Source organism: Phyllobates terribilis, unplaced genomic scaffold (genome assembly GCF_046119375.1).
Source record: "Phyllobates terribilis strain yellow unplaced genomic scaffold, ASM4611937v1 Scaffold_1__5_contigs__length_1240528914, whole genome shotgun sequence".
In the NCBI taxonomy this organism is placed as follows: Eukaryota; Metazoa; Chordata; class Amphibia; order Anura; family Dendrobatidae; genus Phyllobates; species Phyllobates terribilis.
In genome coordinates, this window is record NW_027362761.1 from 902,021,420 (window position 1) to 902,093,508 (window position 72,089).

At 48.0% G+C, this 72,089-nt stretch overlaps 1 protein-coding gene across 1 annotated transcript; it reads right to left on the reverse strand.

Moving 5' to 3' along the window:
- Positions 1 to 8,481: 8,481 nt before the first annotated feature.
- Positions 8,482 to 40,950, reverse strand: LOC141171881 (phosphatidylcholine:ceramide cholinephosphotransferase 2-like). Its single transcript, XM_073655522.1, has 5 exons — positions 40,481 to 40,950; positions 37,284 to 37,401; positions 34,478 to 34,631; positions 18,359 to 18,525; positions 8,482 to 8,727 (listed from the first exon to the last, which is right to left on the reverse strand). The coding sequence occupies exons 1-5, from the start codon at positions 40,933 to 40,935 to the stop codon at positions 8,524 to 8,526; spliced, it is 1,098 nt and encodes a 365-aa protein (XP_073511623.1). The 5' UTR covers positions 40,936 to 40,950; the 3' UTR covers positions 8,482 to 8,523.
- Between the last annotated feature and the right edge of the window lie 31,139 nt (positions 40,951 to 72,089).

Consider the following 72,089-nt stretch of genomic DNA (forward strand, 5'->3'; position numbering starts at 1 on the left):
AGGAAGCTATAAGGGTTAAAAGTTGACCAACGATTTCTCATTTTTCCAGCAAAATTTTACAAAACCATTTTTTTTTTGGGACCACATCACATTTGAGGGGGTCTACATGACAGAATATACACAAAAGTGACACCATTCTAAAACGTAACTTTTTTTCACACAAATTTTACTTCAGGCCCCAAATTTTTAATTTTATCAAGGGTAACAAGAGAAAATGGGCCTCAAAATGTGTTGTGCAATTTCTCCTGAGCACGCAGACACCCAATATGTGGTGGAAAACCACTGTTTGGGCGCACGGCAGGGTTTGGAAGGGAAGGAGCGCCATTTAACTTTTTGAATGTAAAATTTGCTTGAATAATTAGCGGGTGCCATGTTGCGTTTGGGGAGCCCCTGATGTGCCTAAACAGTGGAAACCCCCCACAAGTGACACCAATTTGGAAACTTGACCCCTCAGGGAACTTATCTAGATGTTTGGTGAGCACATTCAAGGCATCCAATAGGATAGCAGGAGGCCCTCCACATCACATCGGGCTAAAAATATGCTCTAGGTGACAAGTTCAGCATCGGCCTCCCAGCTAACGGACGATCAGCTGTCCTCTACCTCGACCAGGTTTCGGTCGGTAAGTCCTGAGCTGAAGCAACATGTCAGAGAAGAGAGGAATTATGTTCCCAAGCCCCCCTCAATACCTCCGCCATTCCCCGGGCCCTACTACTCCGTTCCCCGGCCCTCGTGCGCCTCATCTTCATGAAGAAAAATGGCGGGCTCATATTCAATGCGCCTACCGAGATCGGCCGGTACCAACCCGGCAACAGCAGGAAATTTTCCTATTGGTTCCAGACTTTTGACCATTGTGATAGACCCTATCACAGTAATGAAAAGCCCAATAATTAGTAAATCATCCCCCGTGTAATCCCCTTAGTCAGATAAAAATTATAAAATAAAAATGTTCTAATTTCTTTCATTCTTAGTAGTTAGGGTTGGAGGGTTATTTTTTTTAACTCGCTACTCGTGTTTGCATCGGGTGCTCAGGTATGCACCAAGTATCATGGGTGCTCGAGTAACATGTTCAAGTCCCCACCCCGCATGTTTTGTGGCTGATAGACACCCCCAAAAAAAACATGTGTATGGCAGGCAATCCCCTCATGGGTTTTTTTTGGTGGAAACTCTACTTGGACAACCCCTTCTCAATTGCTATATTCCTCCCTTATAAAATATAACCAGATGATACTCAGCTCAAAATTCTGGCACAGATCCATCCATGACTTGTACTGGATCTCCTAGGCTTTGTGTGATTTTATGTCACAAATCTTGCAGCTGATCAGCAGTCACTTTATGCTGACTTTGTTCGGCTGTAAGTGACATTCAGAAGAAGTCTGAGAGCAGCAGCAGCATTCCCTTCTTCCGGGAGATCCAATGCCATCATCGCTGCAATGGCACCAGCACCTGAGGCTAGTATAGGAGGTTTGTGGTCAACTCGTTTAAAAACCCTTGGTTCTCAAGAACGGCAAAATAATAAACAGGTAAATTGCAAAGTTTCTTGTTTTTGATAACACTTTGCAATTTTACCCATTTAGGGTGACGTTTTTGTAGGAAATGAATTGTATGATCTACTCGCCAATCCTTGCATCCTTCAGAGAAAGAATGGCATGTTCAGCATTGTCAGAGATGGACTTTGTATAGGTAACTCTTTACCATTAGAAGAACTACTATACATGAGCCTAAACCAGATATTTGGGCCTTGCACTTCAGGACCACCATTTATATAGGGTCTATATTACTTTTTGTTGCTATGACAGTTCCTCAGCAGTTTTAATTTACAGCCAAGATAAATTTTTAATGAAAGTTATATACATTTGTCAAAGATTGTCTAAGAAGCAAGGACAGCAATATTTCAGAAAGTGGTATAAAATGTGTTATCAGTATGAAAAGTCCTTAGCGGTAGATTAATGGATAAACTGAGTGATGGCAGGAAAACATTAACAGCTATACACCTTGTATTAGTCAGCAATGTCTGAAAACAGCTAAAAATTCTGCTAACCATGCTGTGCAGCACTTAGAGGTATACTACAGCTCGTTCATCAAATACATACTATACTAGGCTCATGTTATCATTTATCTAAAAGTGCTCCATCGCATACCTTCCCCCCACCTAATCTATTTATGCATTTTCTTGAAATACCTAAATCTGATATTTTAATCTGAAGTCTAACAAATTTAAAGGGCTTGCCCATCTTCACAGTAAAATGGTCCGAAGGCTTAATCTGCTTGAAGTTAGAAAATCTATATTACTCCCTGTTGCTTCTCTGTCACCTCAGCGATGATCTCTGTTCACATAGTTGCAGTAGTGATGACCGAATTACAGCACGTGACCTCTGCAGACAATCAGTAAGCTCAGCCGTCATACCAAGTTAAACTGCACAATACCACTTAGCCAAGTGATTGGCTGTAGAGGTCATGTTCTGTAGAAGTGACAACACCTCTGCAGCCATGTCAACAAAGAGCAATGGAGAGTCAGCACTATGGTGGCAGACATTTGCTTACAGGTATTTTTAGGTTGATCAAGCTTTTGCACCATGTTACTGTTAAACTGGATGGTTGAAAGTGTGCTACATGTATAGTAGCAACCATGTAAGGAAAATCCAAAAATTCTTTATTTAGAAAATATTTAAAATGTGAATGTATAATAAATCAGATGAATAGTCACAACCCCTTGGGGGAGGTATAGATAACAGACGCATTTCAGACGCACAGGTCCTTAATCATTGTGTGTCCTTGTATCATTGTGTATGTACAGTAGGCTACAGGTGGGAATGTATGTTACACTAGATGGGACATTGCTGACCCCAACAAATATTAGGGTACCATGCACATGACAGATCTGTGTTGTATGGATATGTAGCGCCCCGAGGGTTCGGCCGCTACAGGGGTATTGCACCTCAGACCAGATGTGTGATATCCCACTCCAGGGTAAGGATGGTGTGTGAACCGGGACTCAGCTGCATGCATCACACACACCCCATTTCCGAGGGACAGCGCAACGGTGCTCCCACTAGACAGAAGTGCAGGCACGACAGCATCTGTCCCTGGCTGGAGTGGGGAGGAGGGAGAAAAACCCAGTGATGTAGGAGCAGATAGAGGTTGTGTCTCTGGGCATAGGTAGGAGCTCATTGGTTGCAAGTCACCTGGGCTCATACACAGAGAGGGAGATATATAAGGTGGGCACTATCTTAGGACAGTGAGTTAGTTCAGTCAGGAGGAGAAGAGGAGAGGAGCTCAGCCAGAGAGGGCTGACAGGGAGCTGTGGCTCAGTCTGGGCCCAGCTCCACAAGGCAGGCCTGGAGTGAAGGCCAGAAACAGCAGAGAGGACAGGACCAGCAGAGAGGAACAGAAAGGAAAGGAAGAAAGGAACGGAACACTAAGAGAGGCCCAGAGACACGAAGGCAGAAGGAACCCCAAAGGCCCAGGAGATTGCGGGTGACGGATTGGCAGAACAGGGTACCGGATCCCAAGTTGGTGGAGGCGACTAATCCTCAGCCAAGGACCGGCGGTCGTGATCACATCTTGGTGCGACCCCTCACTACACCTACTAGAAAGGCATACCACATAGGGTCAGGGAAGTGGACATCCAACATCCCAAGAGAAGCCCGAGGCAGCTGGACAAAAGTAGTGTCACTGGTGGGGCACGGCCAGAGAAAGGAATCGAAGGGAGTCCTGTGCCACACTCTGGAATTGCCTAGGGGTTGACCGAGCCCCTTGCCTGGTGGACGCAGCACGGCTTGGGCAGTCACTACCGGTACCGAAGTGATTTGGAATATAAAGAACTGTGAGTAAAGCCTTTGAACTGCAATCCCATGTCTCTGTGCGTCATCGCCGCGCCAGCACTACTAGTGCTGGGACGCTCGCACCATCACTCCCATCATCTACTACACTGCCCTGGGGCTCCACTCTTCCCGTGGGGAGTCACACTACCTCAGCTGCACACACCATCGGCCCCAGCGGTCTGCCTTGCAGCGGCGGTCCGCGCTGACTGCAATCCACGGGTGCCGTAGTCGGACAATTAACCATAAAAATCCCATAAATAGACTGCCACTGGTTTGACCACCCTGAGCCACGGGACCGGGTCGTCGCCACGAAGACAACAACCCCCCCCCCCAGAGACCTGGTTCCGGGTAACCCACACACGTGCACAAACGCGGCCCAGGGGGCGAGTCAGATACATAATGCACTGTTAGTACATATATTTGGGTCCACCCTAAACCTTGTAGTCTTGTAAGGGGGTGGAGAGAAAATGTAGAACATCAACATTCTATGGCACTCACAACCTAATGTCGCCATCTACTGAAAGCACTGAGTAGGCCGGAACTAAAAGATGGCTGAAGTATTTCCTGAGGGAAGAATTTGAAAGGAAAACCTGGTCAAGTGCCACCTGTGGCACAGTTATAAAATATAAAAGCAAAGTTAGCACTTTGGAGGGCGACTGAGGAGTGGCTGGAGACCAGGGCAGGTGAGACGTCATTGGTCAAGTACTGAAGCCCAGACTGTGCCGGTCAAGACCCAAAGCCCAGTCTTCATCAGTCAAGACCCGACATCTGGTCGGGCACAGATCATTGGGTGAGGCCGGACGTCTGCTGTGGTTTCAAGAAGACCCGAGTGAACTGGGCCGTTACGTCCTGTGTAGGCGTACAGTACAGGGTGTGGGTTGTGGCCGCGCTTCAGAAGGGAATGAGGGCGGCCAGTGTGATGAACACACAAGGAACTAAGTGACTCACGGAAGTACTGGTGACCCCAGTTAGTGCCCGTTTAACAATTAAAGGTGCTTGAATAGCGTATTAAGGCGACGGGTCTATTGTTGACAGTGACACCCGTTAAGCTAGGATAGAAAGACATTAATCGTTGTTTAACTGAGAAATAGCTGGTTAGAATAAGATATAGCATTTGTGATACTACTGATATTGTCATTGTACATGGCTAACACTGTGCTTGTTTCCATATACCTGAATAACCATCAGTTCCTATAATTAGACTTTCATTCTGTGGTAGGAAAAAAATTGCTTTGGTTGACTACGTCCGCGTCATCATTATCTGCGTTGTTGCATCCCAGTAAGCTGTTCATAGGCTTTTGGATTTTAAATACTGTATATTACATTGCATGCCGTATTATATAGCTACCATTTGAGGGCACATTGAATGCCTTTGCTTCTATAATGTGAAACCATAGGAGAGGAATGAGGAATGATTGTTCTCGGCTACATGGTGGCAGAAGGTACCCAATGCTTCATCAATCACAATTTTAGTGAGAAAATATAAAATCATTATTGACATTGAACCCTTTTGCTAAGTAACAATTTTGTTTTTCATGAAAGTTTGTAAAGAAATAGACGGAGGAGTTGGACCATGTGACACAGACATGACAGCACCATCTTGGTTTATTTCATATTAACAATTTTATCAAAATCCATATCCATGTGCACTTTCATGGAACATTAAAAAAACAACTCATACTGTGTACAAAAATATGCTATTTATACACTAACCGGCCTTTGAATAAAAGCTCAGTTTTTAAGTCACTTTTTGGTATCAAGAAACTTCAAATTAAGGCTGCATTAAAACTGTGGTTGAAGGGAGGATTGCCAGAAGCTTACCTCCGACGTATGCCACTGTATAGCCATACAGTGACATCCATCAACCACAGGCTTCCGTGGTAAAAAACATAATGTGAGGTATACTTTTTGCATAATGCCTCTGTATCTAATAGACTAGTCTATACAGGAAATAAAAAAAAAGTATACCAGCCTGGTCGGAACCAAAAATACATGCTTTTGGTCTTCTTCAGGTTTCGGGTGAATGGGTGCTTCTGGATACAGTTGATGCAAGATCATGGAGATTTCTTGGCATCTACACCAAACTGGCTCTGTAAACGCAGTGTGAATGCAGCCTTCATGAATACACTGGTACAAGTGAGTGTTTTTTGTGAACGGCATTAGACCATATACTAAAGGAATTACAACAATCTACAATATATCTTCAAGGTGCAAAATAACAGAGTACATATAAAGAGCTCACAATACATACATACACACAATGATGAAATGATTGGTCAAGAGAACATAACATTCAGTGAAGCTTTAGGATGAAAGTTATATATTTTACTATTTATTGCTTCAGGAAAATATTTTTTCTTAGTAGAGAAAAAACTTGTACAATGTCTCAAAATCAACCTAAGTCTTAATTTTTTTTAACCCCAATACTTCTATAGATTAATTGCTGAATCTGCAAGAAATCCAAAAAAAAGTCTGGGATTTCTTCTCAAGTCATTCCCAACATTAGAAAGGGTCCTGACCTTTTCCAAAACAAGTAATCTATACTGTGGCGGCTTAATACGTCTGCATTTCAGAGTCCGTGTGCAGACTACAATTTCCACACTGACAGCGGCCCTCCTGATCCAAACTATCAGCTTCGTATATGCATATTAGGCTGTTAGTTTCAACCATGAAATGCAGTAGTCCTTGTTCCAGCCAGTGGCACCACTGGTGAACATCTCCCCCTTCAAGAGTGGTAAGCACCTTAAGAAACCTAGGAAAAAACAAAAAGACTATGGGGCACATTTATGTAAGACCTGGTCTTAATGAAAAATTAACAGGAGTTAAAAGAGGTATTCCCATCTCCAAGATCCTATCCCAATATGTAGAAGGTGTAATAATAATAATATTAGCAAATACCGCCAATTAGAAATGTAGTATAGTTTTTATAATTCACCATGTTGCTTACCTCATGTGCAGGGCCTTAGGTATCCACGGTTACGACCATTGATATAGTGACAGCTAGTTTCAAGTGGTTGTAACCATGGATACCAAAGCTACTGCAATGCTCAGCACATGGGGTAAGCGATATAGCGAATCAGAAGAACTACACTACATTTCTAATTGAAGGTATGTGCTAATATTATTATTATTATTATTATTATTATTACACCTACTACATATTTGGACAGGATCTTGAAGATGAGAATACCCCTTTAAGTATGACAAATTTATTAAAAGGCAACGGCCTCTAAATAAGTTTGTTGCATCTTTTCTGTTCATGTGCGAGCATAGCAATGCTATATAGGCTGGTGTAGATTTACTTTATTACTTTCAATTTTTACTGGTGTAAATTACACTTATTTTGTTGGGCCGCAGAATGATCCACACCTCTAGCTAAGCCCTGGCCACTTTTTTTTTTTTTTTAAAGTGCTGAGAGCAGAGCAAAATGAAAAAAAGTCGCAAATTCTTGAGCAAATCAAATGTGCTCCAAAATTTGCCACTTTTTTTCCTAACAGAATTCTGGCTCAAGTTGGAGAATAAAAGTCCCCCTATTCTCTTTGCAAGATGATTCTGAAAAATCACCATGTGTTATTTGCACAAATCCAAAAGTCTTTTTGTTTGTTATTAGTCCATTTCTTAAAAGTCAAAAGGTAGTGAAGTGTGAAATTGTGCAACCAATGATAAAAATGACAAGTGTTAAATAAGAGTTAAATAAACCATGCACACCACAGTAAGATAACATACAGTAAAGGACGCCCTGCCACTTCCAGCATCCTCCTCTTGTATGGCAGGAAGTAACCTGGATATTTGGGTGACATGGATTAAACGAGGTCTTACTTCTTAAAGCCTATTAAACTTATTCTAATTTATAAAGAAAAAAATTCTAAAAAAAATCCATAGACATATATATAAATTAGAATCATTCAGCTGTATTCATACATAACAATATGTGATAACAGGAATATAATATATTGGAGTCTTTTAATTTTTTTATAGTACCTCTAAAGATACGTAAACCTCAGAAGCTAAAAGTAAATGTTCACCTTAGAACACCATTCTACAATTTACAGTATATATGAAATAAAAACTTGGGTAACTTTGTAAATACATTGCATTACATATATTGTATTGATCTTAATAGAAAAGCTGGCATTAGAGGTGCAGAGCTGCCGTTACAATTCCATGGGCTTCAGAGCTGAAATCCGACAAAAGCCCCAGTTGGATCAGTGCATGGACTGCATTCCTTTCTAGTGATTTACAGCCTGGGAAATCTAACCTTTACACCAGGTACTGTACAGTAATCTTCTTAAAAAGAATAAACTTTTGCCACTCCATTAAAGAAGATCAGCAAAGCTCTGTTCCTGCACTTATGCCCTCCGTTGATAGTATACATTAGGCCACGGTCCCACTATCAGTATTCAGTCAGTATTTTTTCTAAGGAGTGGGAGCCAAAACCAGGAGTGGGTGATAGAAACAAGTCACCAATTCTGCATTTATTATACCTTTTCTCTGATTGTTCCTCACCTGGTTTTGGCTCCCATGCCTGAGAAAAAATACTGACCGAATTAACTTGTGCATCTGGTGTGCAACCACCTTTGTAATCAAAGATATAAATGTTTGGTCCAGTTCATTATGTACAGTAGCATCTTCTTAAGATAAGAAGGTATTCCTTTGGTTGAGAATTATTTTTTTTCCTTTTTGGTCCTTTCATTGGTGCATTTAGGTGCATTTTTCAACATCTTCCCCCGTCTTCTGAACTCTGGAATAGGTTTTACATGAAGATTTGAAGCAACTAGGAGGCCAAGAAATGGGCCAGGAGAAGCTGCATGGGATGCAACCCTGAATGTTCTTCTCAAAGAAGGCAAATACAGGAAACCACCATGTTCGAGAAAGAAGATTGGTTGCGGTTGAGGTCTTCAATCCCTGAAAGAGGGAAAAATTCATATTATTCTTTATCAAAACAGGCGCTTGTACTAGGCGCTCCTATATTGTGGATCTGTAGCACAGAGCCGGTTATGGGCCCCTATTGTAATCTTGTGTGATAACTGTATGCCAAGAGACAAGCAGTATGTTCTAAATTAGCTTTTATTATATTAATTCATCAAGCAGTATTTTTTTCCTACTTGCAACGTTTTTTATTTTCTTTTTAAAGTAAAAATACTACAAGAATTGAATGGAGTTTTTTAACATGAATTTTGGAGAGGATTCTGCATAAACATCTTCAAATACTCAAAGTTTCCAAATTATTTCGCCTATAGTCCTGATTTTATTTGCCATCTTTAGACATATATTTTTTTTTTTTAGCCAAAACGTTCTGCATTAAAAATATCTGAGTGACTATACAAAGTTTCTTTTCCCTTACATAATGCCCAAAAATAGTGGCATATTTCAGTACATTTTATATTATAAACCAACTTTCCCTATAAACCTTTGATCTAGACAAGTGGGCTGGTCAGGATGCCCGATTAATATACAGAGCATACTTTTTACCAGCAATGGTAAGTTTTGAGGAACGGAATGCAAATATTACAATGTTTTTGAACATACTGTATATAATAAAAGTACAAAACGCTTTTGTCCTACACTGTATAAAACGGTTCTCCGAATAATAAATTAGAAACTTCAGATTCAGGACTAAAGTACAAACAGATGTTATCACGTGTTGTGACAATGTTCCAGAGTAACGTTATGTGCTACAGCAGCACGTCAAAATACACTGACTACAAAACGGCAAAGGAACAGTGCCCGTCACTGGGAATTACAATTTACTGCCACCTGAGGCTAAAGTTGGCTAAAGCAGCTGCAAAAAACGGTCTACGGAAATAATGGCATAGCAAGTGCACCAGCATCAGTTGTAAGAGATGGCCCCTGCTGCTGTAATAAACCTGCAAGTCCATGGTGCAAGTCATAGAGCGCTGCTGTCCCCCTGACCAAGTAGCACAGTATGCCACGCCTAATGATATACCCACAAAGCTGGGCAAAGCTGGCATGTCACTGGGCGCTGTACATTTCCCACATGTAAAAAAAAAGCTCCATAGTGCATCCCAAGCGTATTGAAGAAGTCAATAGTTAAATAAAATACATCGGTTTCTAGCTAAGGAGTCAGTAACGATATTGTAAAGCAGAGCACTCAGAATGACTGATAAAAACTGGGAATTCATTTAAAAGGTTAACAAGTTTTATTAAAATAAAGCTTAAAAGGGGGTTGTCCCTTTACAGTTAATGTTTGTCCCTGAGTGCAGTTTGCTATTAAAAAAAAAGCAAACTGTACTATTACCTTCCCCAGCTCTACTGCCAAGTCTACTGCTCTCGGTATTTGGCATTGGCCGTGGTGCTGAAATCAAATCACATTAACAGCGAGTTGTTGATGTGATGTCGGCACATTGATCACATCAATGTAGCGTTTCAAATATGTCAACCAGTGAGCTCAGCAGCTCTGGCAGTATAGACGGAGTGCCCCACTCAGAGCCGCTGAGCCCACTAATTGGCTGCTGCACTGACAACGTCAATGCTGCAGCCAATATAAGATGCTGGGAGCAACAGTGAAGACACAGGGGAGATGGACACAGGGGAGGCGAGTACAGCTTGATCTATTTTTTTTTGTCTTTTTTTAAAAGCAAACTGCGCTCAGGTATAAACAGTAACTGAAAGAGGACAACCCCTTTAATCATGGTGTATTGAAAATGTATATATGAATGAAAAATTAGTGTGTATGAAAAAAAAATGCATTTCTTCCATTCAAAAGGCTGCAAAACCTAGTAATATTCACAGCTGAATATTTGTTACAATATATAAATGTAAATAAGAAAAAAAAAATGGGGACAGGGTACAAGATTACTGTTAATGATACATAACAACAGTTTAACCCTATTGTAGCCGTATTGGTGCATCTGGGAGAGGGTACTTTCCCTGAGCACCAAGATATGCCAACTCATATTACATATAATCAAAATGGAGAGAAAAAAGAGTTTTTTTTGTAGGCGTAAAAAATTACAATTTTATTACATCATTATTAAAAATATACAAGACAATAAAGATAATATGAATTAAAATTGCGTATAGATGGCAGCAATGGTCACTGGTGAAAAGGCCAATGATCACATCCCCAAAGTCACAGATTATATCTGAAAATTCCTAAGGGCAGCTAGATAATGAATTGTTCAAGGGAATGGGTAGTAAGGAATTTTGTATTTGTAAATAGACTATTTACCATAAATACCAGACAGACCCAAATGTATAACCCATGTAATATAGCAATGCTACCTGCCAATAAGAGGGATTAGTATAGGAGAAGTGTATGATAACAAATCATCTAACCCAGTAAGGGGCCAGGAGTAAACCAGTGATACAAGGTGCGCAAAGGCAGCCCCCCAACGCGCGTTTCGCAGCCCGCAACGGCCGCTTCCTCAAGGGGAATGAGGAGGAATGGGAGAGCGGAGCTCTTATCGGCCATAGTGTCGGTCACGTGTGGCCTCACGTGACCGATCACCTGATCTGTAAATAGGCTTAGCCTGGTGCTTGTAAATGGCGCATGCACCGCTACCCCCCGCCCCAGGACGCGCGCCCACGCCGTCAGGAGCTAGTGCCCAGGCGCGGGCGCACGGCACAAAAAGTAGCCAGGCGCCAGTGCGCCCACCAGCCCTGCACAGACAGCTGAGCGCGCAAACCACGACGGAGAGAGCGGGGCACGCGCACAGCACCTAATGCATGCAAGTGATGCGCCCCCTGGGCCATATTCTTTAGTGGGAATATCCGGAGCCGGATCAGATGGGGGTTGTAGTCTTCCGAGTGGCTGTGACCCGGTCCGTGCCCAGGGTGTCAAACTCAGTTGTATGTGGCAGTCCTTACTGATGTTACTAAAGTTCTTTATGTCGACTACGCCACCCGTTGTATTGCGGTCACTATGGCCGCCGCTGCAGCAGGGTCCGCTGAGGCTGATGGTGTAGGTGCAGCTTGTGATGGTATAACCCCCAACGGGAGGGGTATAGCCTCAGGGGGTCAGGTGCAGAGGATGGGGGTTGTGGTGGTGCAGCATAGATGTTAAATGAAGACAGAGTCGGGTTGTGCAGTTTAGGGTATTTACTCACTGCTGATGTTCTGGTCACTCCAGCTTCAAGTGACCACCCGAGCCGTGCTGCGTCCACCAGGTCCTGGATCCAGCCAACCCCCAAACAAGTCCGGAGCGTGACCCTGAGCTCTCCTTCTGTCCTTTCCTCTGGCCGTCCCCACTAGTGATCCACCCAGGTCCAGCTCCCTCGGGCCTTCTGTTGGGAGACCCTTGGCCTTGGGTTCCCTGACCCTCCACGTGGTATGCCTTCGGGGTGGATGTGATGGGTGGCCGTGGCAGACACTGCCCACGGCCTCCGGTCTCTGGCTAGGGTGTGCTTTTGCCCCCACCAGCTTGGGATCCGGTACCCTTTTGCCAACTCTTCACCCGCTGATGGACTTTGGGTTCTCAGAGTTCCTTTTCTGTTTCCCCCTCTGGGTCTTTCTGGCTTTCTCCTCTCTCTCTCTGGGGCTTCTCTGCTCCTCTTCCTCTGACTTCTCTGCAAAGACTCACAGACTGACTGACTGTGGCTGACTGACCCTGTTCTTTGATGGTGCCCACCTTATATACACCCTCTATGTGTGAGCTCAGGCGACCAGCACCCAATGAGCTCCTATCTTTACCCAGGCTGCTCCCCCTATCTGCCCCTACACTACTGGGATGTACCACCCCCCTCCCACTCCAGCCAGGAACAGACTCGGTCATACCTGCACATTTCTAAGTGGGAGTACCGTCGGTCTGCTCCTCGGAAATGGGATGTGTGTAGTGCATGCAGCCTACCGAGCTCAGGTCCACACTCCATCCTTACCCGGGAGTGGAATATCACACCTCTGGGTTGAGGTGCAATACCCCTGTAGCAGCCGAATCCTCAGGGTGCTACATTCCCCCCTGGTAAATCACAGCACGTCCTCGGGCTGTAAGAACAAAACACCACAAAACATACAAATTTTTGCATAAACATATAAAACATATAAAACAACATATATTAGCATAAAACTTTTCATATAAAACATTCTCGTCGCCTCTGGCTCCTCCTCCGGTCACTGTGCAACGTGTGACCGGGTTAAGTGCGACAGTCTTTTCTTGAAAAATGGTTTTCCTATAAAACCGGTAGGGGGCGCTTTAGGACGCGCAACTATATACAAAAGGGGTAGTGGCCGCTCTCAGTCCTCGGCCAGGTATTAGGGAGGAATGACCGCTCTCAGTCCTCGGTCAGTGGGAATAGGGAAATACGGGTAACAGTTCACACTTGCTGGTCCCAACGGGGACTATATTTAGCAACAGTAACAGTTTCAGTTCACGGTGCCCCGACGGGCAACTATATACAGCTTCTGCTTCGCTGTACTTAACGACGGCGTCCTCCTGCTCTTGCTTTATGGTTACCTTTGGCTTCAGACCCGTCCGGGTCCTCTTGCTCTTCCTCCTCACACCGCAGCTCCTCCTCCGTCAGGCGATGCACATGGAGGGCGTAGGGTCCTTTGGCACACTTGTGCCGGGTGAAGGTGACCTCGTCCCCGATGTAAAGGTCACGACCTCTGTGTCCCTCCGGTAGGTGGGACTCAACGTCTCTCCTGGTCACGAAGACGTCGCCTAGGGTGCGGTGGTCTCGGATGAAGCCCCACCCATGCTGCATGTTAAACTTTATCACAGTCCCGGTGGTGCGGGGACTATGCGCTGCACGGGGGTCTCTCCTGGCCCGGCTCTTCTGCTCCGCGCTCCTTATTTGAGCTTGCTGTTCCCGGACCCGCCTCTCTCTCCGCTCCCTCTCAAAGACCTCGAGCTGTTGGCGGCAGCACTCAGCATGCTCCGCTGCAGCTGCCCGAGTCTCCTGAGTGAACCCCATGAGATCTTCTCCGGTGGGGTCCCACTCAAACTGCGCTTCTGCTAGCGGGGGCGAGATCCTCTTTACGGGCTTTGGAGCCGGGATCAGGGGCTCGTCTAGGGCTCTCTCTTTCCGGAGTCGGGGATGGTGAAACTCCGGTGGCCATATAAATGGCTGCCCATCCGGGCACGTGTGCTGGGCGTACAGGTCCTCTCCCAGATGCGGCACTCTTGGTCTTATGGGCGCGGTGGTGTTAGCGCCCGGGTTGCCCGGGCCTTGCGGCCAGGCCTGGGGTATCTGGAAGGTAAAGGGCACTGTAAGGACGGCGGCGCCCTGGGCTACTTGGCCCTGCGACCAGGCCGGGGGCTCCGCGGAGGTAGGGGGCGCTGTTGGTATTGCGGCGCCCGGGGGTACTAGGCCTTGCGACCAGGCTGGTGGTACTTCCTGCTTGGTCACGCTCGGGGTCGAGGCGTGTGACGTCACAGGGGTCGCGGCTCCCGTTTGAGGCCTAGTCTGCGGCGGTGACGTTGCAGCGACGGGCACGGCAGGATAGACTTCGGGCTCTGCGACGGGGAGCTGGGGCAGGTACGCGGTTTCCCGGTTTGGGGTATAGACGTCCCCTTTACCTGCCTCCACTCGTTCGGCTCCCTTCTCGGCGCCGTCTCCGGCCTTCAATCCTCCCGCGCCATCCTCAGAGGCGGTCTGTTTCCTCGTCTCGGGTGGCGTGCTCCGCTGACAGGTCTCGGTCTGCTGGGCCATCTCACGGCTCCACTCCGCCAACGTCTCTCGCTGCACCCGGGCCATCCTCCTTGCGAGGCCCTCCAGAGCGGTCTGTGCACACTCCCGGTCTCGGGGGAGCTATGCTAGGACCTCCACTAGTCCTAGTGGGGTCGTTGTTTCCAGCAGGCTCCTGACCAACGGGTCGGTGCTGCTCTGCTCTCCTACTGTTGTCTCCAGCAGGCTCCTGGCCAACGGGCCGGTGCTGCTCTGCTCTCCCTCCTCTGTTTCTAGCAGGCTCCTGGCCAACGGGCCGGTGCTGCTCTGCTTTCTCGCCATCTCCGGGTAAGCTCCTCCGATATTCTTCTCCAGGCTTCTTGCCTCCGGGTGCGCTCGCTCTAGACTGCTCCAGGCGACACCCATCTTTGTTCTTTTCTTTCGTCTCCTCCCACTTCGAGGGCGGTCCCGGGGCCACTTGGTGACTGTCAGCTCCAGGGGCTGTTCTTTCACGCTGACAGACACCTCTAGCATCACAGTCTCTGTTGGTGGGGGCGGTTTCCACTTTTGGCGCCATTTTCGGTCCTGGCCCACGATGGGAGGTGGCCTCTCGCCACCCTCTGGCACGCCCATAATGGCGTCCGCTCTTCCAAGGCGGGAAACCTTTGGAAATGGCGGGAATCGCTTCCCAGTGGCGGGAAACTCTGCAGATGGCGGGAGAACGCTGTTAATGGCGGACAACCGGCGGGAATCGACCTGTGATGGAGTCCGATGGCGGGGACCCTCCGGAACCGGCAGGAGACTTCTTTTTGAGGTAAACTTGCACTTTTCTTCAGGCACGCAGTACCCGGGTGTTGCGGGCACGTAATCCTGCCGACTACGCCAAAGTTGACGCGCCCCCTGGGCCATATTCTTTAGTGGGAATATCCGGAGCCGGATCAGATGGGGGTTGTAGTCTTCCGAGTGGCTGTGACCCGGTCCGTGCCCAGGGTGTCAAACTCAGTTGTATGTGGCAGTCCTTACTGATGTTACTAAAGTTCTTTATGTCGACTACGCCACCCGTTGTATTGCGGTCACTATGGCCGCCGCTGCAGCAGGGTCCGCTGAGGCTGATGGTGTAGGTGCAGCTTGTGATGGTATAACCCCCAACGGGAGGGGTATAGCCTCAGGGGGTCAGGTGCAGAGGATGGGGGTTGTGGTGGTGCAGCATAGATGTTAAATGAAGACAGAGTCGGGTTGTGCAGTTTAGGGTATTTACTCACTGCTGATGTTCCGGTCACTCCAGCTTCAAGTGACCACCCGAGTCGTGCTGCGTCCACCAGGTCCTGGATCCAGCCAACCCCCAAACAAGTCCGGAGCGTGACCCTGAGCTCTCCTTCTGTCCTTTCCTCTGGCCGTCCCCACTAGTGATCCACCCAGGTCCAGCTCCCTCGGGCCTTCTGTTGGGAGACCCTTGGCCTTGGGTTCCCTGACCCTCCACGTGGTATGCCTTCGGGGTGGATGTGGTGGGTGGCCGTGGCAGACACTGCCCACGGCCTCCGGTCTCTGGCTAGGGTGTGCTTTTGCCCCCACCAGCTTGGGATCCGGTACCCTTTTGCCAACTCTTCACCCGCTGATGGACTTTGGGTTCTCAGAGTTCCTTTTCTGTTTCCCCCTCTGGGTCTTTCTGGCTTTCTCCTCTCTCTCTCTGGGGCTTCTCTGCTCCTCTTCCTCTGACTTCTCTGCAAAGACTCACAGACTGACTGACTGTGGCTGACTGACCCTGTTCTTTGATGGTGCCCACCTTATATACACCCTCTATGTGTGAGCTCAGGCGACCAGCACCCAATGAGCTCCTATCTTTACCCAGGCTGCTCCCCCTATCTGCCCCTACACTACTGGGATGTACCACCCCCCTCCCACTCCAGCCAGGAACAGACTCGGTCGTACCTGCACATTTCTAAGTGGGAGTACCGTCGGTCTGCTCCTCGGAAATGGGATGTGTGTAGTGCATGCAGCCTACCGAGCTCAGGTCCACACTCCATCCTTACCCGGGAGTGGAATATCACACCTCTGGGTTGAGGTGCAATACCCCTGTAGCAGCCGAATCCTCAGGGTGCTACACAAGCAGATCCAAAGAATACAGTGCGCTCAGCTTCTGAGTCAGGAGACAACGTCCACATAAATAAACAGTATGTACAGTATCTTAGTGCAGCATATAAGATGTTCAGGTTAGACAATAATTTTCTCATGTCGCACTTTGAATGATCCATCCACAATCCTGATGCAGCACATAAGATGTTCAAGTTAAAGCAGTGAAGGTCTCATGTCGCACTTTAGATGATCGATCCATCAGCATATATAGTCCAGGCCAATCATGAATACATGTCATTCGACACAGAGGACCCAATTCTCCGGGCATACAATAAAAACTAAGACAAACAAAAATTAATAAAAGTAGGGAATAGCCTCATATAAGCATAAAAAACACACATGATGCCAATGCGCAAAAGATATATGAAACACAAAGCAGAGAAAGGGGGAATGAATACAGAGGAAACTACATTGATTTAGGAGTCACAATGATTTCACAAAAATGAGGAAAACGACAGGGACTCGTTAAGGCCATGGGGAGATAAAGTGCTTTAACTTGAACATCTTATGTGCTGCATCAGGACTGTGGATGGATCATTCAAAGTGCGACATGAGAAAATTATTGTCTAACCTGAACATCCTATATGCTGCACTAAGATACTGTACATACTGTTTATTTATGTGGACGTTGTCTCCTGACTCAGAAGCTGAGCGCACTGTATTCTTTGGATCTGCTTGCATGCATTAGGTGCTGTGCGCGTGCCCCGCTCTCTCCGTCGTGGTTCGTGCGCTCAGCTGTCTGTGCGGGGCTGGTGCGCACGCTGGCACCTGGCTACTTTTTGTGCCGTGCGCCCGCGCCTGCGCACTAGCTCCTGACGGCGTGGGTGCGCGTCCTGGGGCGGGGGGTAGCGGCGCATGCGCCATTTACAAGCACCAGGCTAAGCCTATTTACAGATCAGGTGATCGGTCACGTGAGGCCACATGTGACCGACACTATGGCCGATAAGAGCTCCGCTCTCCCATTCCTCCTCATTTCCCTTGAGGAAGCGGCCGTTGCGGGCTATGAAACGCGCGTCGGGGGGGCTGCCTTTGCGCACCTTGTATCACTGGTTTACTCCTGGCCCCTTACTGGGTAAGATGATTTGTTATCATACACGTCTGCTATACTAATCCCTCTTATTGGCAGGTAGCATTGCTATATTACATGGGTTATACATTTGGGTCTGTCTGGTATTTATGGTAAATAGTCTATTTACAAATACAAAATTCCTTACTACCCATTCCCTTGAACAATTCATTATCTAGCTGCCCTTAGGAATTTTCAGATATAATCTGTGACTTTGGGGATGTGATCATTGGCCTTTTCACCAGTGACCATTGCTGCCATCTATACGCAATTTTAATTCATATTATCTTTATTGTCTTGTATATTTTTAATAATGATGTAATAAAATTGTAATTTTTTACGCCTACAAAAAAACTCTTTTTTCTCTCCATTTTGATTATGTTAATGATACATGTATAATTTAATTAATCAATTTAAAAAAGACACGATAATACAATATCAAATACCAGGAAAAAAATAAAAACAAATCAGATTTATATTAAAGCATGATGCATCAAAAAGAGACAAAAACTACAGTATTAAAAACATGATAAAGCACATGAAAAAAAAAAAGAGCACTCAAAAATGTAAAGAAAAAAACGCAAGTAACTTAATTTACCTTACGGTACAGAAATGCTGCAGAAAAATATGCATCGAAAACTCACCAAAAGCTCATCGTGGGAAGGAAGCCTAAAGATATGGTAAGGTAAATAGGGTTTCCATTCATTGACAGATGGGCGCTTGAAAAACTGAACAAAAAACACACAGACACACACATTACATTTCTTCTTACCTTCTCATTAGCCATGGCATGATACCACCAGAAAAGTCTAGTGGTTATAAAATAAGCCACAATTACATCCACGGTGTAATGCTCATGTCCTACTAAAATGCAGATGACTCCTGAAGCGCTCAGAAGCCAGCAGAATATGTGAAACCACCAGAAGTGCCGAGGAGAATCTGTAAAACAAAATCACCATGAAAACCACCAAGTCTAAAGGCTTCAGCTTTAAGTCTGTGCCACATTCAGAGTTCACCCATTTACATCCCCAATTGCTGAGATGGTTTGCATAGCGAGTTAGACATTTTAGGTTGTCTACATCAGTGAATTGACTTCAGAATAACTTGGCTACCTAACTGTCAAAACCTTAGATTCATTAATAACATTTCTTCTATAAAGAACTTGCTAAGTGTCTGGATATTATGTTCAACCAAGTAGTAGTGCAGAAAACTTGGCCAAGAACACAACCGTGTCTGCTGTTCCTGATTCTGTACACTCATTGCAACATCATCATAGTCTTGCTCGTAATAAAACGTTCCCTCATAATCAGATTTTATAATCCTCTTCTAATGGGTTACAATTCATACTCACTGGCACATAAACTAAAATGAAAACTCAGTCATTCGATAATATGATACACATTCACTCGAAACGCAGGTTTGACGGGAGCCAGAATTGTCAGGTTCAGTCAACTCTGATCTACAATTCTCGTTGCTGGGTCCTTGCATTAAAGAACTGGTTTAGCGACCCCTGCACTTGTAGCACTGCATCGTAGGGAACAAATTCTATGGTCACCTGTGAATTTCTTTCCCTAACAGAATAGTTGCTCTGCAGAACTAATGAGTCAAGTGTACATGAAGGGGCCAATTCATGAAACAGTTTTCATCAGAATTCTGACATAAAACTGCTTAAAGTGTTGCAAATGTTTTGGGCAACTCGTAGTTGTCCCCAAATTTTGTGACTTATTTTTACTCTCGCCCAAGCCAGGTCTGCCCACTTTGTTGAAAGGTGTAAATGACTCGCCCCCTGGGCCGCGTTTGCGCACGTGTGTGGGTTACCCGGAACCAGGTCTCTGGGGGGTTGTAGTCTCCGTGGCGGCGACCCGGTCCCGTGGCTCAGGGTGGTCAAACCAGTGGCAGTCTATTTATGGGATTTTTATGGTTAATTGTCCGACTATGCCACCCGTGGATTGCGGTCAGCGCGGACCGCCGCTGCAAGGCAGACCGCTGGGGCCGATGGTGTGTGCAGCTGAGGTAGTGTGACTCCCCACGGGAAGAGTGGAGCCCCAGGGCAGTGTAGTAGATGATGGGAGTGATGGTGCGAGCGTTCCAGCACTAGTAGTGCTGGCGCGGCGATGAAGCACAGAGACGTGGGATTGCAGTTCAAAGGCTTTACTCACAGTTCTTTATATTCCAAATCACTTCGGTACCGGTAGTGACTGCCCAAGCCGTGCTGCGTCCACCAGGCAAGGGGCTCGGTCAACCCCCAGGCAATTCCAGAGTGTGGCACAGGACTCCCTTCACAGGCCTTCTCTTGGGATGTTGGATGTCCACTTCCCTGACCCTATGTGGCATGCCTTTCTAGTAGGTGTAGTGAGGGGTCGCACCAAGATGTGATCACGACCGCCGGTCCTTGGCTGAGGATTAGTCGCCTCCACCAACTTGGGATCCGGTACCCTGTTCTGCCAACCCGTCACCCACAATTTCCTGGGCCTTTGGGGTTCCTTCTGTCTTCGTGTCTCTGGGCCTCTCTTAGTGTTCCGTTCCTTTCTTCCTCTCCTTTCTGTTCCTCTCTGCTGGTCCTGTCCTCTCTGCTGTTTCTGGCCTTCACTCCAGGCCTGCCTCGTGGAGCTGGGCCCAGGCTGAGCCACAGCTCCCTGTCAGCCCTCTCTGGCTGAGCTCCTTCTGTCACTGAACTAACTACTGTCCTAAGATGGTGCCCACCTTATATACCTCCTTCTCTGTGTATGAGCCCAGGTGACTTGCAACCAATGGGCTCCTACCTATGCCCAGAAACCCAACCTCTATCTGCTCCTACATCACTGGGTTTTCCTCGCCCCTCCCCACTCCAGCCAGGGACAGATGCTGTCGTGCTTGAACTTCTGTCTAGTGGGAGCACCGTTGAGCTGTCCCTCGGAAATGGGGTGTGTGTGATGCATGCAGCTTACTGAGTCTTGGTCCACACTCCATCCTTAACCGGGAGTGGAATATCACACCTCTGGTTGAGGTGCAATACCCCTGTAGCGACCGAACCCTCGGGGCGCTACATAAACATCTGTGTGAGATGGTTTATTGGATCCTGCATTCAGCAGGGAGTCAGACACGAGGACCCTGGAGGTCCCTTTCAACACTTAGATTGCACACAGGTGGACTTACATTCTATGAATCTAAGTGTCACATGGTCTGTCAGTATATACACACGCCTTTTCTGAAAGATCACAGAGGCTGCAACACCAATAAGCAAGAGGAACCACTAACCAAACAACAATATGAAGACAAAAGATATCTCCAAACAAGTCAGGGACAAAAATTGTTGAGAGGAGTAAGTCAGGGCTGGGTTCTTAAAAAAAAAAAAAATAAAAAAAAATAAAAAATCCCAATCTTTGATGATCCCCGGAGCACTATCAAATTCATTACCATTAAATGGAAAGAACATGGTACTTGAACAAACTTGCCAAGAGAGGGCCTCCCACCAAAACTCTCAGCCTGGGATAGAAGGCATTAATCAGAGAGGCAGAAAAGAGACCAAAAGGTAACACTGAAGGAGCTGCAGAGTTCCCAAGCAGAGACTGGAGTATCTGTCCATATGACCACAATAAGCCATACACTCCATAGAGGTGGCCAGAAAAAAGCCTTAACTTAACTTACACACAAAAATTGTAAGGCTCGTCTTGAGTTTGCCAAAAGACATGTGGGAGGCTCCCCAAATACATGGAGGAAGGTGCTGTGGTCAGAGGAGACAAAAATTGAACTTTCTGACCACCAAGGTAAATGCTATTGTAGAACGAGCTAAAAAGCTTGTAACAGAACTTCAACATGACGTTTCAAGGATGGAGCGAGACTGCCATCTACTGGCCAGAGACAGTCAAGCGGAACCAAAATACACAAAGGAAGTTGCAGGCAGGGGAGATTCAGAGGCTGGACCCGATCAGGTGACTTCCAGGAAGGAGTTCAGAGAGATAAGAGGCCAGCGCGCCAAACCTGAGGGGTCTTTGGCGCCAAGCAGCAGAGAGGAGCAGACGTGCTCCCTGCGTCCTGAGAAACCCCGTGTGACAGGCCAAATCCAGAGGCCTGAGAGGTGCTCCAGCCGGGCACCGGTAAAAGAGCTCCGGATCCCTCACAGTTGTGACTCGAGTGCTGTGCCTGCTGAGGATACTAGGAACCTGATCGCTGTGCTGAGTGAGTTCGCGGAACCCGACGTCGGCCGCCGACAGACGAGGCCTGGACCCCCCTATCCAAGGCTCGAGAGACTGCCCCCAACAGCCAAGCAGAGAGGAGCTGCATACGTGAGCAGGGCCGTCACTTCCACTGCTCACCCACGGTACCGGGGACAATTGGGTTTAAGTACTCAGGTTGGGAGGGGAACGGTTGGGGCTAAAGTAGCACAACGTGATTTAATTGAATTCATCCGGAAAGAGACTCACGGCCTAGCGGGAATAACCGGTGACCCCCGCTAGGGCCAAATTCACGGTTAAAGAACTTGTGTGGTGCTTCTCATGCTTGAGGGCATCACCTTACTTTAAGAGACTGCGCCTTACTTTAAGAGACTGCGCCTTACTTTAAGAGACTGCGCCTTATTTTAAGAGACTGCGCCTTATTTTGAGAAATTTCGTATTTTTCTGATATTTCAAACCACTGTTCATTACCCTTGTTGCTAATCCCTTGTTTCAGTATACCTGTTGTATAAAACTGTTTACAAACATTTCTGACTGTTCTCGCCTTGTGTCTCTGTGCGTTGCATTCCGGCACCTGCATTACATTTGGCGTAGTCGGCAGGATGCAACATTCAGACGCAGAGATGGCGGATCAGTCTATGGCTGGGTCCGGCCGGAGCCATATACCCCTGGGGGCTATGCTCAGCCATCTTCCCAAGTTTACAGGGGATGGCATGTCACTTTGGGACTGGGCAGAAAGACTGAGAAGTATGCTACGTATGTATCCCCTTGACCCTCTAGCCCAGGCGGAGTTGGCCCTCCTAACCCTTGATGGAGAGGCCCGACAGACTGTGATGTACCGCCCACCTGGGGACCGTGACACCGTGGATAAAGTGATAAAAATTCTAGAGGACATGCACGGTGACACTACAGATTTGGGACACTTGCGCTTACGGTTGTTTCAGCGGGTCCAAGGGGAAAATGAGACAGTAAATCAGTATGTTAATGCATTACAGGAAGTGACGGCCCATATCACTAAGAAAACTCGAGATGGGAACCGAGGACTGGGACCATTGGATGAGGTGTTGCGTGACCAACTGATTGCTGGCTTGAAAGACCCTTCCTTGAGGCAGATCCTGAAGGAGCGGCTGCGACTGAGCCCTGATATGGGCTTCCTGGAGGTAGGGGCTGAAGCTAGAGTCCTGGAGAGAGAAGTTCCTGTTCTCAAAGCCACAGTTAGAAGTCATGAGGCAATTGCTCCTGGATTCACCAACCAAGAGCCTGATTGGGTACGGGAAATACGTCAGGAAATTCGAGACATTCGGGGTGAGCTGAATTCTATTAGGAAGACTCCTACTGCCCCCTTGCCGACGGACCGTACTGCTCAACGCGGACGGAGACCAGAACGAGAAAGACGTTCCTATCCAGCCCCAGCACGACATGTACCCGACCTATCGGCAGAACGAGGACCGGAGTGCTGGACCTGCGGAGGTAGGGGGCATATCTCCAAAGACTGTCCCAACCGAGAAAGGAGGAGGAGGGGACAGCTGTTAAACTAAAATGCCCCACGGTTGTGGAGCATACCGTGGGGTCTCGAGCTTCAGAGAGTAGAAGAGGGAGCTCTGAAGACATTGTCTCCGAGAGGCCCATTATCTGGGCTGAATTCAATGGGCAGTGGATCCGTTGTTTGATGGACACCGGGTCTCAAGTGACCACTATGCCTGAGACGTACTTCCAAAGTCACTTTCCTGAAGTCGCTCGTTCCTGCCGGGAACCCACTGTCAAACTGGTGGCGGCTAATCAACTACCTATCCCAGTAGCGGGAGTAGTATGGATGTCTGTGCGGGCATGTGGAAAGGACCTCGGTCGAAAAGGGATTGTACTGACCACCGGGCCCGGAGGCGATGGGCCCATTGTAACCCTGGGCATGAATGTGCTGAAAGAAGTCGGACAGTTCCTGGCTGAGGGCTGTAGCAAAAACAACTGGACCCGCGCCACTCGAGACCCAGCTAACAAGAGAGTGTTCCAGCACCTCGTGCGGGTCAGTCAGATTCAAAAGTTGTCCACTACCTCCCAGTACCTTGGTAAGGTATCGATACCGCCCGAAGCCACAATAACACTGCCGGTGGGACAGACTGTACTCACTTTGCCGGTGCTGGCACATGTGTCCTTAGAGGGCGTGGACATTCAAGTTGAACCAATGGAGGGAGAAGAAGCGCCCTCTGGACTCCTGATTGCTCGAACTCTGGCCACCGTGCGGCACGGTCGAGTACCCGTGCGCTGCATCAATTTAAGTGGCACCAGTTTACAGTTGTTGCCCCGACAAGAGGTGGCGCGAGTGTGCGTAATGCCGGAGGCCCTTACTAGAGCTGACGCTATAGGGCTGGCACCTGTGGAAGGAAAACCATGGACCCTAGAGGTGTCCCTCAATAGCCAGGAACATGGAAGAGAACCGTTGGCTGGACGCCACCTCCTGGAAGAAATGGAAGGTAACCTGACTGAGTTTTCTGCTGGACAAGTGAGGCAGATCGAACAACTTCTACAGCGATATCAGGGAGTGTTTGCACAGCATGAAGATGATTTCGGGTGCACTCGGGACATTCAGCACGAAATACCCACCGGAAATACTGCTCCCATCCGAGAGAGATATCGGCAGATCCCGCCTCAAATGTACCAGGAGGTGAAAGAGCTATTGGCCCACATGTTGCGGAACGGTGTGATCCGTGAAAGCCAGAGCCCCTGGGCGGCTCCGATCGTGCTGGTCCGAAAGAAGGACGGTACCCTGAGATTCTGCGTAGACTATCGGAAGCTGAATGCCTGTACAGTACGGGACTCCTATCCACTCCCCCGAATCGAAGAGTCTCTATCTGCACTAGGGAGCGCCAAATTCTTCTCCTCCCTCGACCTGGCCAGTGGCTATTGGCAGGTCCCAGTAGCTGAGAAGGATCGTCCGAAGACAGCTTTTGTTCTCCCTATGGGCCTGTTTGAGTTCAATCGAATGCCGTTTGGACTAACAAATGCGCCAGGAACCTTCCAACGGCTGATGGAGAGATGCTTGGGGGACCTCAACTTTGAAGCCACTTTAATATATCTGGACGACAGGGCCGGCTCCAGGTTTTTCTGGGCCCCGGGCGAAAGAGTCTCAGTGGGCCCCTTTAACACATACCACGATTCATGATGCAGAGATACGGCGGAGAAATATATATATATAGTACAATGCAAAGATTTCACTTCATGAGTGATATCTATTGTAAATTCCACAATAGCTCAGAAACCGGTGAATCGCTCCACACAGAATAGTGGCCCCCATATAAGGCTCCATACGGAATACTGGTCCCCATATAACGCCCATACGGAATACTGGCCCCCATATAAGGCCCCATACGGAATACTTGCCCCCATATAAGGCCCCATACGGAATACTGGCCCCCATATAAGACCCCATACGGAATACTGGCCCCCATATAAGGCCCCATACGGAATACTGGCCCCCATATAAGGCCCCATACGGAATACTGGCCCCCATATAAGACCCCATACGGAATACTGGCCCCCATATAAGACCCCATACGGAATACTGACCCCCATATAAGACCCCATGCGGAATACTGACCCCCATATAAGGCTCCATGCGGAATACTAAATACTGACCCCCATATAAGACCCCATGCGGAATACTGACCCCCATATAAGGCTCCATGCGGAATACTGACCCCCATATAAGGCTCCATGCGGAATACTGACCCCCATATAAGGCTCCATGCGGAATACTGACCCCCATATAAGGCTCCATGCGGAATACTGACCCCCATATAAGGCTCCATGCGGAATACTGACCCCCATATAAGGCTCCATGCGGAATACTGGCCCCCATATAAGGCTCCATACGGAATACTGGCCCCCATATAAGGCTCCATACGGAATACTGGCCCCCATATAAGGCCCCATATGGAATACTGGCCCCTATATAAGGCTCCATATGGAATACTGGCCCCCATATAAGGCTCCATAAGGAATACTGGCCCCCATATAAGGCTCCATAAGGAATACTGGCCCCCATATAAGGCTCCATACGGAATACTGGCCCCCATATGGAATACTGGCCCCCATATAAGGCTCCATACGGAATACTGGCTTCCATATAAGGCTCCATACGGAATACTGGCCCCCATATAAGGCTCCATACAGAATACTGGCCCCCATATAACGCTCCATACAGGATACTGGCCCCCATATAACGCTCCATACAGGATACTGGCCCCCATATAACGCTCCATACAGGATACCGGTCCCCATATAATGCTGCATGCAGGCTGTTACCCCCCACATAATGCCCCATACAGGCCCCTCCCTTTTAATGCTCCATGCAGGCTGTTACCCCCCACATAATGCCCCATACAGGCTGCCCCCCCCTTATAATGCTCCATGCAGGCTGTTCCCCCCCACATAATGCCCCATACAGGCCCCCCCTTTTAATGCTCCATGCAGGCTGTTACCCCCCACATAATGCCCCATACAGGCTGCCCCCCCCCCCCTTATAATGCTCCATGCAGGCTGTTCCCCCCACATAATGCCCCATACAGGCTGCCCCCCCTCTTTATAATGCCCCATGCAGGCTGTCACCCCTCCTCTTTATAATGCTCCATGCAGGCTGTCACCCCTCCTCTTTATACTGGCCCATGCAGGCTGTCACCCCTCCTCTTTATAATGCCCCATGCAGGATGTCCCCCCCTCTCTTTATAATGCCCCGTGCAGGCTGGTCCCCACCTTATAATGCCCCATGCAGGCTGGTCCCCACCTTATAATGCCCCATGCAGGCTGTCACCCCTCCTCATTATAATGCCCCAAGCAGGAATCCCCCCCTCTTTATAATGCCCCATGCAGGCTGTTCCCCACCTTATAATGCCCCATGCAGGCTGTCACCCCTCCTCTTTATACTGCCCCATGCAGGCTGTCACCCCTCCTCTTTATAATGCCCCATGCAGGCTGTCACCCCTCCTCTTTATAATGCCCCATGCAGGCTGTCACCCCTCCTCTTTATACTGCCCCATGCAGGCTGTCACCCCTCCTCTTTATAATGCCCCACGCAGGATGTCCCCCCCTCTCTTTATAATGCCCCATGCAGGCTTGTCCCCACCTTATAATGCCCCATGCAGGCTGTCACCCCTCCTCATTATAATGCCCCAAGCAGGAATCCCCCCCTCTTTATAATGCCCCATGCAGGCTGTTCCCCACCTTATAATGCCCCATGCAGGCTGTCACCCCTCCTCTTTATAATGCCCCATGCAGGATGCCACCCCTCTCTTTATAATGCCCCATGCAGGCTGTTCCCCACCTTATAATGCCCCATGCAGGCTGTTCCCCACCTTATAATGCCCCATGCAGGCTGTCACCCCTCCTCTTTATAATGCCCCATGCAGGATGCCCCCCCTCCCCTCTTTATAATGCCCCATGCAGGATGCCCCCCCTCCCCTCTTTATAATGCCCCATGCCTCCATACATTAAAAAAAAAATAAAAAAATCAAATACTCACCTCCCTTCTCCTCACCTGCTACCTGCTGCCCGCTGCCCGCTGCCTGCTGCCCGCCGCTCGCTGCTCGCTGCTCGGCTCCGAACTCCAGCGTTGTCGGCGTCTTCCCGCTCAGCGCTCCCTGTGACGGCTCAGGGGAGGGCGCGGTGTAAAGACGTCACCGCGCCCTCTGACCTGAGACGTCACAGGGAGCGCAGAGCAGGAAGACAGCTGATCTGCGGAGGCACGGAGAGAGGTAAGTATCGGGCTGCCGGAGCCCTGAGCAAGCGGCGGAGAAGGGCGGGCGCTGACACCGCTCTTCTCCGCCCATAGCCCAGCGGGGTGCGCGACCGCCAGTGGGCCCCTCTGCCTGCTCAGGGCCCCGGCATTTGCCCGGGTGCGCCGGGTGCTGACGCCGGCCCTGCTGGACGATATAATTATCTATTCCGCAACGTTTGAGGATCATCTCCGCCGATTGGAACAAGTGTTAGAACGGCTACAAAGGCACGGCCTGAAAATTAAGCCTCGTAAGTGTCGTCTCTTCAAACGAGAAATTAAATATCTGGGGCACACTGTGTCCAGTGCAGGGGTGCACCCCACTGCGGAGAAAGTAGCTGCCGTGCAGAAGTGGCCCACGCCCGCCAATCTAAGGGAACTAAGGGTATTCCTGAGGCTCGCTGGATACTACCGCAGATTCATTAAAGACTTCGCTAAGATTGCGAACCCGCTCAATGAATTGCTGAGAGGAACAGCCGGGGGAGCCAAGCGGCAGCCCATTCAGTGGGGCCCACAACAAGAAGAGGCATTCCGAGCATTGAAAATGGCGCTAACAGATGCCCCGATTCTGGCCTACGCTGACTTTTCGCAGCCGTTCATGTTGTACACTGATGGAAGCTTGCATGGGCTGGGAGCAGTGCTGGCTCAAGTACAAGGAGGGAAAGAGCGAGTGATCGCGTATGCCAGCAGGTCACTCCGAGATACGGAGAAGAATCCGGACAACTACAGTTCGTTTAAGCTGGAGCTACTAGCACTGGTGTGGGCCATGACCGAGAAGTTTGCTGAGTACCTGTCAGGGTCAGAAGTGCAAGTGCGGACAGATAACAACCCTTTGGCCCACTTGGAGAACGCCAAACTGGGCGCGTTAGAACAGCGGTGGGTCGCAAGGATGTCCAAATTCCAGTATAAAATCGCCTATCGGTCCAAGGCCCTGAACACACATGCAGATGCCCTGTCCCGGGTCACTCAGGCGGGGCCGAAGAAGGACAGAGATGAGGAGCTCGAAGGCGACGAGATCCCGGATTTCAGCCAGTTCGCCGCTGCTGTGGTCGACGCCCAAGAGACCAGAGGGGAGCCGAGGCCCACTCAGATTCTGGGACGTTCAAGAGACGAATGGATACATATGCAGCAATCCGACCCGGAGCTAGCAAAGTTGAGAGAATGGGTCGCCCTTAATCAGAGACCCGACGAGGAAACCAGAGCCGCTTCACTTCCAACTACCCTACAAATCCTAGGCCAGTGGGAGAGGCTCCTCCTGAAGGATGGCTTGCTATGCCGAAGAATCCAGCTGCCTCGAGAGTTTGATGTTACCTGGCAAGTGGTAGTTCCAGGAGCACTAGTAACACAGCTAGCCCAAGAAGCTCATAGAAGAGGTGCTCACTTCGGAGTAGAAAAGACCTTCCGGTGGTTGCAACGGCTGGTGTATTGGCCTCAACTGCGACAAGAAGTCGAGGGGGTCTGCCGAACATGTTGCCAGTGTGAATTGAACAAGCCCCCGGAGCAAAGAGCTCCCATTCAGACCATCCGAACTTCTGCCCCCTTGGAAGTCTTGATGATTGACTACTTGATGGTAGGAACTTCATACAACGGTTATGGACACTGTTTAGTCATGACTGATCACTTCACCAAGTTTGCAGTAGTGACGCCCACTAAAGATCAGACGGCAGAAGCCGCAGCCAAGGCCATCTGTCAAGATTTCATCCGGATTTATGGGTGCCCGAAGCGAATACATTCTGACCAGGGGGCCTGCTTCCAAGGACGAGTGATGGATGAGCTATACCGCATCTATGGGATCGACCGTTCCCGGACAACGCCCTACCACCCGCAAGGGAACGGGGCTTGCGAGCGCTTTAACCGAACCCTGTTGCAAATGTTGCGAACACTGGAAGCGGACAAAAAGATGAAGTGGCCCGAATTCGTGTCCGAGCTGGTGTGGGTGTATAATAATCGAGTTCATGCAACCACCGGCTACACCCCCTACATGTTGCTGTTTGGAAGAAGTGGCCGAGAAATCACCGAACTGGAGCTAGACTCAGAAGACCCCGGTCCGGGCAGTAGCCCAAGTACCTGGATTCGAGAACACCAGCGTCAACTCCATACCGTGAGAAGACTGGTTGCTCAGAAGTTTCAGGAAGTAGAGCATGCAGTTCGGCCCCCGACCACAGGTGGATCGCTTCAGCCAGGAGACCGAGTGCTGGTGAGGGCTAAACGATTTGGGAGTAAGCTGGACCATCGTTGGGAGGCAATACCATATCGGGTGGTGAAGAAGGTTCACCCAGACAACCCCGTCTACGAGGTTAGGCCCGAAGGGGATGACACCGCGACATCCAGGGTGTTGCACCGTAATATGTTGCGACCTTGCTCCTCTGAAGCAGAAGTCTGTAACAGGGCTGGGCCCTCAGACGTGTTGGCTGAAGTGCCACATACAGGAACCTTGGGGGATGAAGAAGGGTGGGCCACAATGCAGTTGGGCCCGTCAGAACCGTTGGTGCCACTCCCGAGTGGAAGTCAGAATGAGTCAGGAAATGATTTGCAATCCCCAGTAGTTGATTCCTCGGATCTCCCGGAGTCTCCTCCGCAAGAAGAGCCCCGCAGAACTGAGCGGGCTAATGCCGGAATTCCTCCTAACCGGTATGCTCAGGAAGAGTTTATCTGGTCTCGAATCCAACAGAAAACGCAGGAGTGTGCCCAACTCCTGTCTGAGCTTGCACTGCCTGGAAGGAGACATCAATTCTGCGAGGAGTCCACTCGCCCGAGGACTGGCGAGCAAAAAGGAGGGAGGAATGTAGAACGAGCTAAAAAGCTTGTAACAGAACTTCAACATGACGTTTCAAGGATGGAGCGAGACTGCCATCTACTGGCCAGAGACAGTCAAGCGGAACCAAAATACACAAAGGAAGTTGCAGGCAGGGGAGATTCAGAGGCTGGACCCGATCAGGTGACTTCCAGGAAGGAGTTCAGAGAGATAAGAGGCCAGCGCGCCAAACCTGAGGGGTCTTTGGCGCCAAGCAGCAGAGAGGAGCAGACGTGCTCCCTGCGTCCTGAGAAACCCCGTGTGACAGGCCAAATCCAGAGGCCTGAGAGGTGCTCCAGCCGGGCACCGGTAAAAGAGCTCCGGATCCCTCACAGTTGTGACTCGAGTGCTGTGCCTGCTGAGGATACTAGGAACCTGATCGCTGTGCTGAGTGAGTTCGCGGAACCCGACGTCGGCCGCCGACAGACGAGGCCTGGACCCCCCTATCCAAGGCTCGAGAGACTGCCCCCAACAGCCAAGCAGAGAGGAGCTGCATACGTGAGCAGGGCCGTCACTTCCACTGCTCACCCACGGTACCGGGGACAATTGGGTTTAAGTACTCAGGTTGGGAGGGGGACGGTTGGGGCTAAAGTAGCACAACGTGATTTAATTGAATTCATCCGGAAAGAGACTCACGGCCTAGCGGGAATAACCGGTGACCCCCGCTAGGGCCAAATTCACGGTTAAAGAACTTGTGTGGTGCTTCTCATGCTTGAGGGCATCACCTTACTTTAAGAGACTGCGCCTTACTTTAAGAGACTACGCCTTACTTTAAGAGACTGCGCCTTATTTTAAGAGACTGCGCCTTATTTTGAGAAATTTCGTATTTTTCTGATATTTCAAACCACTGTTCATTACCCTTGTTGCTAATCCCTTGTTTCAGTATACCTGTTGTATAAAACTGTTTACAAACATTTCTGACTGTTCTCGCCTTGTGTCTCTGTGCGTTGCATTCCGGCACCTGCATTACACTATGTCCGGCGTCAAACCGACACAGCTCATCACCCCAGGAACACCATCCTCACAGTGAAACATGGTGGTGGCAGAATCATGCTGTGGGGATGTTTTTCGGCAGCAGGGACAGGGAAAATGGTCCAAGTGCAGGGATATTATTAAGCAAAACCTGTTTCAGTCTGTCAGTTATTTTAGACTGGAACGGATTTTCACCTTCCAACAAGACAATGACCCAAAGCATACTGCTAAAGCAGCACTCGAGTAGTTTAAGGGGAAATGTTTTGGAGTTACCTAGTCAAAGCCAAGACCTTAATAAAATTGAGACTCTGTGATCAGACTTGAAGATTGCTGTTCACCAGAGGAAACCATCTAACTTGAAGGAGCTGGAGCAGTTTTGCCTTGAAGAGGCAAAAATCCCAGTGGCAAGATGTGGAAAGCTCATAGAGACTTATCCAAAGTGGCTTGCAGCTGTAATTGCTACAAAAGGAAGGCTCTAGAAAGTACTGACTTTAGGGGGTAAATAGTCATGCACACTGAAGTTTTCAGTTATTTTGTCCTATTTGTTGTTTGCTACACAATAAAAAGAAAACCAAATGTTGACAGTTGCCGGCATGTTCTTTAAAGGAACTGATGAATACCCTAAAAAAAAAAAAAAAAAACGGTGGAATTTCAGGTTGTGAGGTAGTAAAGCACAAAATATGCCAACGCCCTGGTACGCTAAAGGAAAATAGGGGTTCTGGCTGGGTGTGTGGGCTGTAACTGTAGAGGCGATACGCCCTTGCAGACCGCATGATGCGGGTGACTTCGGCTGGCCAGGACTAGGTGATATAAGGTTCAATGAAGAAGACCACCATTCAAAAGCAAACTGTCTTTTACTGAACAAGAGCATGGGGAGGAGTATGTACAGTGGATAGTGGGTACAACACTTTGTGGACGTTTCCTTTAAAACATAGAACATCTTCATACACATTCCGTTCATTCCTGAGCTTGCTTCGCTCTCTGTCAGGGTAACCTCTCTCTCTGGGTTCACCTCTTCCCAGCACAACACTTCTGGAGCTTTCCTAGCCTCCAACATCACCATTAACGAGTAGGCAAGAGTCATATTCTTCAACCCACAGTTCCACGTCCTTTCCCCCTTAGGGAGCTACTTGCGCCACTATGGCCATTACTTAGCTTCTCTACTTGCCAACACCTTAGAACTACCTCACAGGGAACTCTCTCTTCATCCCGCTTTCCTTCTCAGAGATGCTCAGTCACTTGACTGTTAAATAACTCTGTACCGTCTTGCTAGAATTTCTGCCTCAGACCTCGTCTCCAGAGAATCACTCTCTCCTTCTAATGCTTTTCCTCATCTCCCCTCTGAATTACGCCATTTTTTATCTCGGTCTCAGATTACTTTCGGGAAACTCAATACATACGACTCTGCTGACTACTCAGCCCAAAAGGTCTGTTCTAGCTCCTGGCTAGGCCCAATCTGTCTTCCTGACAGGGAACTCCCTCTGTTCCTTCACTTTAGCTCCTTCCACTCTGGGCTAGTCCCAACCATTAACTCTACCTGTCTTTATCAACTACCTGTGGCTGTGCAGAACACAACCTTTCACTAATAAAGCACATTACTAAACACATTGCACATAAAAATACACTGGAACAAAACATATGTCCTCCAGAGGGAACGTGAGCAACACCTCCACCTCCTTACATACACAACATGTATTGGTTTGCACTGAGGCCTTTTTTTGCATGCATTCTGGCAAACCGCTTTTTTGGCATTTACTCTGGATTCGGTGTGCTGGATCGTTTGCCTGGGCACCCTCGCACATGTGGGCCCTTTTGTTGGTGCTGACCCAAGCCTCTTTGCCCATATACAGGTGAATCTCACTAAATTAGAATATCATCCAAAAATTAATTTATTTCAGTTCTTTTTTGTGTTTTCATTGGCTGTAAGCCATAATCATCAACATTAACAGAAATAAACACTTGGAATAGATCACTCTGTTTGTAATGACTCTATATATTGGACTTTCACTTTTTGTATTGAAGAACTGAAATAAATTAACTTTTTGATGATATTCTAATTTAGTGAGATGCACCTGTATAGTGATGTTGCAACTGTTTATAAAAAAAAAAAAATCATCTAATTATCAAGACATCACTCCAGCATCCCGAGAACATGGGCCTATAAAAAGACATCATTACCTCATTTAACATCCTGAATTTCATAGCACTGATAAGTGACTTGGCTTCCAAGCTAATATTCATCTAATGGTACAGGATGCTACATAAATGGTGTTCTGGTTTTTAGCAATAGCATTTTGAAAGAAATCAGATACAATCATTCCTGTGATGACTACAGCCTCATAATCATTAGCACCAGTTCCAGGGAAGGCATGACTGCTAATGTGTGCACCATAGCTCAGCTATGTGTCCATTGCTCTGTCCCAGGGTGGACTTATTGGGGGAAATTTGGCTTCATGCCACTTTTAATTCTATACCCATTTTCTAGAAGAATAAAAAGGGGTTGGTGAGGTTAAAGTGAATCTGTCAGCAGTTTTTGCTATATAATCTGAGTGCTATATAATTTGAGGGCAAGAAGGCCTGATTCCAGGGATGTTTCACTTACTGGGCTGCTTGGTGTAGTTTTCCTAGAATATCTGTCTTGTCTGCTGGAGATGTAGTAGAGCTAAGAGTTAAACTGTGTAAATCCGGCCCACACCCCTGATTGGCTGTTTCATGCGTCACTTTCCAATGTGAGGGAGCTGCTAATGAGTGGTGGGGGTGGGTTTACGCAGATTAGCTGGCCTGGGCTGCACCTGAGACCTAGTCCTGTAGTGTTATCTTCCTGCTGATGAAATGCTAATTGCAATGAAACTACAACACACAGACTAATAAGTGACATATCACTGGATTTAGGCTCTCCTGCTCTATTCTATGCTGCTCTCAGATTAAATAGCAAAATCCTGCTGACTGGTTCCCTTTTAGAGCTAGATGGCATGACCAACTGTAGTCCACAGATTTACTATAAATTTACAGCAAAAATTTGGTGTAATTATATAGTGCTAATCCATGACTGCTCATAGCAAGTGTAGATTTAAAATTCTTGCATTCCTAAGATATCCCTAGGCTTCGCATAGACAATTTTGTACTTTTGAGACATAAAAATATTTAGAATTAAAATAGATAACTCACAATAGGTGCAAATAACCTATCGTAAAGCCCACAACTTACATTCTTTGATGAATAGGTAAGTGAGCGTGAGAATGACAGTATGACCGCTATACAGATAATCTCCACATAAGACGTGAGATCCTGTTATCGTCAATCCTCCTCCTGTTATTAATCGAAAGATTCTTTGTAATTTAGCATACGAGTCTCCATTTGACTAAAAACATAAGAAAAAAAACAAACGTCAGAACATAAGAAATGGGTGTTCACAGACAACGCAATGCAGTAAAGAAAAGCGAAATGGCTCCAGCAGTAGTCTACCTACATTATATTACCAAATAAAGCAGATGAGAAGAAAGCAACACATAATACATAATTTTACCAACCTACAGTCGTAGCCAAAAGTTTTGAGACTGACACAAATTTTGTTTTTTAGAAAGTTTGATGCTTCAGTGTTTTTAGATCTTTTAGTCGAATGTTTCGACGGTTACTGAAGTACAACTATCAGCATTCATACATATTTAAACCTTTACTGACAAATACATCATGTTTCTGCAAAGGCTCAATATTTACAGCATTGACTCTTCTATTCCAAAACTTTTGCAATCCACCCTGGCAGGCTGGATATCAGCATCTGGCCCAAATCCCGACTGATGACAACGAATTCTTGTCTAATCAGTGCTTGAAGTTTATCTCAATGTGTTATTCTTTGTCCATCTACTTTTTAATGACTGACCACAAGTTCTCAATAGGATTGATCTGGGGAGTTTCTTGGCTATGGACTCAAAATGTCAGTGTTTTGTTCACCGATTCACTTAGTTATCACTTTTGCATTCTCAGATGGTGCTGGATAAAGAATTGTTCACTCCAAAATGCTCCTGGATCATTGGGAGAAGGGGCTCTTGTAGGATATTTAGATATCCTTTTTTATTCACAGAAGTATTCTTAGGCAAAATTGTGAGTGAGCCAAGTCCCTTGGGTGAAGAGCATCCCCACACATGAATGGTCTCAGGATGCTTTATTGTTGGCATGACACAGGACTCATGGTAGCGCTCACCTTTTCTTCTCTGGACACTTATTCTTTCACTTGTCCCAACTGGTCTGAAGGGGTTTTCATCTGAGATATTAATTCATACTATTCAACAGCCGGACCATTAGTTCCCTATGGTGCTGCCAAGAGCTAGGCTCAGCTTTTTCCAGCTGCCCCATAAAGAATGCATGGAGTGATAGTTCCAGTTTGTATTGGGGAGAAGTGTTCCCAGTCAGGGATAAAAATTCTCCGATCTGCCAATCGGTGTCAGTCCCAGGAGTCGGACACCCACCGATCAGCTAATTATCAGCTATCCTGCGAATGAGTGATAACTTTTATTCACTGGACAACCCTTCTAAGCCTTAATCCAAGCAGAGGCAGAAACCCAGGGTGCATCTGCCTTCCTTGAATAAGTGAGTGGCCAGAAGTACCCATACATATTGAGCTCTTCCCGATATGCACATGAACAAGCCTGGGATGTACAAGCATGTGACTTGTGAAGAAATTGAAAATTGACGTTGACTGTTTTCAGAAAACTGTTATGTGACATAGTGAAAATGTGTCCTCATGGCAAAAATGTTGTTTAACCCTGAACTATGGGTATGCAACTTGGCCATACAAACAAATGGCGGCCAAGATTACTCGTTTCAGCCAACAACAAATTCTACCAACATCACCCTTCAAGGAGCACACAGCAGGTCTGAGCAGAACAGTGGTGGGTTCTGGGGAGACACTGTTCTATAGACTGAAATTTGACTCAAGTCAGGAATGGATAAAATAGAGTAGGACTAAATGCCCATAGATGTTAATCAAGATACACCCTAAGAATGGCAATAGAAGACATCTGTCTGAACTGAATAGGTGGTTCTTGAATATGTCCAGCCCTGACTTTATATAACATACTTCACGTAAATGGAATTATTCACATGATATGAGTAATTGCATTGATTTTTGTGATTTTCACAAAATTGCAGAAAAAAACAGTTATATGACTGCTATGCATAAATTCCCCGTTACTAAACAGATACCAGACACCTTCCCAGCTCAAAAACTGATAGGATGCTATCAAAAGTGCTTTTCATATGTTCCAGTCTATGCTGGTATAATAGTACATGATCTTCTTATATTACACTGTCTCATGAATACATCGAATGACATGGCTAACCCGGACCATGGCAACTACTGCTCAGAGATGGATGGACATGGTTAGTGAAGCACACCAACCCTGCCTCTGGGGACTTGGCAAGCAAATACTTTCAGCTTAGGTCAATTACTGCAAAATCACTAAAGAAAATGTAATGGAAAATAGAAAATGTGTATTTCCGAAAAAATGTTTAGGCAATTTCTGAACACATCATGCCCTCTTACACATCTTTTCTACCATTCTAAGGATCATTAGATGGGGAGTCTATCAGCTACACTAAACCAAAGATAAAGCTCTAGCAGTCCCATTACCAGACCAGTTAAACAGGTAAAGAATTAGGTAGATGTGGATGTAATGATCCAGATAGCCATCTTTAGGCCTCCCGCACATGGCAGTACCACATGCAAGAGGCTTTAAAGAGGCTCACAACATTTACTTGATTCTAAACTGCAAAACAGTAAGCAAGCCATGTGCCACTATGGTTCTCCGTACGGCGCCATATTGCAGACTTATTCTCCCCAAGGAGTATAAAAAGACAAAATGTCATATCATGACAACTGAAGTGAAATTGGGGGTATACAAAAGATAATATGGTTCAAATAGAAGTCTTTGGATCACTCTGCATAATATAAGACAGTGTGACATTTAGGTCTAAATATAAAAAATAAGACCTGTGGGAATGTGAAAGTCCTCACCTTTGGGGCACATTGGATGTGCATTCCGGGCACAGGAAGCGTCGTAACATACATTGTAATACACCTGTACAAGTACAAAGTCCCGACAATAAAAAAGTATCTGCGGCCCACAATGGATCTGTAAGCAAAAAAGGAAGAAAGTCTTATGAGCCGCAACAGGTGTATAAATACATGATGTGCAAACTCCATAGACATTTGTATCTATGCTAATTTACTTGTACTGTTTAAAGGAATCTGTCACCATGTGTTTCTATGTAATCTGAGAGCAGCATGTTGTAGGGGCAGAGACTCTGATTCCAGTGATAGGTCACCGTTTTCTCTGCAGCAGATGTAGAAATGCTCAGAATGCTGACCCCTGTATAACCGCGCCCCCACCACCGATTAGCAGGTTTCTGCCTTTGCACAGTGTACACAGAAAGCAGCCAATCAGTGGTAGGGGCACGGTATTAAAAAAAAGGAGGACTACATGGCATCAGACATCTAGTCCTCAAGTGATAATGTGCTGCTGATAAAACACTGATTTTATTGAAAAAGCAACAACAGACTAGTAAGTAACACATCACTAGAATCAGGGTATCAAAAACCTTTCCTTTTAAGCACCACTTCAGCGTTTTTATTTATTTTACTGCTGGAGTGGTGCTTTTAATCTAAGGAGCGATCTGGTGGTCACTTTTCAATGTAAGTCTATGACAGCCTCGTTCTGCCACTCATAGACGTGCATTGGGAGCTTGTGACCGGTACTTCTGACTTGAGTCAGAAGTTGTGGTCACAACATGACGGAGCGGGCCAGAGTGGCACCGATCATAGGTGAAGACGGCGGCTGGTAAGTATGACATTAGGGGCAGGGACCTTAAATTAGAATCACCACTCCAGTGCTGAAAAAATACAAACTGCTGGAGTGGTGATTTAAAGGGAATCTGTCACCCCCTGGGACTGTTCAGACCGATAATATGGGCATACAGGTGATAGAAATGTGAATCTATACTTACCTGTATGCCTCATATTACAGGTCTGGTTGCTAAGCTTCGCGTCCCCCGGACGATAAGAAATCCCTGCCTAGTAGCCCTATTTCCATACTCACCCCACCTCCCCTGCACATCACAGGGCCCTGTGACATGCACCAGGGATCTTCTGCGCAGGCGCTGGGAAGGCAGAGTGACTCAACGGCGCCTGCGCAGAAGATCCCTGGTGCACAACACTACACTGACGGCAGGGAGAAGAGCTCCGCCCGTACAGAGGAAACAGCGCAGGCGCGGGATCCGGCCGGGAACTGCACCTCACAGCGCCCTGTGCAGGGGAGGTGGGGTGAATATGGAAATAGGGCTAGTAGGCGGGGATTTCTTGTCGTCCGGGGGACGCGAAGCTTAGCAACAAGACCTTTAATATGGGCCATACAGGTAAGTATAGATTCACATTTCTATCACCTGTATGCCCATATTATCGGTCTGAAAAGTCCCAGGGGGTGACAGATTCGCTTTAAAGGGAGCCAGTAATTAAGAAAAACAACCTATATTTATCTGCAGCCATTGTGCATTTGTATGGATGACATAGATAAAATGAGTTTCTCTCCATTTATTACAGCTCTCTGTATTAAATAGACCATTCTGTGAAACATTACATTAACCACCTGCCAGGAGAACAAATATCCTATAAAACAGAAGACAGGAGGCCTCCTTCATATATCAACTGTAAAGTTGGCTTACAGCAAACCATCCATATCTATTTATTATGTATAATTCAAGTATAATTACTTCTCAAGTAGTTGACAGCAGTCCTTAAAAAAAGTTCCCATGATAAGTATTTGCTTCTTTTTTGATATTTCATATCAGAGTTACAGCAAAGTGAATAAATGATAGAAATCTCATGCTCCCTGTGCTTTTTTTACGCTACTGAAATCCACAAAAAGTCAATTTCTCTTGCAATAAATAAGCATTTTATCAGTAAAATCTTCAGGTAAAAAAAAACCACACAGAAGTGTTTAGTGTGCTTCCGTAGCAGACATGCACAAAAAAAAATTGAAGGTAGTCCGCACACAAGTTACTTAGCGTCGATAAAACTTTATTTATTGTGTATTCAAAACAAAGTGACTTCATTTAAAAGCAGGACACATCAAAAAAGGAGACAAAAACCACAGAAAAAAATGCAATAAGAACACATGTAAAAATAATGCACTCAAAAACACAAATCATTTAATAGGTGCAGAAATGTTGCAGAAAATCTGCAACATCAACAATTCACCAAATGCTCAACATGGGAACTTACACGGTGCAGGACCTTGAATGGCAGGTAACATCAAGAAATCATTTTATATTTCAAATTCTTAAAGAGAATCTGCCAGTAGGATCAACCCTATAACAGAGGCGGTTGATCCAGCACTTCCAATAAAACATATATTTTTATTCAGAAAATTTCATCCATAAAAGATATATAATTCCATAAGAAATCCACAAAAACATATGGAAAAGTGTGTCATCTGAGGAAATAGTCCCAAGGGAGATACATTCAAGGTATTGGTTGACGCGTTTCGAAGTGATACTTCTTATTCACTTTGAAACGCATCAACCAATACGTTGAATGTATCTCCCTTGGGATTATTTCCTCAGATGACACTTTTCCATATGCTTTTGTGGATTTCTTATGGAATTATATATCTTTTATGGATGAAATTTTCTGAATAAAAATATACGTTTTATTGGAAGTGCTGGATCTACCTCCAGAACGTACCATAAATGATAGAAGATATTACCAGTGTGATGTGTAATGGCCGCTCTCTGCTCTCCTGATCTCCCTGCAGAGCTGTGTGTGATTATACCTGACACATCTGCAGCTTCCTCTCAGCTAAATTCTGCCTCAATAATTCTCTGCCTTGTCTGAACACACCATTAGCGGCTTTACCAGTGAACAATGAAGTCAGACCGTGCTCTGTATAAGAACCAACAAAATAGTTTGGTGTATTGGGATTGCTACCTAGACAATCCTAAATTCTGGCTTTGCAAATCAGCCCTATTTGATGGTTTGCCTTAAAACCACAAATTTCAGGATTCTATCCTCTTGAAAATTATACAGCATTTTCAGAAACAGTTTATTTGGTGCCTTATAAAAAAAAGCCCCCAAAAACGATAGAAAAAATATATTATTTTAAGACAAGATTAACTATTTAAAAGGTAGTGTGTTCCTGAAATATCACCAGTACTTACTTATATCTTAGAAAAACCCATTGGATAAACCATATTCCAACCAAAATCATTCCATTTATCTCCGAGACAGTAAATGCCCATGGTGCTCGATCAATGTAGTCAAAGAACTTGTCCGGTAAAGGTGGGCTCACCTCTTTAGGAGGAACTCTTTCATTAACAACTGTGATCGTTATTGTGGTGAGGATCATATTGAAGAGCGCATAGACAAAGGCAACTCCAGTTTTCCACCATTCTAGAGGATATTTATTTTTAGCGTCTTCTGGCAACCTTATCTGAATATAGTCTGGATACTTCTTTGTACCTTTACGTAGACCATTGGATAAAGTTTTGGGTTTAGTTTTAATATTTTTGTCATCTTCACTGTTTGAGGAGACAGATCTTGGAAAGCCGTTGTGTGTTTCGCTGCCTGGAGTTTCTTTATGTACTTCAATGACTGCAGTCTCAATAGTATCCATTGGGACAACAAAAATCACCTGTTATGAGAAAAAGAAAAATCACAAATCTGTCAGTGATTAGCTAACATCTTCCTAAACAGGTCATATACTAAATTCATATTTGCACAGAGATTGAGGAGTACTTTCTTTACAGCGGTGTGGCATGTTTAAAGGGGCTGTCCCGAGTTTTTGATGACCTATCCTGGAGATAAGTCATCAATATCAGATCAGTGGGGGTCGGACACCAGACTCCCTTACGATCAGCTGTTATTAGCTCTGGATGGTGTAAAAATGTGAACACATTACAGAGCTGCACAGCACAGCTCCATACAATGTGTAGTGGCTGCTGTGGGGTACTGCAGAACAGCTCCCATACAAGAGAATTCAGTATAACAGGAATTAATGTGCAGTACCAGTCAGTCAGTTGAATGGAGCTGCAATTTGCAGCACAGTTCAATCTGGCTGTCGCCATAGCTTAAATCAGCTCAATAGAGGGTGTGCCGGATGTCAAATCCCCACCAATAGAATACTGATGTCCTATCCAAAGGATAGGTCATCAATCTGTGACTGCACAACCCCGTTAATAGGTTACTCCCATGGAAATTACACGTATGGTAAATCAACTATAGATTGGGAAGGGAAAAGAGGAAAAGATGTGAACGGAAAATTTTTCTAAGGCCCTTAGAAAAAGCCGGTATACCGGCGAAACGCGAGTCAGGGACTGAGTCCCGTGTTCTGATAGTATAGGTGGATAGGGAATTTTGATTATACCAATGAATAACAGTGAATCATATTCTAAGCAACTTTGATTTAAGGTCCTCAGGCTAGCTTGTGATCCATATAGCACACGTGCAGTTCAGGTGCTCTGTGATCTTAGCGTGGTATAGCATGCAGACCGCAGTCTTATGTGTGTGGTACCTAGAGACTTCATTATTTAGCTTACCTACGATCATTGCAGCATTGTGCACTGACCGACTGTCTTGTGGTTTTGACATAATAGAGCATACTGACCCTGCAATCTCATGTGTGAACTATCCTGGAGATTTATGAGTAAGCACGTGCTGCTATCAGCCCAGCTATTCATGTGCGGCCGGGCGCACCGATCGCAAATTCAGGAGAGGAACTGAAGATAAATAGTTTGGCTAGGGAATACCATCCCGAGACCACACTTCACACTATTAATCTGTCAGCCTCTTTAATCTGTGCTAACATAAATTTATGGCTTGATGGTGTGAACTGTCAAAGCATTTACCGGCAATTACAGAGCTCAACACCTTAAATATGATCATGAGCACATATATATATGTAAGAAGGAAGACTTGCCTAGGGCCAGGTGGGGAGCTCCGGCGCCGAAACTGCCAGGGTCCTGCCCAGTGTGTCAGGGGACGGGATTAAGAGTGCACGGGGGACTTCCTGGACAGTGCTGGGGGACAGAGGAGGGGGGCAGAAGAGAGAAAGTCAGGTGTCTGGGCTCGTGCGAAAGAGACAGTTGGTTGTGGAGAGCAGACCGGCAGTTGGGGAGTAACAGTTGGACCTGCCATATATATAAAAATAGATCAAAAGCAGCACAGAAAAAACAGAAAGAGGTGCAAAGCCCCCCAGCAGGTACACACCAGTCCTATATATATATATCCAAAAAGAGAATCGAGGCAGCACACAAACGGATGATGAAAAAATTGTCTTTTAATAGCCCATGTGGCTGTAGCAACGTTTCGCTCCCAAGATGTGGACCTTTCTCAAGCAATGTGAAAGTGCAATGTGCAGAGTATTTAAGCCTGCTTAATCACACAAATTGATTAGCAGTAATTAATATAACATATACATTTTAGACATGATACAAATACAATCAATACATTATTTATCATGATTCATACAATCTGTGCAATATATAAAGTGCAAAAGTGCTAAAGAGACAAAGAAAGTTCCGATCATTATAAAAACCATTTCTATTAGTAATTAGTGTTGAGCGTTCCGATACTGAAATATCGGGTATCGACCGATATTCACGGTATCGGAATTCCGATACTGAGTTCCGATACTTTTACAATATCGGATACCTTAATCGGAAGTTCCCATAATGCAATGAGCCAGTGTAATTTTATTCAGCCAATGAGGATCCTAAGAAGTGTGGGCACATCCTGTTAGGCATGTAGGCATGTTAACTAATGGCATGGCTGTGATTGGCTGCTGAAATGATGTCATGATGCACTATAAAAGCTGCCGCCGCCATTTTGGGCTCACTCTGCTGTGAATTCAGTTAGGGATAGGACGCTGTTGTTCTGAGGGACAGTTTTAGCTACCTATTTGCTCTATTCTGCTTTACCCAAGCTACTTTATAAATCGCTGTGCCTTGCAGTGCTAGTGCACAGTTCTCTGTGCTGTTCACCGCTTTCTGCAAGGTCTGTGTGTGTGAGTGCAGCTCACGCTGTAGTGTGTGCTTCAGCCAAGTCTGGTTGTAGTGCACTCAGCGTGCGTCACTGCCTCATACATTGTCCTTTTTTGCCAATTCATAATTTTTCCTGATATCTCCTATTAGTGTGGTGGTTCCTTCCGTATTCAGCTAAATTGGTCCCAAACACACTATATAGAAGTAGATAGAGGAGCCTTTCTGCTGCTTTGTGCCCTGCAACCCCATCCAGATTAGTATTAGCCTATTTTTTGTAGCCTCATCTATTGCATTGTAGGTTACCTTCCTGCATTGTAATAGCTACAAAAAGTTTGTGATACTATCGGTATTAAATTTTTGGGCACATCCAGTGTCTTTTTGTGACAAAAAAACCTAAATAAAGTTCACCAAACACTCCACTTTACAGTTGTGTAGGCCACATTAGCTCATATTAAAGTCTAGTCCACACTTTATAAAATTAGTGTTTCTTATACCTGTTAGCAGCTGTTCAGGAATAAGCACACTAAGCCCTTACTACTTTTCTGCCTATCTTTATCAGTCTACCAAGATGAAGAAGGCAGGGAGTAAGGCTCGTGGGCGTGGGCATGGAGTTTCTGCAGGGAGAGGATGTGGGGATTCTCTGCCTGCTGCAGGCACCAGTGACTCAGCATCCAGGGCCGGCATCAGCACCCGGCGCACCCGGGCAAGTGCCGGGGCCCTGAGGAGGCAGGGGGGCCCACTGGCGGTCGCGCACCCCGCCGGGCTATGGGCGGAGGAGAGCGGTGCCAGCGCCCGTCCCTCTCCCCCGCTTGCTCAGGGCCCCGGCAGCCGGATACTAACCTCTCCCCGTGCCTCCGCAGATCCGCTGTCTTCCTACTCTGCGCTCCCTGTGACGTCTCAGGTCAGAGGGTGCGGTGACGTCTTTCAATCGCGCCCTCCCCTGAGCCGTCACAGGCAGCGCAGAGTGGGAGGAGGCTGGCGACGCTAGAGTCCAGACCCGAGCAGCTGCAGCAGGTGAGGAGAAGTGAGTATTTGATTTTTTTTTTTTTAATGTATGGAGGCATGGGGCATAATATGGGGGGGTGACATCCTGCATGGGTCATTATAAAGAGAGTGGGGGGTGACATCCTGCATGGGGCCTTATAAAGAGAGGGGGGGTGACATCCTGCATGGGGCATTATAAAGAGAGGGGGGGGTGACATCCTGCATGGGGCACTATAGAGAGAGGGGGTGACATCCTGCATGGGAAATTGTAGAGAGAGGGGGTGACATCCTGCATGGGGCATTATAGAGAGAGGGGGTGACATCCTGCATGGGGCATTATAAAGAGAGGGGGGGTGACATCCTGCATGGGGCATTATAAAGAGAGGGGGGTGACATCCTGCATGGGGAATTGTAGAGAGAGGGGGTGACATCCTGCATGGGGCATTATAGAGAGAGGGGGTGACATCCTGCATGGGGCATTATAAAGAGAGGGGGGGTGACATCCTGCATGGGGCATTATAAAGAGAGGGGGGGGTGACATCCTGCATGGGGCACTATAGAGAGAGGGGGTGACATCCTGCATGGGGAATTGTAGAGAGAGGGGGTGACATCCTGCATGGGGCATTATAGAGAGAGGGGGTGACATCCTGCATGCGGCATAATATGGGGGGGTGACATCCTGCATGGGGCATTATAAAGAGAGGGGGGGGGTGACATCCTGCATGGGGCATTATAAACAGAGGGGGGGTGACATCCTCCATGGGGCCTTATAAAGAGAGGTGGTGACATCCTGCATGGGGCATTATAAAGAGGGGGGTGACATCCTGCATGGGGCCTTATGAAGAGGGGGGTACATCCTGCATGGGGCCTTATAAAGAGAGGGGGGTGACATCCTGCATGGGGCATTATAAAGAGAGGGGGTGACATCCTGCATGGGGCATTATAAAGAGAGGGGGGTGACATCCTGCATGGGGCATTATAAAGAGAGGGGGTGACATCCTGCATGGGGCATTATAAAGAGAGGGGGGTGACATCCTGCATGGGGAATTATAAAGAGGGGGGATGACATCCTGCATGGGGCCTTATAAAGAGGGGGGTGTATCCTGCATGGGGCATTATAAAGAGGAGGGGTGACAGCCTGCATGGGGCATTATAAGGGGGGGGGGACAGCCTGCATGGGGCATTATAAGGGGGGGGCAGCCTGCATAGTGCATTATGTGGGGGGAACAGCCTGCATGGACCATTATAAGGGGGGGACAGCCTGTATGGGGCATTATGTGGGGGGTAACAGCCTGCATGGAGCATTATAAGGGGGGGGGACAGCCTGTATGGGGCATTATGTGGGGGGTAACAGCCTGCATGGAGCATTATATGGGGGCCAGTATCCTGTATGGAGCGTTATAAGGGGACCAGTATCCTGTATGGAGCGTTATATGGGGGCCAGTATCCTGTATGGAGCCTTATAAGGGGGCCAGTATTCCGTATGGAGCCTTATATGGGGGCCAGTATTCCGTATGGGGCGTTATATGGGGGCCAGTATTCCGTATGGGGCGTTATATGGGGGCCAGTATTCCGTATGGGGCGTTATATGGGGGCCAGTATTCCGTATGGGGCTTTATATGGGGGCCAGTATTCTGTGTGGAGCGATTCGCCGGTTTCTGAGCTATTGTGGAATTTACAATAGATATCGCTCATGTAATGTCAGAAGTGAAATCTTTACATTGTACTATATATATATATATTTCTCTGCGGTATCTCTGCATCATGAATAATGGTATGTATTAAAGGGGCCCACTGAGACTCTTTCACCTGGGGCCCAGAAAAACTTGGAGCCGGCCCTGTCAGCATCCCCCAGTTTTACCAGGCAACAGTCCTTTATGCGCAGCTTTTTAGGAGGTCGCTCTACCCCACTGCTGCGGGAGGACCAAATTGAAGCCGTTGTCAGATGGATGGCAGCTAACGCATCGACTCTCCAGATCCTCTCAGGTCCTGAGCACTGAAGAGCACCTTCTGTCTCTTCACCACCTGCCAAATTGCCCAGGCAGTCAGAGAGCCCTGCACAGGAGCCATCTCTACTTCTGTTCTCTGAATCTCTTAGCTTGGAAAGAGGGGGCCAGCCAAGTAGAATTCTAGAATTAGAAGAAGAGGTAGTATGCAGTGATGCGCAACCGCTTTGTCTCTCTGAATCTGAAGAGGCAGGTGGGCCAGCGCCTATGGTCAGCAGCACACCTCAGTACGCATCTGATGATGAGACTCAGGTGCCACTTTCTGGTGCGTACTGTGCTGTCGAGACTACCCAGGAGAAGCAGTTGTTTGAAGAGGGTGGTGTAGAAGATGAGGTCCTTGACCCATCATGGCGTGAGGGACAGGAAGGTGGTGGGAGCAGCTCTGAGGAAGAGATTCCCCGAATGGCCCAAAAAGGAGGGAGAGGGAGGGGGCAGACTTGGTTGCCTGTAGCCTCCACTTCGGCATCCATTAGGAGCATGCCTCTTCCAAAATCCAAAACGGGCGCTCCCAAGATTTGCAGTGTCTGGTCCTTTTTTGACACAGTTGCAGATGACATTTGCTTTGTCAAATGCAAGCTGTGTAATCAGAAGGTGAAAACAGGGAAAAGTGTCAGCAACCTCAATACCACAAATATGTGGAAGCATGTGCGGACCAAGCACGTGGTGGAGTTACAAAGACACACTGAAGACCTAGGCCAACCTACAGCGCCACCTACCACCTCTTCAGCTCATATTGTAGCCTCTTCCTCCAGCTCACACACAGCTGGTTCGGCTTCCTCACAGGATCACCATGGAAGAACCTCTGGCACTGTTGTACAGAGACACAGTGTAATTCCACCCACAGCACCACGTTCCCTGTCATCCTCACACTCCCAGGCCAGTCTACAGCCATCGTTAGCACAGGCATGGGAGAAAAGGCGCCCATACTCGGCAAACCACCCCCGAGCACAGGCTCTGAATGCTGGCATTGCAAAACTACTGGCCCTTGAAATGCTATCATTCAGGCTGGTGGAGACTGACACCTTCCGTAACTTGATGGCATTGGCAGTCCCACAATACAACGTGCCCAGCTGCTTTTATTTCAGCAGGCAAGCCGTCCCTGCCCTGCAACAGCATGTGGAGGGAAAAATTAAACATGCACTACAAAACGCCGTCAGTAGCAAGGTCCACCTGACCACCGATGCGTGGACCAGTAAGCATGGACAGGGACGATACCTTTCCCTCACTGCCCATTGGGTAAATGTTGTGGAGCCGGGTACAGATCTTGAGAGTGGCGCTGTACGTGTTCTGCCAACTCCAAGGATTGCAGGAATCCAGTCTGTACACATTGACTCCTCCTCATGCTCCAGTTCCTCTGAATCAGCGCTGCAGGAGCCGTCACGGCCTACCTCCACATCGACCCGTGAACGGTTACCTGTTACGACCGATATGAGCACAGCCGTGGCCAAACGTCAACAGGCCGTATTGAAATTAATTTCTTTGGGGAATCAAAGCCACACAGCGCAGGAGCTCTGGAATGCCATCAAGCAGCAGAGCGACGTGTGGTTTGTGCCAGCGAATCTCCAGCCAGGCATGGTAGTGTGTGACAATGGCCGAAATCTGGTGGCAGCTCTGGGCCTAGGCATCCACACTCACATCCCATGTCTGGCACCTGTGCTCAACTTGGTCGTGCAGAGTTTTTTGAGGGACTATCCGGATCTTGATGCACTGCTGCACAAGGTCTGCATAGAGTGCGCTCACTTGCGGCGTTCCAGCAACGCAAGATTGCGCATTGCAGCTCTGCAGCACCGATTACGCCTTCCGGAACATCGCATCATATGTGACCTACCCACCAGGTGGAATTCAACGTTACATATGTTGGAGAGGTTGTGTGAGCAGCAGGCAGCAGTAATGGAGTACCAGTTGCAACAGGCGCAAACAAGTCGCAGTGCGCGCCGTTCACACTTCACCACCACTGAGTGGGCCTCTATGAAGGACATTTGCCACGTTTTGCGTGCCTTCGATTATTCCACGCGGATGGCGAGTGCAGATGATGCACTAGTCAGCATGACTATCCCCCTTATCTGCCTGCTTGAAAAAACACTGCAAGCACTAAGGGAGGAGGTTTTGGAAGAGGTGGAGGATGAGGAGTCACAAATGCCATCTGCTTCTGTACAGTCTGCGCAACGTGGTTCCTCACAAAGGCCTAGGCAGGGGACACTTTGTGAGGAGGATGAGGAGGAGTCAATGGAGGAGGAAGACATCTGTCCAGAGGAGGGAGGTACACAATGTTCTAGTAGTCAGTATTTAGAGCGAGGGTGGGGTGATACAGAGCAGGCAGAGATCACGCCTCAAGCAGGGGACAGCGTTTCTTGGCCAGTTGGCAGTCTGCAGCACATGGTTGATTTCATGCTGCAGTGCCTGAGAAACGACCGCCGCATCGCCCACATTCTCAACACGGCTGATTATTGGGTGTCCACCCTCCTAGATCCTCGCTACCGGGACAACTTACAAAGCCTCATAACACCGTTGAACCGGGAGCGTAAAATGCGGGAGTACCAAGACACATTGGTGCATTCCATCATGTTCTCCATTCCAACCGAGAGCAGTGCTGCTAGTGCTTTACAAAGCAGCTCAGTGCGTCGAGGCAGTGGAGGAAGCTCTGCACAAAGAGGGAGCAGAAGCAACGCCTCAGCACAAGGCAAGACCAGTATGGCCCAAAAGTGGCAAAGTTTTGTGTCCCCGCCACAAATGTCTACACCATCAAAGACGGCTCCAGTCAGCAGGAGGGAACGTTTCCGTCAGATGGTGACAGACTACATGTCTTGCCCTCTCAGTGTACTCCCAGACGGCTCTTCCCCCTTCAAGTTTTGGGTCTTTAAGCTGGATACATGGCCAGAGCTTAGCCAGTATGCATTGGAGGTGCTGGCTTGCCCTGCTGCTAGTGTATTATCGGAACGCGTCTTTAGTGCCGCAGGTGGTGTACAAACAGACCGTCGCATGCGCCTATCCTCCGATAACGTTGACCGGCTTACTTTTCTGAAAATGAACGAGGCCTGGATGTCGCATGAATTTGCCAGTCCTCTTCCAGAATAAATAATTGGTTGGCAACAGTATCCAGGTCTCCTGTTGTGTTCATGTTTCCACCACCTGAACTGTAATCCCTGAGCTCCAACACCGCCATTTGCTGCTCAGAAGTGCCGTCTGCACAGTCAACGCTTGGTCCAGTGTTATTGGGGTTCAGTAACGTCAGCTGATCCCCTGCTGTGTGTCCGGCAATTTCTCCTGCTCTGTCCACATTGTCACTACTACTGATTTTAAAGTTGCTCCAATTAGGCCTCTGTCTGGCTTCACTCTGTTTTCAGTACTTACCCTGGGCTCCAACACCGCCAGTTGCTGCTCAGAAGTGCTGTCTGCACAGTCAACACTTGCTCCAGTGTTATTGGGGTTCAGTAACGTCAGCTGATCCCCTACTGTGTGCCCGTCAAATTCTCCTGCTCTGTCCACATCCACTCTACTACAGATTTTAAACTTGCTCCAATTACACCTCTGGCTCCTCTGTTTTCAGTATTATTCCTGAGCTCCAACACCGCCAGTTGCTGCTCAGAAGTGCTGTCTGCACAGTCAACACTTGCTCCAGTGTTATTGGGGTTCAGTAACGTCAGCTGATCCCCTGCTGTGTGCCCGGCAATATCTCCTGCTCTGTCCACATCTAGACTACTACTAATTTAAAACTTGCTCCAATTACACCTCTGGCTCCACTCTGTTTTTAGTATTTACCCTGAGCTCCAACACCGCCAGTTGCTGCTCAGAAGTGCCGTCTGCACAGTCAACGCTTGCTCCAGTGTTATTGGGGTTCAGTAACGTCAGCTGATCCCCTGCTGTGTGTCCGGCAATTTCTCCTGCTCTGTCCACATTGTCACTACTACTGATTTTAAAGTTGCTCCAATTAGGCCTCTGGCTCCACTCTGTTTTTAGTATTTACCCTGGGTTCCAGCACCGCCAGCTGTTTCCCAGCAGTGTCTTTGGCACGGGTACTCCCTCCTGCCCAGCCTGGTTCCAGCATGCCAGCTGTTTCCAGATAGTGTCAACGTCACTTTGCCTCCAATACGTTGTCCTGTCGTGTTGCAGTCGGGTTAGCCGACTCTATGGTGCCTGCAGTTTAGGTGACTCCTATGTGGGCTGCGGGATCTGGCAATGAAGGCTGGTACCATAGTGCCAATAGGACAAGCACCCCCTGTAGGACTGTGGGTTTCGGTAACTCCGGCCGGCTCGAGGCCTTGCAACTTTTTTTTTCATGGGTACCTTCTGCTACCCATCCGAGTTTCAGTACCGTCAGCTGGTTCTCGGCAGTGCCTTTGGCTTAGGTGCCTCCTTCTCGGTATCCGAGTTCCACCAACGTCTGCTGGTCCTTGGTAGTGCTTTCTGGCACAGGTACCTCCTGCTTAATAACCGGGTTCCAGTACCATCAGCTGGTCCTCTGTGGTTCCATTGGCTCTTGTACCTTCTGCTACCCATCCGGGTTCCAGTACCGTCAGCTGGTTCTCGGTAGTTCCTCAGCCTTCTTGTACCTTCTGCTACATTTCCAAGTTCAAGCTTTTTGAAATGGTTTTTGGTAATCACTCTGGATCTCCCTGACGATGACCCTGAAGACGACAACCCTGAAGACCACCCCGAAGAAGACGTGGACCCCGAAGACGAGGACCCTGAAGACGACGACCCTGAAGACGACGACCCTGAAGACCACCCCAAAGAAGACGACGACCCTGAAGACGACGACCCTGAAGACCACCCCGAAGAAGATGAGGACCCCGAAGACGACGACCCTGAAGACGATGACCCTGAAGACCACCCCGAAGAAGACGAGGACCCCGAAGACGAGGACCCTGAAGACGACGACCCTGAAGACCACTCCAAACAAGACGAGGACCCCGAAGACGAGGACCCTGAAGACGACGACCCTGAAGACCACCTCGAAGAAGACGAGGACCCCGAAGACGACGACCCTGAAGACGACGACCCTGAAGACCACCCCAAAGAAGACGAGGACCCCGAAAACGACGACCCTGAAGACCACCCCAAAGAAGACCAAGAAGATTACCCTGAAGAAGATGACCAAGAGGACATAGAACAAGAAGACAACCACCAAGATACAGAAGAACAAGAGACAGAAGACCAAGAAGCAGAAGAAAAAGAAGCTGCAGAACAAAAAGCAGAACATTAAGCATAAGACTAAAAATCAGAGCAAAAGATATTATCTAAATTATAAGCAGAAGAAAACTAAGCAGTGTATGGGGGTGAGTCCGTTCCTCCTCGTGGTGCCCCTGGAAAAGACCTGCTGCTGCAGGCCAAACTGAACGCGGACAAATCCTGTTGTAAATCTTTTGTGACAGGCAGAACGGAAGGTGTAATCATCAAACTTTTATAGATAACAGCTACAGCAATGCCTGTCACAAATAAGAATATGATGAAGAAGAAGAAGATGAAGAAGATGAAGAAGTAGAATATGAAGAAGAATAATAGTTGAATAAGAAGAATATGAAGAATGTAAAAAAAAAGAATAATAGGAAGAAGATGAAGAAGAAGAAGATGAATAAGGTGAAGAAAAAGTTGATGAAAAAGATGCTGCTGCTGAGGATGATGAAGGAGAAAGTGTGGGAGAAAGAAGGTGAAGAGAATGGAAGTAGTGAAACATAAATATCTGACCAAATATAAAAAAGCTTAACATAGTCAATATCTTTGTAACTCCGAACGTCTTAAAAAAAATATTAATTCCTGCTATTCCATTTGATTGGGCTAAACCTCTATGCCTTTAATGTCTCCTCCACCTCCCCCAATACATTCTACATTATTCTTAGTTGTTTTCCTTCATGTAGAATTAACCTACTGTACAAGGAAAGAAAAGGTTTATTTTCATTCCGATATTTGTGTCCCATTGACTTGCATTGGTTTCCGGTATCGGAATCGGCGATATCCAATATTTTTTGGGTATCGGTCCGATCTAATCCGATCCGATATTTCCCGATATCGGAAGGTATCGCTCAACTCTATTAGTAATTGATCATAATCACCAGCTGTACATGTTTAGAAAACCACATGACTCACCCCATAATGTAAACGGGAGAAAAGCCGAAATCTCGGCGTCCCCGCTATCTCTATTGCGCATGTCCGGAAGGAATATAATGATTCTGGAGCGCAATTGCGTTCCAAAGACCGGAAATGCCGGCGCCGTGATATATAGATTAAGTACAGAACTATTTGTTAAGCCTATGGATAGAAACTATTTATTGAAATATGATAGTCACCATCCACGTAAAATGGTTGAGTCGCTTCCCTATAGCCAGATGTTGAGAGTTAGGAGGATTGTAAGTGAGGATACTATGTTGGAGGTTTCTTTGGATTCAATGATTGATAAATTCAAGGTGAGGAATTACCCATGTAAACTCCTAGATAAATGGAAGGATAAAGTGAAGGGAGTGGACCGCAATTGCTTGCTGAATAAACCAGTGAAAAAACATGGAAATTTAAATAGAATATCAATGGTAACGTCTTTTTATCATCCGTTTGTGTGCTGCCTCCATTCTCTTTTTGGATATATATATATATATATATATATATATATATATATATATATATATATATATATACACACACACATACATATACACACATGCTGTGGGTGGTGGGTGAAGCGACAGCGACGGAGGAGCGGGGCACAGTAGGCAGCAGCCGCTTGCTGCAGCCTACACTGTCTCCGCTGCTAAAAACAATGAATATTCACTGCTCCCCACGCCCATAGGCGTGGGGAGCAGTGAATATTCAGGCTCCTTAATAGCGGCACACAGTGTATCAGCAGCGCGGCTCCTGCTGCTGCCGGGCGATCGCGTGTGCCCGCTATTAAAGGGCATGAATATTCACCCCCTCTCTACACCCATGGGAGTGGGTAGGGTGTGAATATTCATGCCCTTTAACAGCAGGCACACGCGATCGCCCGGCTGCAGCAGGAGCCGCACTGCGGCTACGCTGTGTGCCGGCTATTAAGGAGCATGAAGTCACTGCTCCCCGAGCACACAGTCCCGGCGTGGGGAGCAGTGACTTCCGGCAGCTGATCTCTCCTTGTGAGCAACACATGGCAGTGACGTCATGCGCGGCTCACATGTACAGATCAGTGCGGGCAGACAGGACGCAGTGCTGGAGGAGGGAAGAATGGTGAGTAGGAGTGTTTATTTTTTTTTATTTTCAGCCTGATGAGGATTAGGGGGACCATGCACACCAGGACAGGGATGAAGGGTGGCCATGCATACCAGGACAGGGATGAAGGGTGGCCATGCATACCAGGACAGGGATGAAGGGTAACCATGCATACCAGGACAGGGATGAAGGGTGGCCATGCATACCAGGACAGGGATGAAGGGTGGCCATGCATACCAGGACAGGGATGAAGGGTGGCCATGCATACCAGGACAGGGATGAGGGGTGCCATGCATACCAGGACAGGGATGAGGGGTGCCATGCATACCAGGACAGGCATGAGGGGTGCCATGCATACCAGGACAGGGATGAGGGGTGCCATGCATACCTGGACAGGGATGAGGGGTGCCATGCATACCAGGACAGGGATGAGGGGTGCCATGCATACCAGGACAGGGATGAGGGGTGCCATGCATACCAGGACAGGGATGAGGGGTGCCATGCATACCAGGACAGGGATGAAGGGTGCCATGCATACCAGGACAGGGATGAGGGGTGCCATGCATACCGGGACAGGGATGAGGGGTGCCATGCATACCGGGACAGGGATGAGGGGTGCCATGCATACCAGGACCGGGATGAGGGGTGCAATGCATACCAGGACAGGGATGAGGGGTGCCATGCATACCAGGACAGGGATGAGGGGTGCCATGCATATCAGGACAGGGATGAGGGGTGCCATACATACCAGGATAGGGATGAGGGGTGCCATGCATACTAGGATAAGGATGAGGGGTGCCATGCATACCAGGATAAGGACGCGGGGTGTCATGCATATCAGGATGGAGGGGTGCCATGCATATCAGGATGGAGGGGTGCCATGCATATCAGGATGGAGGGGTGCCATGTATATCAGGATGGAGGGGTGCCATGCATATCAGGATGGGGATGGGAGCCACGTGTAATAGGAATGGGGGCATATTTACCAGGATGGGGGATATTATCAGAATTGGGGGACATTACCCCTATCCAGTGCCAGCAGCAGACCAGCTCCCCCTTAACAGTGTATCGTGACCACATTTTTTGCTTAAATTTTGTTTTCTATTTTCCTCCTCTAAAACCTAGGTGCGTCTTATGGTCCGATGTGTCTTATAGTCCGAAAAATACGGTACATTCTAAGAATAACTCCTATTGGGAAGTGTATCGGCAATTTACTATGAACAAGAGGAAAGCTTTGGCAGTCCTGATTCCCTGACCAGGGGCGGAGGCCGTCAACACCAGACACCGGGAGCAGTGGCGGAGACTTGCAAGGAGACCTGGAGAAGGTGGTTATAGCACGGATTGTTTTTTGTTTTTTTATAACTAACGGCAACCAGGATAGAAACTTAATTAAAAGGGAGAAACCCCTTTAAGATTCAGATTATCATGGCAGAATCATGTTTTCAAGACAGATATGGATTCCAGCAGTGGGACTCACATTTATCAGACTTTTTTTTTGCTTATTCTATGGCTATGCCATAAATGTCCCCTGCAAAAATTTTAATTGAAAAGTCATAAATGTCCAATATGTGTCAAATTCTTTAAAGAAGAAGTATCAGTTATAAGAAAAACATAAAAAATTGACAGTAGATGAAATTAAAAATGGTTTCAAATATATGACATCAGCAAGTACAATTATTTCTCTCAGTATTACAGGGACAAAGGTTTTGCTTTCACTTTACCAGAGTGAGCGAAAATCTGGTGGGGTGTATACTGCGAGGGGGGAGCCAATTCTATAATCCTATGGAACCTTGTGCTCAGATCCTTCAGGGTTTGGCCTGCTTAGCCATTTTGGGAACTCATTAGTCTATTTAATAGAATGTGAGAATTGGTTCACCAATTTTTCTCGGAAATTCACCAAAAGTAAATCAGCCAAACATTTACCTCCCAACAACCCAGGAGACTAAACTTGCTCGCTGACTGAATGTGGTTATTTATCAGTCATGTAATAAGATGTCCCTATGCATAATGGAGCATAAGACGACAATGGCTGTCTATAAAGAGTTAATCAGTCTCTCTATATGTGGCGCCCCTGAGGGTTCGGTCGCCACAGGGGTACTGCATCTCTTTAATGAGGTGTGGTATCTCCTCTCCGTTGTAAGGATGGAGCGCCTGTCAGGACCCCACCTCTGCATTCAACACTACACCTCTCCCACCTGTAGGGGGGCTAATATTCACCAGGGTGCTGCCCCAGCCGGGATAAGTGGAGATGGGGGGGAACAAAAGATAGGGGGAACCTAGTAGTGGGTGAGGGTGGAGGACACACCTAGAGGTTACACTTACTAATTCATATCTAACAAACAGCCATCTTAGGTTCAAGGTCTTTGATTGTGATCTTCATCACTGAACGTGGCTTTCTGTAAGAACCTGCAGCTGTTGGAGATACACGGTCCTCGTACTCTGGCCTTGAGGCGAGGAGCGGGTGAGAGTTAACGGCTGTCTCTACACGGTCAAGGTCCCTACCTAAGATGGCCTGGAGGGGAGCGGAGGAGTAAAGCTCCACAGGCAAAAGGATCCCGGAGAATACGGACGGAGCGGCATACGCCACCTGTACTCTTTATTCTGGCCTAGTCAGAGGGACTCCTGCTGCAAAAGGGGTACCGGCCCCCGATATCTGACTCTGTTACTTCATGTCTCAGTCAGAAAAGCCCAGAGGCTCAGTGGATCCCATCGGGTAACGGACGGAGTGGAGACGCCACCCGTACCCTTGTTCTGTGCATAGTCCAGAGGGAGACCCGGCCTTACCACACGTAGCACACACGGACAGGAGAGGACCTAGTGGGAGTTTGCTAGGAACACTCTTGTGCGGGGGGTCCTGATTGTTGCACCCGAACTACCCGGAGTGTGCCGAATCGCTTTCCTGGTGGCCGCAGCGCACCGTGAGGAACAAGGAGAAGCCTTGCAGCTGACGCCTAACAACGTGAGTAAAGTTTGGAAGACTGCATCCCTTGCCTCCGGTTCCTTATTGAAGCGCGGCACTGCACCACACCGCACCACATCTCCTACCACTACTCCCATCCTCCTGTTTCCTCTGCCCTGAGGCCCTGCTCCGCCTGTGGGGAGTAGTACTACCTTCGGCTGCCGTAACACCCGCCTCAGAAGACTGCCGCAATGCTGGTGGCGGATCATCGGACACCACAGATGGCGTAGTCATTCAAATCCACTCGAATACCACCGTCCCTCCTAGCCCTTATTTTTATGTGACAATCCTGGGCACGGACCGGGCCTAGGCCACGACTGCATCCACCTTCCACTGAAGGCCCGGCTCCGAGTACCCTCGAACTCTCAGGGTGGGCTAGCGAGCGGGGAAGGAGAGGTGTCTGCCCCGACATCGTCTCTCCTCCACCCGGGCGTCACATATACAGACAGCGCACACTAAGGACAACCTGTGACAGGATTGCAGTTGCTGTTTCTAGATTTCCTAGGTGCACCTTATTGGCATGGCAAAAGGCTCAGTGCACCGTTCCGACCCTTCAAGTACCATCATTCACCCCTCCCCTTATGGTGATTGACGGTGCTAGCTTTGGAGCACTGCCTGACCTAAATCCCCAGCCTTGCACACACAACTGTCAGTGTCAGTGCTTGCGAGTGCATTCTCATCCCTCTCCTGCCGTCCGCTGCTGTGTGATCTTATGTGCAGCAAGTGGCCGCTGCACACAGGGGGAAGGATGAGAACGCTCTTACACAGACATTTTGTGTGCTCGGCCCTTGTACACATTGACACTGTTGGCTCTCAGCCCCTGAATTGTCAGTATGTGCAGAGCTTGGGATTTAGATCAGGCAGCACTTAAATCTAGCCCTGTCAATCACCATAAGGCTAAGTTCCCACGATGAGCTTTTTGGTGAGTTTTTGATGTAGCAGATTTTTTTGCATAATTTCTGCACCATTAAGTAAGATAAGTTACTAGCATTTTTTCAAATACTCATCAAAAACTCATTGTGAGTATGTAGCCTAAGGAGGAGCAAAGAATGGTAATCAAGAGGTGGGACGGTGCACCGTGCCCTTAGCCACGCCAAAGTTGCACTAACCCCCTCATTTACATATCTAATAAAACTTTTTATAAAAAACAAACGTACTAAAATCTACAGTTTTACAGTACCAGTATGATTTTCATAGATGCGAGGTCCACTAAATGTATGACTAAATAGTTCAATTTCAGTTTTGGGGGTCACAGACTCCCTTTAGGTATCCAAACATAGGTGGTTCAGATGAGACAATCTACTTCCTACTGGAAAGTTGTTACATACTCTTTTCCCAGGGAACATTGCCCTAAAGACTCCCTACTTTGCGCAAGATGAATCGATACCTTGATAAGGCCTTTATCAGATAAAGACTGCAATGTTCTATATTCAAATTGTAGAGACTCTTGTTTTGTGACATATCTTTAGATAATGTATCTGCTCAATGAGCAAGCAACATCCTGAAAAAAATAGGAGCAGCTATATTTACAGCTTATTAATATGGGGAGAGGCTAGATATTCACTACATTTGGAATAAAGCTAAATCTGATTTATATCTCAATAAAATTTTAAATGGCTTTTTGGTTAGGTCATAATATTGCATTTGTCACCAGATTTCTCAATACAAGCTGCATAGCTTATTAAACAGATCTCAGACTTGATGGGAATGGTGTACTTATTATAAAAATACATGTCAAAATGGATGTTCTATCATGATATTAAGATGAACATGCTATGAGCGCAGCTAAAGAAAGACATCTCATCCAGTCTCCAACCATCTTGTCTTACAGCTGAAGCGTGTACTGAGCAGTGTGAGATCTCAGCAGCAGCACAGAGGAGCACCAAGGAGCTATCAACCAGGCTAGGTGGGTGGAGATTGAGTTTAAACTTTCAAAAAGGATTATGCAGCCATTCCGACATGGATATTAAAAAGGTAATTGCACCAGATCTAAGTGATCTTTCTAATGTATGCTGTTTGTATTGTGAAATACGGTGACAAACCCGGTTTAAAGCCATAAAAATTAGATTAAAGGGTTGTTCCACTACTTTTACATTTATAACCTATCGTAAGGAAAGGTGATTCGTTTTAGATCGTTGAATGTCCAACACCTGGCACCCCTACTGATAAGCTGTTCTCTGTGCCGGTGACGACTGGATAGAGGTTGGCAGTTGTAGGGCTGGACAGCACAGCTCTGTCAGCGGTGTAGTGTCCAGCCAGGTAATACTGATCCACTCCTGTTCATTCGAATAGGAGCACCTGTGCACTTACTGGCCACAGACACTACACAGTTGATCAAGCGGTGCTGCTCAGCCCTACAACTGGTGACATCCGTCCGGGGCCAGCACTGTGAACAGCTGATCAGTGAGAGTTCTGGGTGTAGGACCCCCAGCGATCTGATATGGATGACCTATCCTATTGATATAACTGGACTGGAGCAACCCTTTTAAGTAGGATGATAGTTTCACAGCCATCAAATGAACATTTGTCTGGTGAAAAATCATTACACTGATGCAGCCTTACACATTTTAGTGGATACTGATAGTTACAGTGTGTGGCCATGCATGATCAATGAGGTGAAGGACAAACCAATGTTCATCAGGCATGTACATGTTTGCATGTCTCCCCCGTTTGTTCTTCTTTCAAGGATGATTGTTCGTGTAGTGCACATGTTTTGCAAGTACAGTCAACTACAGTGACTGTTGACCAAAAATGTAAGATCACAGCTGATTTTTTTCTGGACATTGATAAATAGACAGGGTACATCTTTCATATTAGATCAGTAGGAGTCAGACTCCCATCACCACCAATAATTAGCCACATGGACGGACATATCATTGACGCCATCTATGCGGCCACACAGGGGCCAAGAGGTAAGGAGGCCCATTAACACCTCCAAAGCATTGTGATGAGCTCATGTACTGCATAAGGCCCCATATATTGTTCCTGTGCAGGGTCCCTTTTGTAAGTGTCCACCAATGATCACCTGTTAGAAGGGACCATGGTTCACAAAAGCAGATTTCTCTGATAAGATATATTACAAAGTTGCTTATTTCCTTGTGCACTATTGATTTATGGGATAAACATGAAAGCGACGGTTACTCTACGTCTTTCTAATATGCTTCATTTATTATTGCGGTACTTTGGCATATGCAATGTTGTGATAATCTCAAAAAAAATCATTATCTGCCTACAGATTTATAACGGGAGCTAGAGATGGGACAAACTATGTCTGTGGAGAAGAACTGGAGCAATGTTCTGTGTAAGATCTCAAACATGTTATCTCTCACCGCTAATATAGCCTTACCTACAGTTCTGTGGTAACACCTCACTAAGAACTGAAGGCTGTGAAGTTTATGACCCCCCTTACATACAGTACAGACCAAAGGTTTGGACACACCTTCTCATTTAAAGAAATGATGAGCTTCAAGAGGTAGTCACCGGCAAAAAGGCATTTAAATGACCAGAACCTCACAGAAGTAAGATGGTTATTCACATATGTCTCCTGAGGCTCAGCCTTCTCTGAATAACTGAACGTATTACCATATAGTCAAACATCTGATGATCGGATCATGGCTGTCTATGGGTTGGTGTATATATTTAGAAAAAGAATGCCAAGAGTGTGCAAAGCAGTCATCAAAGCAAAAGGTGGCTACTTTGAAGAACCTAGAATATAAGACATATTTTCAGTTGTTTCACACTTTTTTGTTAAGTATATAATTCCACCTGTGTTAATTCATAGTTTTGATGCCTTCAGTGTGAATGTACAGTTTTCATAGTCACGAAAATACAGAAAAATCTTTAAATGAGAAGGTGTGTCCAAACTTTTGGTCTGTACTGTATGTGTGACACCCCAGGGGTCTGGTTGCCACAGTGATAGAGATATTACGTCTGAGAGCAGGTGGGAGGTCCTTTGGTCGGGGATCCTGTGCATGCCACACCTCCTGCCCAGTCTTGGGAGGGGAAGGACTTCCCCTATATAAACCCGGGGCTGAGGCAGAGTGAGTGAGAAAGAAGACAGAACAAGAGTAGAGAAGAGAAGCAGCATAGCAAGAGACATCAGGAGCTCTGTGGGGAGCAGTGTTACAACGAGTCAGGGGCTGGCAGCTGCAGAGCTCGCCCTGACTGAGAAGATTTCTAACCGGACCCGGAGTCCGAGGCTGTGGGGACTAACTCCTACCCAGCAGCAGAAACCGTCCGGCAGAGGATTTCAGGTCCTCTGGCCCAGAAGCCCGAAGGCACGGTCACACGCGTGGGACCAGCACCGCCATCGTGGAGCGGAAGCCATTAGAAGGCCCCGAGTCACCGGCCATACGGGTGAGCACCACACGGTACACTCAGGGACGTGGGCTACTTATTCCCGCCTCTAGCAAGGTAGCCAGAAGAGTACAGTTAGTTGGGAAGGCCTACAACTCCGCCTGGCCAGGGGAAATCCCATCTGCTCAAGGACTGACCAGGCCCCGTTCACTAGCAAGTACTCCGGGAGGGTCTTTCTTTGTCACCAGTAAAGACCCTGAACTACACCGCACCGTCTCTGAGTGGTTCCTGCTACCCCCATCATCCACGTCGGCTGCCCTGAGGCCATACCCCTCCCGTTGGGGGTTATACCATCCACGCTGCACCATCCTTCCACCGGCCTCAGCGGTCTGCCCTGCAGCGGCAGCTCTATAGCTGCATTCAACGGGTGGCGTAGTCACCAACCATCTACTGCTAGTACATCGCCGCTCAGTTTGACTCCCTGGGCACGGACCGGGTCGCCGCCACGAGACTACAACCCTCAAGAGATCCGGCTCCGGGTAAGCTCCCGCGTGCGCATCGCAGCGCGACACAGGCCCAGGGGCGCGTCAACATTTGGCGTAGTCGGCAGGACCTGTGGGAGCTGATGCGCAGGCTTTGGACAATGACCCGGCTCCAGACCTACGCCATCAGGTCCAAGAGCTAGCTAAGAGCGTTGCTGCGCTAACCCGAACTGTGCAGTCTTTACAGGTTTCCACCCCAGGGAAGATCCAGCTGGCATCCGGACCGGAGGACATCCCGTGGCGTCGACCAAGGAGAACCCCACCGGCCAGAGGAAGACCCAGTGACCGATACAGCGAGGACGGACGACCCATCTGCCGCCGCTGCAATCAACCCGGACATATGGAAAGGTACTGTTCTTTAAACGGGCACAACCTGGGGTAGAGGGCCAACCCCCAGGAAAAAGATCACCAGGCCCATCGAACTGGCGCGACAGATATGTGGGAGGACGTCCAGTCTTGCCTGTGGTACTGGATGGCATTCCCATGAGTGCCCTACTGGACACCGGGTCACAGGTCACCACTATCCCGTACGTGCTCTTTAAGCAGTACTGGAATGACTCGGATATTACCCGCTACCCTGACGACGACTTGAGTATCATCGCCAGCAATGGCCAGCCCGTGCCACAGATCGGATTTAAAGAGGTGACCATCAAAATCGGTAGAGTCGAACTGGCAGCACAGGGACTGATCATTGTAGACATTGACAAACATGAAAGCCACCCAAAAATAACTCTAGGAACTAATGTAATTGAGAATTGTCTTGCAGAGGTGATTTTCCTTCTACAGCAGGTTGCCAAGAACGCCAGCTCCGGCGAGCAGCGAGTGCTCCAGAAAGAGATCCGGGCACTGATGCGACGGCAACAGGTGGAACTCTCCGGCGGTGAGATTGGTAGCGTAAGAATGTGTGACCCTTTCCCTATTGCCATGCCCCCAAAAAGCGAAATGATGATTTGGTGCCGGGCAGCTATTGGTCTGAGAGGTAGAGATTACCAGGCAATGGTAGAACCAGTTTACTCAGACAGTAGGCCCACCATTTTGACAGCACGGGGGGTGGTCAATGTACGCCATGGGAGGGTGCCCGTTCGCATAATCAATATCGGGGAGAGGGAAGTGTACCTGCCCCGGTATGCCACGCTAGCAAAATTATATACCATCAACCAAAACTCTATACAGTCTGTGGAACCCTTGCCTCCATCTCACCCGGAGGAAGGTAACGGCTCTAAGAAAGTAATGGAGGATTGGTGTCAGCAACTACACTTGGGAACTGACTCCACTCCCTCCCACCAGAAACAGGGAGTCTACCGGGTGGTTCAAGAGTATGAGAGAGTGTTTAGTAAACACCCGTTAGACTTCGGGCGAGTCAAGGGGGTAGAACACCGCATCCCCACGGGAGATCATCCTCCCATAAAAGAGAGGTATCGACCCGTACCCCCTGCACATTACCAACACGCCAAGGGGATGCTTAGAGACATGAAGGAGGCTGGGGTAATCCGGGATAGCTGTAGCCCCTGGGCAGCCCCGCTAGTTTTAGTCAAAAAGAAAGACAACACCATGAGGATGTGTGTAGATTACCGGAAAATCAACCGTATCACACACAAGGATGCGTACCCCTTACCAAGGATAGAGGAGTCATTGGCTGCTTTAAGATCTGCTAACTTCTTCTCTACCTTGGATCTCACTAGCGGGTACTGGCAGGTTCCTGTAGCAGAGGCGGACCGGGAGAAGACCGCATTCACCACCCCGATGGGACTTAGTGAGTTCACCTGCATGCCGTTCGGACTCTGCAACGCCCCAGGAACCTTCCAACGATTAATGGAGTGCTGTCTGGGCCACAGAAACTTCGAGACGGTCCTGTTGTACCTGGACGATGTCATCGTATACTCCAAAACTTATGAGGACCACCTGAAACACCTGGCGGAGGTGTTCGAAGCTCTGGCGAGTTACGGCCTAAAGGTGAAACCCTCCAAGTGTCACCTCCTGAAACCAAAGGTGCAGTACCTGGGACACGTGGTGAGCGCTGACGGAGTGGCTCCCGACCCCGATAAGATCACCGCAATTAAGGGATGGCCAAGCCCCTCCAGCGTAAAAGAAGTGCGGCAGTTCCTCGGGTTGGTAGGCTACTACCGAAGGTTTATTCCCGGTTTCACCAAAAAGGCAGCGCCTATGCAGGACCTCCTGATAGGCCAGTCCCGGAAGGCCAAGAACCAGAAGCCGCCCTTCAAATGGGAAGAGCTAGAAGAAGAGTCCTTCCGCCAGCTGAAGATGGCCCTCACGGGGGATGAAATCTTGGCGTACCCGGATTATAGCCAGCCCTTCATCCTCTACACCGACGCCAGTAACATCGGGCTAGGAGCCGTACTGTCCCAGATCCAGCAGGGGAAAGAACGAGTAATCGCCTACGCCAGCCGAAAACTGCGACCCACCGAAAGGAACCCCGAGAATTATAGCTCATTTAAGCTAGAGTTCCTGGCCGTGGTATGGGCAGTCACTGAGCGCTTTAAGCATTACCTTGCTTCTTCCCGGTTCACCGTGTACACGGATAACAACCCGTTGACACACCTGGACACGGCAAGACTCGGTGCCCTGGAGCAGAGGTGGATGGCCCGTCTGTCCAACTACGAGTTCATAATCAAATACCGGGCAGGGCGCTCCAATACTAACGCGGACGCCCTGTCCAGGATGCCCAACCTGCCGGACGAAGGAGAAGATCCGGAGGGACTGGAAGAAATTGAACTCCCTGCGTTCCACCGTCATGGGACTATCCAGTATTCCCACCGGGTAAGGAGTAAGCAGGCTGCTACGTTGAACCCCTTACCTCACTACAACTGGGCGGAAACGCAAGACAGCGACCCTGCCGTCCGACTGGTGAAGGAGATGCTGACTCGGCCGGAGGCTCGCCTTGAACCAGACGCTCCGGAGGAAGCCAAACAACTATGGGCAGAGAAGAGTCGACTGTTCCTTTACAAAGGGAAGTTGTGCCGTAGAATGGTTAACTCCCGGACGCATGAATTACTCTGGCAAGTAGTGGTGCCACGAAGAGACGCAGCCATGGTGATGGAGGCATACCACGACGGAGCTGGACACTTCGGGTGGAAGAAGCTGGAGTTCCTGCTGCGCGAGCGATTCCACTGGGTAGGCATGAGGGGAACCATTGAGAAGTGGTACAGAGACTGTGGCCCATGCAACCTGAGAAGGAAGGACCGCGCCAGCCAGAAGACTCCCCTGCAGTCCATCGTCACCCGGCAACCGTTGGAACTGGTAGCCTTGGATCATGTAAAACTGACCCCAAGCAGAAGTGGCTACGTCTACGCGTTAACCATCGTGGATCATTACTCCCGGTTTCTGGTTGTCGTCCCCGTCAAGGACTTAACGGCTCAAACAGCAGCTAGAGCCTTCCAGCAGCACTTTTGCCGTCCACACGGGTACCCGGACCAAGTGCTGACGGACCAGGGACCTGCCTTTGAAGCGGAGGTCTTCCAGGAATTCTGCAATCTGTATGGCTGCCGGAAGATAAGGACGACACCCTACCATCCGCAGACTAATGGACTTTGTGAAAAAATGAACCAGGTAGTGATGGATCTTCTAAAAACGTTGCCCCTGGAAGAACGCAGTCTGTGGCCTGAAAAGTTGCCCGATCTGGTGGACCTATACAACCACATCCCGGTAGGTTCCACCAACTGTACCCCGGCTTATCTAATGAGGGCAAGACCTGGTAAGTTACCTGTTGACCTGGAAATGGGAGTCCTGACACCCGAGGACACTTCACCAGAAACAGACTGGGACACAGAGAGGCAGCAGCAGTACCGGAGAGTACAGGAGAGCGTGGAGCGAAGTCTCTGTCAGGCTAGGGAAAGACAAGAGAAAACTTACAACCAGTATGCTCCCGCTGTTCCCCTGGTACCCGGAGAGCAGGTCTTGAAGAGGAAGAGACGGCTCCACAAGTTGGACGACCAGTGGGAGAAGGACCCGTACACCGTACTGCCCTCAAGCCACGAAAACCCGAAGGTCTGTACCATCAGTAAAGACGGAGGGGAAACCACAGCCATTGTATCCCGGGACCACCTGAAGAAGTGTCCCGAACAACTGAGGAACCCTGAAGAGGAACAAGAAGACCATCGATCCGTAGAGGAAAGGGAAGATATGGTTAGTACCGTGCTCGGGGACTTCCCTCGGTCTTGGACTCAAGTCAATGGTGCAGTTGTGGTACCCGTACTCACCTTCCTCCAACCATCATCCCAAGAACCTACGGAGCAACCGGTAGAGCTGGAAGAACAGCCGGTCCAGGAGGCAGAAGACTCTACACAAGCAGACCCGGAAAATCAACCCTCTGCTTATAGTGAGCCTGCCATACCCCTAGTGAGCCAGAGGGCCCATAGACAGCTGCCCAGTTTACCCTCGACAGCCCCTACACCCTGTAGTTCAGGGCCAGACAGTCAGCTCCGTAGGTCCACTAGGGCCACTAGAGGCCAGCTACCCGCACGTTGGAGGATCTAAATGTTCAAGCTATCTTATATGTTTACTTGTTTATAGTTGCTTGTGTATAATTTTGTGTTTCTAGTTCTTTTTAGGAGTCCTTGGTGGATTTACCGGGAATCCTTGTACATAGTTGGAGCGTAACCCAGGATGGACTAAAGACTGTTAAGGACTCGGGGCAGGACAGGCCCCTACCTGGTTACGTCTCCCTGTTTTGGTGAAATGGACACCTTGCTTTTCAAAACTGCACCCGGTTGCGGACACGCCGTAACCATCTTATGTGTTTTTCTTATTGTATTGTTATTGTTATACCTTGTTATGTTTTTCTAAAAAAAAAAAAAAAAAAAAAAAATATGTTTAGTCCCGGAGTACTAAATTTCACTAGGGGGGAATGTGACACCCCAGGGGTCTGGTTGCCACAGTGATAGAGATATTACGTCTGAGAGCAGGTGGGAGGTCCTTTGGTCGGGGATCCTGTGCATGCCACACCTCCTGCCCAGTCTTGGGAGGGGAAGGACTTCCCCTATATAAACCCGGGGCTGATGCAGAGTGAGTGAGAAAGAAGACAGAACAAGAGTAGAGAAGAGAAGCAGCATAGCAAGAGACATCAGGAGCTCTGTGGGGAGCAGTGTTACAATGAGTCAGGGGCTGGCAGCTGCAGAGCTCGCCCTGACTGAGAAGATTTCTAACCGGACCCGGAGTCCGAGGCTGTGGGGACTAACTCCTACCCAGCAGCAGAAACCGTCCGGCAGAGGATTTCAGGTCCTCTGGCCCAGAAGCCCGAAGGCACGGTCACACGCGTGGGACCAGCACCGCCATCGTGGAGCGGAAGCCATTAGAAGGCCCCGAGTCACCGGCCATACGGGTGAGCACCACACGGTACACTCAGGGACGTGGGCTACTTATTCCCGCCTCTAGCAAGGTAGCCAGAAGAGTACAGTTAGTTGGGAAGGCCTACAACTCCGCCTGGCCAGGGGAAATCCCATCTGCTCAAGGACTGACCAGGCCCCGTTCACTAGCAAGTACTCCGGGAGGGTCTTTCTTTGTCACCAGTAAAGACCCTGAACTACACCGCACCGTCTCTGAGTGGTTCCTGCTACCCCCATCATCCACGTCGGCTGCCCTGAGGCCATACCCCTCCCGTTGGGGGTTATACCATCCACGCTGCACCATCCTTCCACCGGCCTCAGCGGTCTGCCCTGCAGCGGCAGCTCTATAGCTGCATTCAACGGGTGGCGTAGTCACCAACCATCTACTGCTAGTACATCGCCGCTCAGTTTGACTCCCTGGGCACGGACCGGGTCGCCGCCACGAGACTACAACCCTCAAGAGATCCGGCTCCGGGTAAGCTCCCGCGTGTGCATCGCAGCGCGACACAGGCCCAGGGGCGCGTCATATGCGTGAGACACATATGCACATACATCATTTATACGCTACATACACATTGTAAGGTAGCCACCGGACACAGTTGATGGAAGGTATGTATCACAGAGATGATTGTCATCTGTGATGTAATCCTGGAGTATTGCTCTAGTGCACATAGCGCTAAGAGGATTGTTTGGTGCATCTGGGCCATGTTTTACGAGCAGCCTGAGAGATGGTCGGGTCTGGCTGCACACATACCCCACCTCTGGGTGTGGTTAACTTGTTAAGATAGAGTCCGTTGTTTGACACGTGGTCTGTGCAGAGGTCATGGCCATGGGCAGAGGTGCTGGCGCCATACTTGACGGGGGAGCCCCAGAAGGTCTACTATGATTTGGCCTTCAAAGACACCAGGAAATAGGGCAAGCTAAAAATTGAAATTTTGGCGCACTTCGGTGTGACGATGACTGTCATGGCGCAGCGGGTGCACCACTGGGCATATCACCATGATAAACCCCCTCGCTCCCAAATGTTTAACCTACTGTACCTGGTTCAAAAATGGTTGCAGCCAGAGTCCTCTACCCCTGCGTAGATGGTATAGCAAGTGGTGATGAACCGATTCTTGCATTTCTTTTCGAGGCCAATACAGACTTTGGTTGCCCAGGATGATCCCCAGAACACCGATGAACTGGTCAGACTGGTCGAGAGGTATCAGAAGGACAATGGTTTGTTGGGAAAGCAACCCACTCCATACTGAGGGTCCCAACAGGTGAGGAGGCCCAAATGGGGGTGGGGCATGCAAAGTCTAAAGGGACAGGGGAGGTAATCCCGAATTTCCCTGCTGGCAGCATTATATGCTGAAAATGTCTTGGCCCAGGCCTTTGTCCCCGACCGAAGTAGCGTTTTTCCAAGGTGGTGAAACCCCTCAACGATCTCATCCATAAGGGGGCAGACGTGTTTAATTGGGGACTGGAGGCCATTAATGCCTTTAATACACTTAAGAAGGCCTTTTCCTCCGCTCCAGTTTTGGTCTAGCCTGATGTCAATAAGCCTTTTGTGGTGGAAGTTGATGTTTCTGAGGTAGGGGTGGGAGCAGTGCTCTCCCAAGGTTTCACCACCCTAACGCATTTGAGGCCTTGTGCATTATTTTTCTCGGAAATTCTCTCCTCCAGAGCTCAATTACCACATTGGCAATCGTGAACTTCTTGCCATAAAGTTAGCTCTGGAAGAGTGGAGGCATCTCCTTGAGGGAGCTAAGCACCTATTCATGGTGCTTACTGACCATTAGAATCTGTTTATTTTTAAGAGAATGCTAAGAGACTGATCTCGAGACAAGCCCAATGGGCCTTATTTTTTACCAGATTCAATTTTTCGATCTCTTACCTCCCTGGGACCAAGAATGTTTGGGCAGATGCTCTCTCTCTGAGTCTTTGTCCCAGTGAGTCTGAAATTACAGAACCTGATTTAATTCTTCCTAGGGGCATTGTAGTCTCTTCTGTTAATTTATCTTGGGAGGTGGTTAAGGCTCAGCGTGTAAGATGGGAATGATTGGACATTGTTGCAGTATCGGACTCCGGCCACAAGAGGTCACTGTTGCGTCTGGAATAGACTCTATGGCAGACCTCATAGTGTTTTAGTCAGTTGGAGCAGGAAGCTGACTGAGCAGGACAATATTGTGACATCCTGGAAGCTCAGTGTGTGCAGTGTGCTAGGAGATGATCAGATTACTGAGGAACGATATAGCTGTTCCTGTGACTCCTGTCAGAGAGGAAGAACTACTTTGGGGGGGGGACTACGTTTGCATGCAGAATTGGATTCCCCCCCTGGCATCTGCTGTGACGTGAATGGCCTTCTGCTGGGCTATAAGGCTAAAACTGCGCTCCAGGTGACAAGTCAAGTATCCACTCTTCGGCCTCCCAGCTAAACGGCTGAACCGATGATCAGGCAGCCTCTTCAGCGATCAGGTTATGGCTGGTAAGTCCTGAGCTCAGGCCCCACCACAGGGATCCCGGTGGGAGTGTGCACACAGATTTTAGAGAGAGTTTGGCGACAAACATAGATTCTCAGTAAGAGACATTATTTGCTTAATATGACTGTGCAAACCTTAGCTAGATACTCCCCCCAGTGGGTAAGCTTGTGTACAGCTAGCATAACAGACTTGTAATGTTAGAGAGTTGTTAAGTTTGTGAATCTCTGCGCTGCACCATTGCAGGGACTGCCTATTGCACCCATCTAATTACATCCTTGCTCTGGGTAACTCTCGGTTATAACATCAGGCAGAACCACAGGTCAGGCAAATTATAGTGTATCCTATAGAACATACTGGGCCTATCAGTTGTGCAGCGCAAAGGTCTTAGCCGACCTGGGCTAGGTGTGTGTGAAATTTAACTGTGTTTCTTTCGTGCGTCGTCAGGGTAATTCAGTTTTCATTCTTAGTAAAAAGTAGTTACTTAAATTGCCTGGTCAAGTACTTTGTCCTCAGCCTGATGTATTCTGGGAGAGACCACCCTGGTACACGGTCTACAAGGGGATGGCTCTGTCCAGCACACCTCATGATAAATTATTCGTGATGGTGCAGTTATGTTTGGGCTTACTCAGAGAGTGTCATGACTTGGTCACAGAGGGCATCCCGGGCATTAAGGGGATATGTCACTTGTTGAGCAAAAAGTATTGGTGGCCGTCCTTGGGTAAGGATGTGAAAGCTTATGTTAAGGCATGTGAGATCTGTGTCGGAAACAAGGTGAGTGGAGTCCCCTCGGCAGGGAAATTTCTCCCTTTACGCATTCCTGTACGTCCTTGGTCCTTGGCTCAGTTTTTCAGTGCGCAGGACTTGGTAGATTTGTTCCTTGTTCAGGTTGTAAGATTGCAGGGGGTTCCTATGAATATTGTCTCAGATCGATTGTAAGTCCCAGTATGTCTCCAGATTCTGCATGGCTTTCTGTAAATGCCTTGGGTCGGAACTCTCGTTTTCATCTGCATACCATCCTCAAACTAATGGGAAAACGGAGCAAACCAACCAGTGTCTTGAGTCCTATCTAGGATGTTTTTGCTCCCATATTCAGCATGATTGGGGATCGTACTTAGCCTTGGCAGAGTTCGCCCTAAACAATAGATACCTAGACACCACCAGGGCTTGGGAATGTTTCCCTTCCTCTGTAATCTAGGATTTCTTCCTAGGTTGTTTTGATGGAGTGGACGATGTACTTCTGGCGATCTCTGATACTAGCCACCGCCTCCAGAAGGTTTGGGGGGAAGCCCGTATACATCTCAAGAAAGCAGGGGAGAGCATGAAGAGTCAGGCCGATAAGCATCATCAAGGTTGCAAACCTTGGGAGACAGAGTTTGGATGTCTACAAAGAATCTCAAGATTAAGGTACCATCTCCTAATCTCGCACCCAGGTTTATAGGACCATTTCCCATTATCAAGGTTTTCAACAAGGTGGCTTTTTGGATAGCTCTGCTTTCCTCTATGCGGGTTCCCGATGTTTTTTACAAGACATTATTAAAGAAGGTTATTACCCTGCATCCTGTTCTGGTAGATAATACTGAGGAATTTGAGATAGAAAGTATTGTGGACTCTTCTAGAGTTCAGAACTACATTCAGTATTTGATTAATTGAAGGGGTACGATCCTGAGGAGAGGTCCTGGGTCTCGAGAGGTAATATACATGCCAATCGTCTCATCAGTGAGTTCCATAAGAGGTTTCCGGACAAGGTGGGTGGTGAGAGCCCGTAGGTCTCTCCCTGTGAAGGGAGTACTGTTAGGAATCATGATTATGTGCTCCCATGTGGAAATGGAGCAGGTCCGGTGCTATGCTACTCGAGTCGTAGGCGCGGCCATTGTCTCGACCCTGGAGGCAGAGCTCCTACACGTGCATGGAGACTGACCCAATCTTTTGGAGAATTACGTTCTGGTGTTGTATGATGTGTGAGGATGCGGAACGCCATGTCTCTCACTGATTTCCCCGGTTGCCAGGCAACACAGGACGCTGCTTTGTCTGATACTGAGCAGTGGTGGAATTGTGTTCATTCTGCTGTGCAGGCTAGCAGGGTGTGGCTGTCTGGGGATGATTGGGTTGTAGTCAACATTTGATCATTAGGCGGGCTATTTAATCCTGCTCCCTGCTCAGTGCTTTGCTGTTTATTACAGTGGTGTTGAGTGGTGATGAGTGGTTCTAGCATTAGGTTTGCTATCTTTTCAGGGGTTTTCTCATTTTCTCTTCTGGTTTTGCTTCCTGGGGTGTTTGCAGAGGTACTCACCTGTTTTTTGACTAGGCACCAGCCGCATCACCAGACACCAGCTGTCTTGCGACAGTGGGCCTGGGAAGGGCTCTGTTAAAGTCCCATTCCATTTACTAGTAGCTGGGTGAAGAGTATTCCTGGCCCCCAAGGGATCGCCTATCTGATCAGCTTGTGCCAAGTGCGTCTGTCGCTGCACCTTTGCTGGTTTGGTGCCCGTCTTGCTGAGTCCCTCTGCAAAGCACATAACAGATGCTAAAGACTATTGAGGTTGGCATCGTCTAGGACTTATTGCACCCCATTATCATAGGCCTGGATTTTTGTTTGTTTTGGGACCAGGGGGGAAAGGGGACAGGGCTCAGTTGCTCCGATAAGAAAAGGTTTGGCCCTAAAGAAGTATCACCACTCCCAGAGTCTGACGGGTTTCCCTTCTGTGTCCTTGTGATGAGGAGGTAGTGTCCCTGAGGCTGACATTCCTGAGCTAGGGGTGACTGGCGAAAATTTTGAGTCCCTACAACATAGGGACCTAAATCTAAGGGAAGCATTCAATAATGTAACCATCATAAATTGTATAGAGCAGGAGCCGGAGGTTGACACCAGGTTTCCCTATTTTATGTTGAGCAAGGATTTATTGTACCGAGTTATGAAAGTCATGGAGGGGGACAGTTATTGGTACCAGGACCCTATATATGGAGGAAGTTGGACATTGCCCGTTCACTTGTCTTGGGTGGCAATCTAGGGGTGGACAAAACTCGAGAA

Coding starts and splice junctions, on each gene's coding strand:
- LOC141171881 (XM_073655522.1), bottom strand. CDS start 40,935: ATGGATACTATTGAGACTGCAGTCATTGAAGTACATAAAGAAACTCCA. Junction 18,526..34,477: donor TTACCTATTCATCAAAGAAT/GTAAGTTGTGGG, acceptor TTTGTTTTACAG/ATTCTCCTCGGCACTTCTGG. Junction 8,728..18,358: donor ATGCCATGGCTAATGAGAAG/GTAAGAAGAAAT, acceptor TCCCTCTTTCAG/GGATTGAAGACCTCAACCGC.